Source organism: Castanea sativa, chromosome 6, assembly GCF_040712315.1.
Source record: "Castanea sativa cultivar Marrone di Chiusa Pesio chromosome 6, ASM4071231v1".
Lineage (NCBI taxonomy): Eukaryota > Viridiplantae > Streptophyta > Magnoliopsida > Fagales > Fagaceae > Castanea > Castanea sativa.
The window spans coordinates 45375350-45447140 of NC_134018.1; the positions used below are offsets into that span (position 1 = coordinate 45375350).

Here is a 71791-nt window from a genome sequence, read left to right on the forward strand (position 1 = left end):
AATTCACCCGGTGGAGTTTTTGCTGTGTAGGTTTTCCCTATTCATAAACAAATCACCGTGTCATTTATTTTCCGCTGCATACTTTAGTTTATTGGTGATTTGTTTGTGCTACCACGTGTTTGCATGTTAATTTGATTAACTAATTGAACTTGGCTAATTAATCAACTTAATCCATCACAAGGGGTCAATACGTTTTTGGCCTATCAAGGTGGTGGAAAGAACCTACTTAGTTGTGACCTGCACTGTTCAGGTCACTTCCTTATCAATGCAGCTGATAAAGCTGTTGCCCACCATTCAATGTGCCCAAGAAGTTGGATGTAGGGCATTCAATGCAGAGTCCATAGGCTACCCCAAACCAGAAACCTCCCCTCCATGTCATTTGGCTTCCACTTGGTAGGCTATAGAATGCCTTTGGACTCAACCCTGCATTTCCCCAAGCAACCCTCCTCCTTGGGCTCGTGGTCCGTGGCCATATCACCCTAGACTGCAACCCTTAAGCTTCATTCTTGGTCCTCGGGTCCCTGCACACCTTACCTCTTAAACCCATCCTCGGTCCTCGCGCCCCTATAACTAGCTTTTGAGAATTTGAGGTAGAGGTTTTTTTTATTTTTTTTTATTTTAATTTTTGGTGAAAATTAATAATTTGCATCCATTATAATCTATACTGTATACTATATACACTATTTAAGAGGCTTCCCTTGTTTGGGATCCTCATTTTTTATATTCAAAAAGCCCCTACACTCCTATGTTTAAGTAGAGACAAAATTAAAAGACAATCTGGTAAAAATACAACTCTAACTTCCACTAAAATATTGTCTAAAAAATAAGGTCACTCTCTTTTTTATCTTCAAATTACTTTGTCCAATAAATTTGATTCTTAAAATAAAAATTATATTTATTAAAAAAAACTGTTTTTTTTTTTGGCTATAAAATAAGACCACTAAGCTCAACGTTTTCACTTTTTTTTCTTCTTCCCATTTTTCCCCTTTATCAAGACTTAAAACATTTCTCTCTCTTTATCTTTCCTTCTAAATTCTAATCTCACTTTTTTTTTAAAAATTTTGGTTTTTGTTTTTATTTTTTCAAATCTCTTCTTCTTTAATTTTGAATTTTTTTTTTAAAAAGTTGATTTTTAATGCACTCCCTTTTTTCTTTTTAATGATTTATTTATTTATTTGTGTTGGTGTTTGAATTGTTTTTCTCTTCACATTTGTCTGTACTGTTTTTTTTTTTTTTTTCATTTTAATGAATGTATTTTCTATGTCCAAAATAAAAATCACTATGCATGTTATTTAATTGGATAGAAGAGAGAAACATCTCTACTTGAGATGAATGAAAAACTATGATACTAAACTCAACAAAAAGCCTCATCGCACACACAAAGTGTGTGTGATGCGGCTAGTTTGGGATTACTACATTGTGTAAGTTGTGTAATCAGATAGGGATAATGCCCTAATTTTTAGTAACTTTCTTTGGCATCTATGTGCAAGTTAAGCTTTAATGAGAGTTAATTTGAATTCCAAATAAAAGTGATCATTCATAAAATTTAGGAGCTTGTGGTTTTATTTTACAAATTAATCAAATAGGAATAATGTTCTAATTTTTAGTAACTTCTTCTAGCAAGTAGCAACTATGTGCAAGTTACGTTTTAGTGAGGAACAAGAAATGCCTAAATTTAAAAAAAAAATTAATCATATAGAGATAATGTCTTAATTTTTAATAATTTTAGAGTTCACGATTTGAGAGCTAGCTTAGAGTCCGCGGCTCGACTTTCATGGTTTGAAAGTCCCTTAAATAGTACTCCTAGCATAGATAAATACTGTACCTAAGCACTGTGCCAATTTGAGAATTTTTAGAGAAAGTTTAGATATTGTAATTGATGCATTCCTAACATTTTTTTTGGGGTTCCATTAAATTTATTTATTCTATTTTTTGGATAAAGGGTGGCCTTTAACAGTCAAATCGAATGGTTTCATGGCTCTTTCTCAAAAAAGAAAAAGAAAAAGAGAATGGTTTCATGGCGGTCCATCGAATTTGTTTCTAGAACCTTTTTTGTTTTTTTTTTGGTTTGATTTCCCTCTTTTTTGGGTTGGTAAATATTTTCTGTAGAACTAGTAGTCCGTTCACGTGTAAAGGTTTCTAGTCGTATTAACCATCAAGCCCATCACCATATAAATGGACTGGTTAGAAAGTGGTCCACACTATTTTCAAACTAGCATAGCAGTCGCTTTACTATTTTTTATTTCCTCCAAATAAGTCCAGATTCGACATCATGTGATGTTGAAAAAAGGTTGGATTTCTGATACAAAAAAGACGGCCCCCAATTCAAAATTCAAAAGGCCTAAAGCTCATCTCTTAAGTTATATTCGTGAAAATGTTGTTGTATTCCTTTCTTTCAAAAATGGAAAAGCCTTCTAGTGACTGGCCTATTTTATGTATTTGTTGGCTCAATCTACTCACCTAGAATTAGAAAGATCCGGTATGACATCTAGTACCCTCTAAATGATTAAGATAGGACGGAATTGAAGTATTTAATTTCAAAGGTTTTTACATATATTATCTTTCAATTTTTTTAAATAATTTAATAGTTAGAGTGGAGGGATTTAAACTATAAATATCTCAACGCTTCTTTTGTTTCGATGGAAAATTTTGTGTAAAAATAGTTTTTTTTTTCTCATCGTTTGGTAGCATAAAAAAAGAAGAGTCAAACGAAAATTATTTTTTGTCAATATAAAAAGTATGATTTACTTTTAAATATTGTTTTTCATTAAATTTTTTTGGAAAACAACTTTATCTCACAGCAAGTTAAATAAGGGTAAGTTAAGAGATTATTTTTCAACTCATTTAAAATTGCTACCAAACATTGAATAGGAGATAATTTTATAGAAAATGTTTTTTATTTATTTATAAATATTACTCATTTTTTTAGAAAACATCATTGCTGAAACAAATAGAGCGCAAACATTGAAAAATGAGATAGTTTTATAGAAAATACTTTTTGAAATATTACTCATTTTTTAGAAAACATCGTTATTAAAACAAACAGAGCGTTATTTGAAAATATGCCAACCAATTGCATTATAAGACTTTTGGCATCTTTCAACTTTTACTTGAATGTCAATTTGTTGTTCAGACTTCAGAGTTTCTTTCTTTTTTTGACAAATTCTACTTTTGAGCTTCGAGTTTAACATTTTAGCCATCTATGCATCAAGTTTGTGACAAATCAAACTTCTTTATTATTGTGTTTTGAATCTTAACAGATTTAATTATATGCAAATTTTAATAATGGTATTCAAAATTATTGATTAAATTTAGGAAATCATGTATATTATACATTTGTGTGATTAAATCCTTTAGTCTTTAATTGTTAAAGTTAAAGTTTAAAAATTATATGGATACTGGCAAAAAAGTGTAGAGGAAATATTCGTAAAAATCCCCCCTTAATTATAAACTCGAAGATTATGAGGGTGAAAAATGACCAGAAGAAGTTTAAACAATGGTACAGTCTAACCACCAACATAAATCTAGACCATCAACGGTGCTCACTTCACGTATTGAACTCTGCTTGGCTGAGAAGAGTAAAGTAACACAGAGGTAGAAATAGGTACCTCAGCTTAATTGGGGAATAGTAATGGAAGAAGTTGAATTTGTCTAAATACGAAAGACTACTGGAAACCTTATCTCTTTGAGATGCTGTGTACACTTTACACAGACACACACACGGGTAATCTACATATGATCATATAATGCGCCATAATGTTCATGCTTTCTGAATATGAATGTGACACGTTAATTGCATGAGAACTTGATTACAAATTCATAGACCTGCAAAGTGATTTTGAAATTGTGATATGTTGGTTAAATATCAAATGGGAACATGGCTCCAGCTTTAGCTTCATTAATTTGTGATTGCAGGGCCTTACAGCAGAGCATGGATTGTCTTATCACGTCACGTTTTTCATGAAGCTAATAGCAAAGTTTTGACCAATCAACGGTTCAGACACAAGCATAGCACCAGGACTTTCAGGGTGATGAAGAAACAAAGGATTTGAGATATCCTCTACTAGTGCAGGATCTTGCATAGAGGAAGAAGATGAAGTATTAGTTGCTTCAGCCATTGAAGAAGCTTCAAAAGCTCTCAAGAACAAACCCTAGAAATTTGGGAGAAAATAGAGCAACCTGGCTCTGATACCATATGAAATTTACTGAGAAAGTATTTCTTTAATCTGAAAAACTAAAAGATAATTACAAGAGTTTATATACAACACTAAGAAACTAACTCAAGCCAGAAACTAACTTAACCGATCTAACAAACTTCCTAACTAGCTAACAGATGTGTATAGCAAATGACAATCATATGTAGCTCACATGTCCACTAATCAAGGCTAGACTACATGTAGTTTTCATCTAATATTCTTAAGCTACTTGTCGTTGAGCTCTGTTTCAATTCTGCAGCTGTTGTGACTTTTGGACCCATGTAATTCAGCTTGTTGCTCTAGTTTCTTTAATTTCTGATAAGCCAAGAGATGAGTAATCCAAAGAAGCAGCTGTTAGAATATGTATAGTGTTTTACTTTTGAAACTAATCCCTATATATGGGATCTTTTGGAAAAAAAGCACTTTTAGAGAGTGTTAACATCCTTGAACTCTAGACTCAATCAAGGATAACTTATGAACCAATTTTTGTAATCGCTAGTTAATTAAATAAAAAATCCTTTCTCTCTACCAAAAAAAAAAAAAAAAAAAACTGCTTCACATGCACAAACACCGCTCGGGCAACATTTCATTCATATTAGTGTATTAAGTTTTGGATCAAGTATTAAGTTCTGAATAACAAATAATTAAGTGGTGTTAATAATAAACTCATACGTGAATTAATAATAACAGGCTATCTTATGAAATTGTGAAAAACTAAAAATATTGTCTTTAACAGCGACTAACAATCTGTTATTAATATTTGATACTTCAAGGAAAAAAGAAAAAAAGAAAAAAAAGAAAACTCAAAAATTGTATTGAAAAAGGAGGGGTGGGAATGTAGAAAATGTACTCTGGAAAAGTACCAACCATGCACTATCAAAAGTCAAGGGTTACTGCTTTTGCTTTATCAAACGGCTATAGAAAAATGCTTTTTTTTACCTTTGCTTTGGGATATTTAATCATTTGTCAACCACAATATGCTAGCCGTTGTTGGAACTTTTTGCCTTTCACTTTCTAGTTGGAAGTTCCTAGTTAGAATTCAATATAAAGAAATGGACAAATTTAAAGCACCTAAAGGCACATGAAGATTCATATTCAAAGCTCAACTACTTCTACATATGCAGTTGTTATTGTCAAATTAGTCCCAATGTTAGTTATATGATTACATACTAATCTCTTTTGAGACACATGATTGGATGAATGAAAATGTAAAAGAAAATGACACGTGCTTAGTTGTTTTCCGATTTTGAGATTAAAGATTAATTGATTGGATTTAAGAGATTGAGATCTAGTGTAATAGTTGGCTATTATATTACACCATGGAATTACCACATCTATGTGAGATGTAAAAGTTAATAGGGTAAAAAAAAAAATTCATATTAACTTTTTTCATTTCACATAGATGTGTTAATTGCATGGTACAATAGTTGCATCGAATTTTAAATTCATATTTAAGAATAATATTAATGTAGATTATAAAGTTGGGTTTAGTTATTATTTTAGTATCAAAAAATGTATATTACTTTTCATAATTGAGTATTTTTTTTAAAAAATTGAACCTCAAAAATTTGTGAACGATATCCACTTTAATTTCTTTTGGGCAACAAATATTGTCACAAGCTTGGACAAATGCCATTTGTTAAAATTTGGGTAGGCTGTACGCTTCACTTGATTACAAAATTAGTTGGATTCTATGAATGTGCGCCAAGCCGAAGCTGCCTAACACTTTGGCTATTTTGCTCCTGTCTCTCTCTTCAAGTAGTTGGTAACTTGGTGTTAAATAATTCAAACATAGACCTAACCCGGGTCAATAGGTGATTTAATTTAAAAATTAAGTTTTTTTTAAAAAAAATGAAATAGTTAGCGCCTTGTTTTTCTTCAATAATCTTATCAAAAGCTTATACGACGCAAAACTTGATTGATTAAAATTAGCAAAACAATTTGACAAATTGGTGGGCTCAAGATAATATCTCAAGTTGGGTCAAGCTCCCTTAACCCCGGGAAACTTGGCATGAATTGTCAAAAAAATGAAAGACTTTATATGCTAGTCTTAGAAATAGTAATGCTTACAAGAATAGAAAATTGAAAATGGAACTTAAATTTGTCTAAATATAAAAAGTTTATTTTAAATTAATACCAAGAAGCATATCAAACAAGCTAGCAAAGGAAAAAAAAAAAAAAAAAATCAAATGTTGCTTACTTGATTCTTCAAAAAAAAAAAAAAAATGTTGCTTACTTTCAGGAACACGTTTCCTCTCAAAGAAATCATTCAATCATGAATTGTTGCATACTCCTTTGAGTCCTTTCCTTTCCATAAAGAAGAATAAGAGAAAATAAAGGAACATAATGATGGGCCAACTTAATAAAACAATGATTTTTAGGCATATTAGACAACATATTCCTCACTAGATTCATTCTTAAAAGTCTAACATTTTTGCTCAATGTTATCTCTTTAATTCTTTACAGTAATGGGTGTCACACACAGTAGGAGAGTACTTCTAAGTTGAAATTGATCAACACTTATAACCTTTAATTTTTTAAAAATCTTTTCCACCTAAAATTATCCTTTAGGTAGTCCATGACTCTTATGTGATCACTTTTTTGGCTCAAACTATGGTCAAACAAGTAGGCATTGGGTTAGATAAGTGCTTTGTATAGGGGATGTTGCAAATGCTTCTCTCCTATAGTCCTTATTAAACGGCTATCTCAAATCAATTCAAACCGATGATAAATTACTAGAATGCCTAGCTCTGAATAATTATGCAATACCCATCTTTGTATTATTACTTATTAGCTAAGTTGTCATGTGAAACTGTCCACCAGTCTTTTTAGACTGCCATTTCTTCTTAATTGTGGTCTCAGTCTGAGATTGCTGCAGTTCACAAGAGTGCTTCAAGTTCAAAGTTCAGACATCAATAAAAACTAAAGAAGCATCGTAATCAGGGATAATATTTGCATTTGAGATAGACCGTTGGTTCTATAGTCATTATGGGTAGGTGAACATGTGATTTCATTTTTCCTCTTCTTATTTGTTTGGGAGAAGGGGGAGCATGTAGAGTTGCAAAGCCTAATTTTTGCTTTTTTGTTTTATGTTTTGTTTTTAGATAATCTCGTTCACATTCAAATACAATGTAAGACAAAATTTACAATTTAATTTTTGTTATTTATCAACTTTGATATTTCTATGTAATTTTAAGAATTTTATGTTTAGGTTTATTATTTCCTTGATTTTAAGTGCATTTTATGCATTTTTTGTTATTCAAGATAAATTAAGATTTTAGGATATTTTCCTAGCCGCCCTAGTAATGCTTTAGGGTTTTCTAAGCATCTCCTAGCAGCCCTATGACCACTTTTCTATTTAAATGCATTAATTGCATCCTTCAAGGCAATTCGGATTTAATTTAACAAAATTTTAGAGTTTTGTTTTTCTATTTTCAGGTAGATTCTACTAACTCTGCGGTAGATTCAAGGTTATCTTTAAGAGACAAATGTATTTTTCTCCTTGCAACTTTCCGTCTGTGTCAAGTTTAATCCTTGTACTTGGTAACTTAGAATTTAACTTGTTTTCTAAAATCAGCTGTTATTTGTTATTAGCATTTACCCCTTCAAGCTTAAAAAGTTCTCTTATTTGGGGCAATACTCAATCACATCCCTTATACATGAATTCAAATAATTCATCCCAACCCATGATCCACTGATTCAAAGTTTAACAAAAGGTATAGAACAACTTGTAATCAGGTCAAAAAACTAAGAATTAAAATACTCTCAAATACTATCTTCCACTTACACGTAGGAGAAAAAAAAAATTAGGGTATTGATTCTCTCACACACTTCTTATTGTACATTGTTTATATACATCACTCATTTCATGTTTTAAATATGAATATTAATAAAAAATGTGGTTGTAGCGTGTGAAATTATGGACTTTTCAACGAGTGTGAGAGAATAATTTTTCATTGAAATAAGACATAAAGTCGGATTAAGTTAGTTCCCATGTACAAAACCAGATGCTGCATTCACCACTAAAACAATAAAACCCACCGTCTGATTTTAGTTCCAATTTAAATTTTGTACTAGTTTACTACCCCACTCTCATTGATGTAATTGGCTGGAAAGAGCAGATGCAAAAATCCAAGTAATAAACCATCTTAAAACTCCTCAAATGTCCACATAACCTAACCCACCTGTTCCATTTATTCCCACACTTTCCTTTCAATAAAAATCCCATTTTCTCATCCTATGTCTTTTTTTTCGCGTTTTAATACTCAACTAAGGTATGGTTTTCTTTCGAGTAATTAAATGAACAACAGCAACAGTTGTGTAAAGAAAACCATTTCAAGGCCTCCAACCCCAAGGTCCCAAACTTTAACATCTGATTAGGTGGGAAAAATAATGTGAAAATGTACAATTGATTCTTGGTCAACTTTTATTTTAGTATTTAAAATTTGAAATGTTTCTTTTTAAGTTCTATTTTTATTTTTTTTTATTTTTATTTTTTGCAAATGCACAAACTTTCATTCCCGTAGTCTTGCTGTTATAATAAAGCACCACCTGGTTTTGTTGAATTTTACAATATAGGCAAGAATTATAACTATGAGTTTAGTGAATAACTGATTTTTTTTTTTTGATAAGAAACTTTGGATTAACTTTCATTAAACAGAATCAAAATTCATATAGATTACATCATTGAGAACTTGCTCAGCAATAATGGGAGGAGTTTCCTCCACCAAGATAGCTGGTTTTGTTTACCATGTTTTATGAGGTATTATATAATAAGAGTATGGTTCTAAATCAATTATGTGACTTTTCGACTTCATACCTAAAATACAATATACATGATACAACACCTAAAGAATTACTCGAAAACCTAAAAGAAAATTACTACTAATTTGGGAACATAAAAGGCACACAATATACCTAAAATTTGCCAACTGCTAAACAGGTTCTCAAATCTCAAGCATATGATGATTGATTCTCAACTCTCAAGAAAGGAAAAAAAAGAAAAAGAAAAAGAGTATATGAAGATAAGGATCAAAGTGTAATTTCAAAATGAGAATTGACAATTTGACACCTCCGTCCTTCCACAGCTAGTCTTATTTTATTAGTATTTTGAACTTGGTACGTACTCAGTGTGTGTGTGTGTGAGAGAGAGAGAGAGAGGAAAGAGAGACGTTGGATATCATATGCCATGTGGAAATTGGCAGTTACCCCTTTTAGCTTTTGAAAATCAAAAACCTTTTTTTTTTTTTTGAAAACCAGAATCAAATAGAGTCCCCAACCCCTCTCATCTTCATTTCTCAAGGCCTAGTTAGCAAGCTATCAACATTGAAAACCCCAATACCATGCCGCTCATTGAATTATTATAGAACAAAGATTAAAACTTTAGAACCAACACTTATTACACTGGCTCATTTCCTTTACTTGGCTTTCGGGTTTCGAAAACTTGCTTATTCAAAAAAGGTTCGGATGGAAACTTTGGTAAAGAAGAGTGAAAATTCTCAAAAGAGAAAAGATGGGTCTGGATCTTTTGGTTCGAGCACTGAGTCTAGAGAGAGCAGTTGTTGCAGATCGAGCTCAGAGGCCTCGAGTGAGGAAGCGAAAGCAAAAGGGTCTTCTTCGCCGCCACTGTTGGGTTGGCCTATCCACAAGGCTGCTCAAGTGAGCAAAAGCTCAGTTCCTGATGTGGATGAAGCTGAAAAGAAAGACGATTCGAAGTTTAAGAAAATGGGTTCCAAAAATTCAGGTTTTTTGATGTTTGGTTTTCTAAGAAAAATGTGAAAAAGTTAAAAAAAAAAATTTTCAAAATTTGAATTTTTTCACTTATGTTTTGAAATACATGTAGCCTATTCATAGCTGAGTCCAAAATTTTGGGAGTAACACGTTGTTGTTTTGGTTAGTTGAGCTGTTTTGGAAAGCAAAAGAAAATTTTAGGATTTTTCAGAAGTTTTCTTTTCTTATGTTGTCTCAAGGGCCAAACAGAGTCTTAAGTTATACACTTTCACTTTTACTCATCTCTTTTTGTTGTCTGACTAGCTTTTATAAATTGTATTGAAACAGAGATGGATATGATGAAGGAAAGGTTTGCAAAATTGTTGCTTGGTGAAGACATGTCAGGGTCTGGAAAAGGAGTTTGCTCAGCATTAGCTATATCAAATGCCATTACCAATCTCTGTGGTATGCTCTTTCTCTCTAAGTTTAGTGTTTGGTGGAATTTTCCTTCGGTGAATTACAAAATTGTCACTTATTTTATATCCGTACATTGTGTAGCTACCATTTTTGGGCAATTATGGAGATTGGAACCCTTGCCTACTGAGAAGAAATCAATGTGGCGAAGAGAGATGGAGTGGCTACTTTGCGTCAGTGATCACATTGTAGAATTGATTCCCAGTTGGCAAACATTTCCTGATGGAAGCAAGCTTGAGGTAGTGCAAAACTTGTCCTAATTTCAGCTCTGATATAAGTAGTTCTAAAGAAATTGAACTTAAATTTAGTAAAATCCTGTTTGGTTGCTGGGAAGAAAACAACAAATGTTTGAACTTTGAATCTTAAATTATTTACGCTTTAAACCTGTGGAAGTAAGCTTGAAGTACCATCTAAAAGTAAGTTCCATATCTTAATAACTTCACTCAATATCTTAAGATGTTATTTCCAAATTTAGTCTTCCCATATAGTTGTCTGTCTTTAACCAGAGCTAATAGCTTAAAGTCATTGAAATTTTGCTGTTTATGTTAATTCTTACAACCATTGGTATGATCTAGCAAAGATAAATGTGGGCAAAACCCAAAAAGCAATATCAATTAAAGAAGTGGGATGTAATTGGACAATTAATTCAGTAGTTCTTGTGCATTCTGCAGGTCATGACTTGCAGGCCGAGAACAGATATTTTTATGAATCTCCCAGCTCTGCGTAAACTAGACAACATGCTTCTTGTAAGGTTCACTCAGGCTTGTTTCATATTATACTGTTTTTCTATTTTAGTAATCATTCTTAATTTGTTAGGCCTTTTCTGTTGTGGCAGGATATATTAGATAGCTTCACCAGTACGGAGTTTTGGTATGTTGATCAAGGTATAGTTGCCCCAGATGCAGATGGGTCAGCCTCTTTTCGCAAAGCACTTCAGAGGCAAGAGGAGAAGTGGTGGCTACCTGTACCCCGTGTCCCTGCTGGTGGCATCAGCGAAAATTCGAGAAAACAGTTGCAGCACACACGTGAATGCACAAATCAAATATTAAAAGCTGCAATGGCCATAAACAGCATAGCTTTAGCAGATATGGAAGTTCCTGATTCATACTTGGAAGCTCTTCCTAAGGTTTGAAAATTTAGCATAACAGGATCAAGATGCTTTACTTATGAATGAATTCTATTTAATTGGTGTCTGACTCACAATTTATTTGTGTAACTTCCTCTTATTGTGAACTCTTCCACATTATTCTGTAAAATCTAGAAGTCATAATTTTTTAAAGTAATATACTTGATATATTTTTCCATATGATTTCTTGATTTTTCTTTAGTCCTGAAATGTTCATCATGCAAAGTTTACCTGATATTGAACTCCTGTTAATTTCTCTTCAGAATGGAAGAGCCTGTCTAGGGGAAGTTATCTACCGCTACATCACATCAGATCAATTCTCTGCAGAGTGCCTACTTGATTGCCTTGACTTATCCTCAGAACATGTTGCTCTAGAGATTGCCAACCGTGTGGAAGCTTCAATATATGTATGGCGTCGAAGATCTCACTCTAATTCTAGACTCCCACCCAATCCAAACCGCTCCACAGCAAAGTCCTCATGGGAGCTGGTCAAGGACCTAATGGTTGATGGGGACAAGAGGGAGTTTCTGGCAGAAAGAGCTGAGGGCCTCCTGCTTTGCCTGAAGCAGCGGTTCCCTGGTCTAACTCAAACTACTCTTGATACCAGCAAGATCCAGTGCAACAAGGTTTAAAGTCTTACCCTATGATCAACTTGTTCCTCTCAATGCAATTTCCTTCCTATTTACTTAAAAAAAACTTCTTATTTTAAAACTTTTTCAGGATGTTGGAAAATCCATTCTTGAGAGCTATTCAAGAGTTTTGGAGAGCTTGGCATTCAATATTGTGGCTCGTATAGATGATTTACTCTATGTGGATGATTTGACCAAACATTCAGATAGACTTTCATCGACTACTGCCGTCAGTGTCATTTCTCATAAGACAGTTTCAATCCCATACTCAGTGTCTGTCTCGAGCACTCCATACAAAACAACAACGTTTTCCACTCCGAGCTTTTCACCTATGCCACTCATTAGCCCTGCCAGGGGAGAGAGAACTCCTTTTCTCATTAGCAGCAACAACAACAACAACAACCAAATCAAGCCTCACCGTCGTGGATTTGGAGTGAAAAAAGCTTTGACAAATTATCTTGGCGTCGACACAAAGGCAAGGATCTGCGGCAATCCAAGTGAAGCTTTAGCTGCAAATCCAAATCAAGGTGGCACAGAACGTTTGGGATATCAAAAGGAATCATCAGCCCAGCAAAAGGGGCCCAAATATCGCCAGGAACTCTGAGTTTTCAGGGTAACAATGGAATAAAATATGCGGTACAGTCAGGGAAACTACAGAAGTTTATTATAGAAAGCCTTATGCTCTAACCAATTATTTGTAGTTATGAGTTGGGGGAGTTTAATGTATTGGTTGAATTGAGTATCTTTGGTTTCTTCTTTTAGCTTTAAGCAGTTTCTGGTTATACTAAACCAGTACACTTAGTTTCGTTAATTTTTTTTTTTTTTTCATTTCAATGTAGTTGAAAGCAATGTAGGCGTGAGAGTGCTTATTCAAATATCTGTGTAAATGACTTAACTTATTTTCTGTATGTTACTGCCACCATTTTGGAAAGTGAAGATTTGCTTTTAAACACTAACCAAAAAAGAAAAAGAAAAAACAGATGAGCATGGGCTATGGATTGCTAAAAGTCAAAACAAAGTAAAAAAATGGGGCATTCCGAGAATTGAACTCAGGACCTCTCGCACCCTAAGCGAGAATCATACCACTAGACCAAATGCCCTTATTTCTGAAGTGAAAACTTTTGCTTAAGGTTAATAACACAATACGTTTTCTCTCTGAAGCTTCCACAAGAAAGACTGAACGTCTAACAAAACCTTATAATGTTCATATAGTGCAAAAGCGCATTAGTAAACACTGCTAGAACTGATAAACTAAGTGCTTGTTTGTTTCAACTTTCCCATCTCCAAAAGGCACTTTTTGAAAAGGTAAACATATATGTGCATTTGGTGGGAGTAAAAAGAAAATTTTTAGGGAAAGTTGCGTTTTCAAATTGTGAAGAAAACGCGCATAATATTTATGGAGCTACTAGAGCAAATTAGAAAAGCCCATGCGCGTTGATTAATGTATCCGTTGGGCTGGGTGTGCAGTTACCGAATTGCCCTCACCTTACCCTTTGATAAATCTAACTTTACTCTTCTCAGTTCTCACGCTAGATTCCTCAAAACCTCTCATCTCTCTGCTCCTCCCTCTGCCCTCTTTGAAGACTCACGCCAACCTCTCTTCTCTTTGCTCTGCCCTTTCTGTGCTGCTACAAGCCTCTCCGTGGTAAAACTCTCTTGCCTTTGTCATCCATTGAATCTTCTTCCTCTTCTTCTTCTTTCTTTGTCTTCTTCAATGCGCATTCCTCTGTATATTTTTTAAAATTTTTTATTTATGTCTAATCTGATCTGAGAAAAACATTTTGAAGGTAGAGTTTTTGATCAACAAAACACCAAGCAACATTGATCTGCTACCAAAAACCACCAGGTACCACTAGAGATTTTGAAATATTTGTTGAAAATTTTTTAGATCTGTGCATGCTTTAATTTGTTCTTGCTAATGATCTATTTGTTCTGTTTTGGGTATTGATAAATTTGTTCTGTTCTTCCATTACTGAAAAAAGTTTAGCATGATTTGGGTCTTCTTTGGAATTGGGTATTTCAGTTTTTGTTACGGGTTGGATTTTGGGTCCGTCTTGGTGCTTTGTTCGTATTAGAAGTATGCTAAGAAGATATTGATGAAATATATATAGCTTAGGGTTGACAGAATATTGAGAGAAAAATCTGATTTTTATGCTGTATACGAGGTTGTTCATTTGAATTTAGGCACTCTATGAAATTAAGTTATCAGGTTTCCTATGGGGCAGTACAGATGGAGGGTACCTTATAAATTAAGAGAACCTGTAATAGGGAACTTTATAAAGCATTCCTTTTCTTGAAGTTAACTTGATAGACATACAACGAATTTTAGTTCATCAACTTCCTTGAACTTTCTTATGTTTAGATTGAGGCAGCAGGATAGTTGTTTGAACAATATATTCTCTATGCTAGAGTTTTTGAAGGGTCTAATTAGGGGCAAAGATGCTGATTGAATGGTCTAATAAGTCACCATAGAATATGTGAAGGAGTAGGATCAAAGTGGTTTTTAGGACTTGATATATGGTTGTTTTCAGTCATATATTTCTAAGGAACAGGAGGAAAGCTTATATGTTTGTTTTGGTAACTAGAATATGTGTCAAAGATGTGCCATAGAGCCTATATGTTTTTATATTGAAGATGCAAATACATGTTAGTGTGTCACATCTTAATATTAGGAGTGTGTAGGTGTATATGTGTGTGGGGTGTTGATGGGGAGTGCGTGTGGTGTTGATGAGGCATGCGTGTGTTGCTGCATGGTGAGGTGCTGCAAGGTGTGCGTGGGTTGCTGATGTGGGGTGTGTCTACTGTTGATGGAGAATGCGTGTGCAGCTGATGAGGTGTGCATGTGCCAGTGCAGCCTGAGTGTATAATGCATCTGTGCTTTAGATAATGTCTGTGCTTTCACTCATACAACACTAACAATTGTTTCACACCAAATAATCAATTTTTTTTGTGGATTTATTAGATCGTGTTTGTAACTAGTTCACTAGATTGGAATATTATGAATTCTATTTTTTGCATTTCTTATGGTTGCTTAACTTTATAGATGGGTAAAAACACCACTTCCAACTCCGAGGCAAAAAAGGCTAGAGCATTATAGGGAGAAGCAAGTTGGACAACTATTTTTTGTAACCTTTGTGTGGAATCTAAAACAACTTGCTAGTTCCATTTGGGGGGATAATAATTAGTAGTTGTCTTTTTTTTTTTTTTTTAATAATATCATGTAGTACAATTTTAACTTGGGTTATTGGTATGTATTTTATCATCTTTTTACATTTTTATGTAGTACAATTTAAACTTGGATTATTGGTGTGTATTTTATCATCTTTTTACATTTTCATTTTGTACTTTATGATGATGAAAATTATTTAGATTTAATTAATATTGATAAGAAGTCATTAATGGTAATAACAAATAATTATGACACTAAAAAGAAAAATTGCCAAAACATTATTAAAATAATACCAATAATATATATATATATATTAATTAGTTTTTTTAGTAAGTATATGAAGTAGTTGATTTAAGTATGTGTTCGGGGGCCTTTTTTGGTTGCTCGACCACGTGTGGTCCTTTGGAGGGGTGACCTTGCTAGACCCGGGTTCGTTTAGGGAATTGCATCCCAGAACTCAACATTGGGCCACGTGGTCCAACGGCTACCGCTGTACTTTTAAGGTTACCAAACCATTAAAGCCAAAGTTTAAGAATCATGATAATGGTCGAATAAATATACAAGATGCGTTTGATATGATAGCTTTGATTAGTAGTTGAAATAAAATAGTATTTATTTAGAAGTAAAGTAATTATGTACTCAATGATGTAAATTTAAAGATATGGAAGCAAAGTTACTAATCTTCATATGGTTTGTAGCCCAGCTGTGTAGCATCAGTGAGCTGATAAGATTCCAGCAGTGATAGGCCAAAAACGTATTGACCCCTTGTGATGGATTAAGTTGATTAATTAGCCAAGTTATTAATTAATCAAATTAACATGTAAATTGCGTGGTAGCACAAACAAATCACCAATTAAACAAAGTATGCAGCGGAAAATAACTGACATGGTGATTTGTTTACGAATGGGGAAAACTTACACGACAAAAATCCCACCGGGTGATTTTAAGGTTACCACTCCGAAATTCCAATATTATCACAACAAGCGGTTACAAGTAAAGGAATCTCAAGTACCTTACCAACCTACAGTTGAAATTTTACCCCAATACCCAATTGAACTTGTTCTGTAGTGACAATTTCTCCTTTCAATGCACAGCTCCCAAGTACGTGACTAATCAATTGCGCGGATCCCAGTATGCAACTTCAATCACCAACTAGAGAAGATTGTTGGCTGCAAAGTTCTTCAATTCATCCATACGATGAAGATTAAGAAGATGCTCGGTTACAAAACCCTACGGTGCATACTACATAACAACTTCTTCACAAGAGAGATGAACTAGGGCAAGAACTTTGTCTCAAGTCACAATTTGTTTAAACAAGGATTTCTCAATGCTTGTGAAACTTGTGAACACTTTGACGGCCATTAGAATAATCCTTTTATATATCTAGGGTTAGGAGAAAAGAAGGCTCAAAGACACATCCACGGATTGGAATCAAAACAGAACTCAAAATCTGTTTTTCTTAAACCTCGACAGATAGAGGTATCGAGATGTTGTCGAGCAGCTGTCGAGCCACGGGGTTGGAACAGCTCTTTAAACCTCGACACATGCTAGCTGTCGAGCTTTAATGGACTTGCACTTTTCAGTGTGTTTCTTGGACAGAATTGATGACTTCAACATTTGATCTTGAAACACAGTTTCTTGAAGTAAAAAACTCATCCTAAATCTACTCAATTACAAGTAAAGTGCGTTTTGTCAAAAGATTAGTCAATTACATAAATGAATGACATATGTTCTTAACAAGTGAAACACATATGTCCTAATAAGCAGAATGCCAGCGGTAGAGGCTAGTTAAGCTTGCCCCTCTTATCATGCATTTAAATGAGTTTAAGCCTTAGTTAATAGTTGTAATAGTAGTTGGAATAAAGTAATATGTATTTAAATGTGAAGTAATCATGTACTCAATAATGTAAATTTAAAGATAAGGAAGCAAAATCACTTATCTTTGTATGGTTTGTAGCCTAGCTGTATAGCTTTTGTGAGTTAATGATATCCTAGCAGAGTGACCCCAGTGGTAGAGAGGCAGTTTTCCATGATAACTTCAAGATTGAAGGGAAAAAATGGGTGCAACTAGAGGGAGAGAGTGTATGCCTAGTTGTGTGTAGAGGCTGGTTAAGCTTGCCCTTCTTATCATGCACTTAAATGAGTTTTCCCCTTGACAATGCTCTTTTAGTTGTTGTGAAGTTATGAATAGTGTTGCCTTCCATGAGAAGGGTTTTTGTATGAAGTACTTGTGCCTTCTAAGAGAAGGGCTTTATATAAGATGGTTTGTGCCTTCCATGAGAAGAACTTTGATATGAGATCTTGATGCCTTCTAGGAGAAGGACTTTAGCATTAAAAGTTTATGCCTTCCATGAGAAAGGCTTTTATAAGAGAGATAGAGAAGAGTATTGATATGTATTTATGAGCAGCAAAATAGTAGAACTTCAGAGTAAGAGAGTATGAGAATGGAGTTTAGAAGAGTATAGTGAGTCACATGTAATGGTGTAGTAAATGTGTATGAGATTGTGTAAGAGAAGTAGAGAAAAAGATGTTTTGCGAGATGTAGTATTTGCAATATGTATGATATATGGAAGTATGAGAGATATGGTGGTTAAAGATAGTAAAAATATGACATTATAACCATTAGAGAAGTTGCAGAGATTGCTTTCCAAGAGGAAAGATTTTGTAAGACAAGAGCATGGAGGTGTGTTTAAGCATTTGGAGATAGGAGCAGTAAAATAGGTGTATTTTCTGAATATAGAGAGTGAGAGAATGAGTATATGAGGGGTAATAGTGCTGCAGTGTGTTTAGCAATGTTGTTGGAATTTACTACTGGGCTTTTCTGTTGGTATGTACTATTGGGATTTTCTGCTGGAGGATGGATGAGGGCTTATGAAGACATTTATGAGCTAAGGGCTGAAGAGTTTAGTTCCTGATTTTGAAACTAAAAACTCAGAACTTCATTAAGAGCTTAGGGAGAGAGAATAAAGAGGTTTGTGAAAGAGTTCTTCTCCCTTGGTGTCCTCTCTTGAGGTGTTGATGAAGGGTTCTTGTTTATAGTTGAGTTTAAGGGGTTATTTTAGCGAAGAATCTTAGCCAAAATCTGTTCCAAATAGTAATGAATTTTCAGAAAATCCATCTTAAGATTTGGGCAAAAAAGGTAGGCTTAGCTTTAAGGTATTCTTGCTGTTTTGGGTAAGAGCTGCTAGGGAAGAGCAGCAGAAAATGAAAGTATTTTGGCAAGAAAAAGATAGTTACTTTGGTTGGTTTTGGTTTTAGCCAAATGAGGAAAAAAAAAAGCAATACTCAGGCTGCTGGGTCAACTGTCACAGCTGTTCTGAAAAGGTTGTCTGAGCTGTCAGGAAAAGCTATGACAACTATCATGAGACAACTGTCATAGCTGTCATAAGACTGTTGTTACTTTGAGCAGAAGTAAATGAGGTCAGCTGGGTGGTTTCAGACTGTTAGAGAGGACATTCAGCATTTACTTTATGGATTTGGCTAAAAATGGTAAGATCTCTTTTAAAGGAATCTTGCTATTTTGGGTATAGCAGCTGAGATTTTAGCATTAAATGGCTGATGATATCACTCTCAGCCAGGTGTCAAGTGCTGAATACACTGTTGGAGTTCTGCTGGAAATGTTTTCTCTTTTGGGTGTTTGTATTTTTGGTGCAAGGTTTCATTACAACACATTTCTAGTAAGTAATAGAAGGATTGGTTGAAAGGTAATGAAGGTTTAGAGATTTAGTCAAGGCCTCATTGTGTTGTGACATAATCTTGGTGAGCAAGAAGAGTATCTAATGTTCTGCTCTGGCAGCTGGCAGAGAAATATATGGTCTGATTGTGGCAGACAGCAGTTGGGTATGAGAGATATAATGAATATTTTGCATATAGTTGGAAATTAAAGATATCCAATCAGATCAGACCATGTGTTTGAGTTGGATTTTAGCTGAAAGTAGTAATAAGATTTATGTAGAATAATATAATAAAGTTTTCAAATTTGTATAGCAACAGCTGGAGATTGAATGAGCAGTTATTTTCCCAGCAGTTAGATGGCTGGGGATATTGAATATAAGTTTTAGGAAAAGAGCAATGGAGAATTTTATCATCTAAAATGCTATGTGATAAGAGATGCTTACCATATGTCACCCGCTACATACGGACTCGTTAGAGTTTAGGGAGTTGGAGAAGACATGCCAAGCAACATGTTTCTTTTATCAACTTTAAACCGCTGGAGTTTTACTGAACAAATCTCTTAGCCCTCTAAACCACGACTCCCAAAGTTTCACCAAAGAGACTTATGAGCTTGGATTATAAGCCGAAAATGAGATGACATACCTCGGGTTTTGTTGTCATTTTGCGTAAATATGAGCTCTTGTTGAAGAAGCCGCTTGCCATGAGTGTAAGAGAGGTAATATGGGCCGTGAGTTTTGATTCATTGCTTAAGCTCGATCCATATGTTGATGTTGACGATGTCATGAGTTATGATCCCAAAAAATCAATAATATTTTGATGTGGTATGGGTTGCCAATGAAGCAGTGCCACGTGGGGGTGAAAAAAGAGTCCTCAACAGTATGAAATAAACTCTCTTTTATATACATTGTAATTTTTGGTAATTTATCCCTCAAACTGCCACTTTTATAAGTGTTAGCCAAACACTCAGCTTTTTCAAAAAACACTTTTTAATAGCTTTTACCAAATACTCAGCTTTTTCAAAAAACACTTTTTCATACTGCACTTTTTGAAAACACCACTTTTTCAAAAAGCCAAGTTTAAAAAGCTGAACCAAACTCACCCTAAAAACAAGATGCAAAAGAAACTATTTCAAATTTTCAATATTGCTTCTCATGGAAAAAAAAAAGGATTTATAACCAGTCTCACCTTTTCTCTAGCCATACTAATATTGCATACCTCCGTGTGTAAAGAAAGAAGATTCTAGAGAATAAAGAAAGAAACTCTTGCTATAGAGATTTCATTCACAGAACTAATTAATTTACAAAGCAATCTCACTATATATACAGTTACAGAAGGAAGCTATTGGCGCCTAAACTAGAAACTAACTAACAGACTTTGAACTAACTAACTAACTCCCTTTTCTCCTTTCACACGTGCTAACTCCTTTCCTTTCACACGTGCTGACTTCTTCTCTTTATTACTTGTGAACTTGCTACAAGTCGTATGGCCTTTAATCTCCTGTCGTTTAGTTTTTGCAGCAATCTCAACACTCCCCCTTAAGTCACAATCTTTGAGATTTGTGACTTCAATTGAAGTAACTGACTTGCTCTACTTTGAAACAAAAATATCCTTTAATCCCAACTTCTCTGATAGTCTTGTGAATGAAGAATAATCCAATGCCTTAGTAAATATATTTGCTACCTAATAATTTGTTGTATGTTAAAATTTTTGTTCATGCCTTCCATAATCTTGTCTCTCACTAAGTGACAATCCACTTCAATGTGTTTTGTCCTTTTGTGAAAAACAAGATTAGCAGCTATGTATAATTCCGCTTGATTATCACAGAACAACATGGCTAGCTTAGGATGTTCAATCTTCAAATCTTTAAGCAATTGTAACACCTATCTGATCTCACAAGCTAAACTTGCCATTGCCCTATACTCAGCTTCAGCCGAGGACTTTGAAATCACTCCCTGCTTCTTTGATCTCCAAGATATCAAGGATTCACCTAAGTAAACTGCATAACCTGTCAATGACCTTCTTGTATCTGGGCAACTAGCCTAGTTTCCATCACAAAAGGACTTGATATGCAGTTCTTTTTTTTTACTGAAAAGATAGAATATTTATATTAAAACAAAGACAAGGTACAAGAGTAAGTAAGGGTCCTGAGACATTTTAGGCCTACACAGCTAGCCTGCCACCCAGGACAAAGAAAAAGCAGGGAAACCTCACATCACCAATCCCTTCTAAAGCACAATTGCCTGTTAGTTTCCCATTACACCCTCGCCTAATAAAACCATGCAAAGATTGTCCATGTCCATCCATGCGAAACTTACACAGCCCCACTAAGGCCAATATCGTCCTTCTTTGAGCCACACCAACCCCTGATGATCATGCAAGAAGGATATTGCACCTCGTCGAAAAATCTGGCTGTCCTTGAGGAAGGCTTGGCTAACCGTTGGTACTCTTCTAATAACTCAGACGCTTGCCTATATATATCAGTGGGGTGGGTCTGCACTTGCTTGAACTGGACACGATTCCTTGCATTCCATATAGGCCACGCCGTAATAGACCACACTTCGAGCTCCTTTCTGTCAAGCCTGTCCATCATTTGACGTGCCAGCATAAGGAAGTTGATAGTCGCTGCGTTGCTCTTTTGAAGCTTTCCCCGTACTAAGGCCCACACGTTACGGGCTAACGGGCATTCCCATAATATGTGGCACGTAGTTTCACTCTGCTGGCAACATATAGAGCATCTGTCATCTATTCGCACCTTTCATCGAGCGAGATTAGCTTTGGTGGGGAGGACGTCCAGGCATGCCCGCCACATAAAGGTGCGGACCTTTGGGGGAATATTGAGTGACCATAACTTCTTCCACATGCGCTGGTCATGTGCGTCCAAGGAGTGTTCCCCAGTTGGAGGTTTGTTTAGTCTGAGCGCCACTTGATATGCTGTTCGAACTGAGAAGACCCGGTTTTTGCTTTCCTTCCACTTCAAACTATCCCTCGAGTTCAAGTCTCCCTTCTTACACCGCAAAATGTCCTTCACTGTGGACTGGGTAAACGTGGCCACCAACAAACTGTGGTTCCACTCGTTGGTTTCTTCACTAACCAAGTCTCGTACCTTCAAGCATGTATTAACTCCAACCAAGAACTGTGGGGGTCGGGGTAACCACTTGTGAGAACTGACCCCAATTGATCTCCCATCGCCCACCTCCCAAATCGAACCCTCTCTGATCACCTCGCGGGCCTGAAGTAAGCTTCGCCATACAAAGGAGGGGTTTGTTCCCAGTTCGGCCTCCATAAAAGTGCATGATAGGAAATAGCTAGCCTTGTAAACTCGGTAAAACAGTGAGTGGGTCTCTGTGAGCAGTCGCCATGCTTGTTTGGCCAGTATCGCTAAATTGAATGCATGTATATCCTTGAATCCCATTCCCCCTTTCCACTTCGGTCCGCAAAGCTTGCTCTAATTTATCCAGTGGATTTTTTTCTCATTACGGGTCTGCCCCCACCAATATTTTGAGAGGGCAGAGTTTATCCCATCATAAATTGTATTAGGGATTTTAAATAAGCTCATAGAATACATTGGAATGGCCTGAGCAACATTTTTTATTAAGACCTCTCGTCCGGCCTTCGATATATTCTTCTCCTTCCACCCCATCACCCTCTTTGTAATCTTCTCTTGCAATTCCTTAAATGTATTGACTTTTGATTTCCCTCCCACCATAGGCAATCCAAGGTATTTATCAAAATCAATAGTCACATGGGCACCCAGCATGCTCCGGATTTCCTCTCTAGTCTCAGGCCTTGTATTTTGACTGAAGAAGAGGGAAGTTTTATGTCGGTTAACGGCTTGCCCCTGAGGCTGCTTCATAAGCACCGAGGATGCTCAGGAGTTTGTGACAGTCGTTTGGGGTGGCCTCGCAGAAGAGAAGACTATCATCGGCGAAGAGGAGGTACGAAATCTGCACTCCCCCCCGACATGAAGGGATGCCATGCAACTGTCCCGATGAGGTGGTCTGCTTTAATAAAGAAGAAAGGCCTTCAGCGCACAAAAGGAAAAGATAAGGGGAAAGAGGGTCACCTTGCTTGATCCCTCGGGTTGGTGTGATATGCCCCATTGGCTCGCCGTTTATGAGGAAAGAATAGGAGGCCGTTTGCACCGTTTCCATGGCCATGGAAACCCATTTTTCAGGCAGACCGATCTTTAGCATAATTTGTTTGAGAAAGTTCCACTCAACTCTATCGTAGGCCTTGCTAATATCCAACTTTACTGCCATATGTCCTATTTTTCCTTTTCGTCTATTTCGCATGCGGCACAACATTTCGTATGCCACCGAGGTATTTTCTGTGATTAGTCTACTAGGGACAAATGCACTCTGGGAGTCAGAGATGACGCTTGGTAGGATTTTCTTTATTCGATTTGCTAATACCTTTGAAACCATGCGGGCAACCACATTTCCCAGGCTAATGGGCCTATATTCGGTGATGTACTCCGGGTTTGGTTTTTTGGGTATAAGCACCACGTGGGAGTGTTGCATCTTCCGCAAGCAATGACCTGAGTGCAACACTAAGAGAACCGCCGAGGTGACGTCCGGCCCTACGATGGGCCAAAACCGTTGGAAGAAGAACGGAGACATTCCATCGGGCCCTAGTGCCTTGGAGGGATGCATTTGAAACAGGGCCACTCGTACCTCATCTCCCGTATATGGTATCAGCAAAGAATGTCTCATCCCATTTGTCACGACACGTTCCACAGAGTTGAGCACTGCCTCCATGTGTGTCGGGTTTGAGGTTGTAAAAAGTCTCTGATGATACTCCTCAATCATTCCTGCAACCTTGTTCCCATTGGTTTGCCATACTCCTGCTTCATCCGTTAGCCCCTCTATGTGGTTCTTCCTCCTCCGCTGACTAGCTCTTAGATGGAAAAACTTAGTATTTTTGTCACCCGTCGGAAGCCCAATAGCGCGAGAGCGCTGCCTCCAAAAAACTCCTTCATCATGCAACAACCCATTCACCTCCTTTCTCACTGAGTTGATACGCTCAAGATTAAGGCCATAGTTTGTAGAGGCCAACTCCTGTAGCTCACTCTGCTTTGCAGTCAACTTGGTGCGTGTATTCCCAAAAGTCTCTCGGCTTCACCTCACCAGGTCTTGTCTGCATCTCTTTATTTTTTCAAACAAGCGAAACATCGGGCTCCCCATTGGTTGGGCTTGTGACCAGGACGTTCGGATGAGCCCCTCGCACGACTCATGCGTGGCCCATTTCTCTTCGAACCTCTGTAACTTCTTCCTTCGGTCTCTCGGGTTACTCTTGGTGTCAGTATGCAAAGTGATGGGGTCGTGGTCCGAATATGAAGCCGTTTCGTGCCAAACCTTTGCCATAGGAAACCTTTCCTTCCATTTCAAGTTCACTAAAGCTCGGTCAAGGCGAAGTTCCACGAATGAGTTGCCAAACCTCCCATTCCGCCAAGTATATGGATAGCCTTGGTAACCTATATCAACCAAGTCACATTGTAGTAGGATGTTTCGAAACTCCTGCATTACCCCAAGCGGTTTGGGCAGCCCGCCACTCTTCTCTGAGGATTGGAGAACTTCGTTGAAGTCCCCGATACACGCCCATGGTAGAGCTGCCCGAGTATGGAGGTTCCTTAGCATGGTCCATGTCTCTTTTTTTCGCTGTTCCTCGGGGTGGCCATACACTCCAGTCAGCCTCCAAGGTTCCTGATGAGAGACAGTAACATGTACATCAATATGGTTGAAAGAAAAAGTTTGTGGGTCTACCGTGATTGTATCCTTCCATAAGAGCGCGACCCCTCCACTTTGGCGAACACTTGAAACTGCTAGCATGGAATGAAAACCAATCTCGTTCTTTATGGGTTCCATTTCCTGTATAGACAGCTTCGTTTCCATTAGAAACAAAACTGTGGGTCCTTTCGATCTCACCAAGTCGGCGAGTACTTGAACTGCACGGCGGTTCCCAAGCCCGCTGCAGTTCCAGCTCATGATGATCATTGGGGTCGGCGGGGCTGGGTCCCAGCCGCCGCCGTTGTAATTGTGATAGAATGAGCCACTTCCATGCTCCTGTGTCGCTTTCCACTTCCACCTGCCTCCTCCTCTATTGAGCCAAAGGCCACTGTATTTTTTCTCTTGTGTCCCTTCTCATCTGATAGGAGTGACTCAGTTATCTCCATGTTGAAGTTTTGTGGTCTTTCTATTTTCGTCCACTTTTTTGGAGTTTCTGAGGGGTTAGGGGACGTTGCATGGTTTTGTACCAGGGGTACATCACCTTGCATGGTTGTCCCTGAAACCTGTTGATCCGTCTTACTTACTTTCGGCCCAAAAGCTGGCTTGCCCCTGTCAGCGTCCTCCTCGTTGGGTTCATTTTGATGGGACAAATCATTTGGTGTGGGGCCCAAGACCTTTTCCCGAGTTTGGCGGTCTCCCCAATTTTCGGGATTCTTTTCCTGGCCTTTTCCATCCGAAGATCCTGTCACCAAAACCAACGAATTTATCCTCGGGCTTTGCGGCGCTGTTGGATGTGAAGTGGGTTCGGCAGTGGGTTGCGTAGGAGGGCTCTTGGATCGCCTGTCCGCTCCGGCCAATCTCCGTCGTCCCCCTGCCCTAAGCCAATCTCCATAGGGTTGTTCTTCATCCGTGGCGCATGGTGTAGTAAGTGTGCATGTTTTTGTCTCATGTCCGAGTCTTCTACATGAAAAACACAGCCCATTGATGCGTTCATACCTGAACTCCACCCATGCCCTCTTACCCTCGGGATAGACCACCGGACCCCTCCGACGTAGCGGTTGGTTGAGAGGTATCTCCACGCGAACCCGGAGGAACCTAGCTCGGTCCGAGGAGAGGGCAGTTTGGTCCACGCTGACCACTCTTCCCAAACCGCTACCTATATCCTCGGCCGCTTTAGCATTAAGCAGGTCGAATGGCAAGTCCCACAATTGGACCCACAGGGAGATGCTAGGGAAGGTGATGTTCTGTGCCGACATGCCCTTCTCCCATCGCCGAACTACTAAGAGGTGGTTGTCGAAGCTCCAAGGGCCATTATCGGCAACCCACCTTAGCTGGCTCTCAAGTTTGAAGCGGAACTGGTACACTCCATTCCCTACGTCAATGATCTTTAAGTCGTTTCCGAGCTTCCAAACAGATCGAAAGAGGTTCTTGGCTGCCTTTTGATTGTACGGCTTATCCGTGAGTAGTCGTCCAAAGAGGCTGAGGGAACATTCTTCTAAAGTCTTCTCGCGGTGGCTTTGTTTGACTACAATATCGGCTTTCTCTTCCTCAATCAACGATATACGTTGAATTCGGTCAAGAAAGTCTGGGTCCATCCTAGTAGTGGTTCATGGACGAGGTTGCAGCCAAGCTGGGTGGGTAGTGGGATGGTTTAGATTGGGTTGGATGGGGATAAGGGTGGTGTGCTCTACTGACAACGGCCCCACTGCCAACGATTCGCACCGTAGTGGGAAAAAAAGAAAAAGAAAACTCGCCCCAGGCGAGAGAGAAGGCTCCTACGCTAACGAGGAGAAGAAGCTGATATGCAGTTCTAAATTGCTTGAAAAGAAAATGCCTTTGCCTGGTGAACCTTTAATATACTGAAGCACCCTATTAGCTACAAGTTGATGAGGTTCCCTAGGTTGTGACAAAAATTGGCTTAATCTATGCACAACATGGGTGATATTTGGTCGAGTTAATGTCAAGTACAACAACCTACCAATTAGTCTTCTATATTGTGCAGGATTAGCAAGGGGGTTTACCTTCATACTTGGATAACCTTAAATTCTGTTCCGTAGGAAATTTTACTGGTTTGTTGCCAATAAAACCTGTATCTTTCAGGATCTCTAAGGCATACTTCCTTTGATTTAAACTGATTCCTTCATCTGTTCTAGCTACTTCAAGTCCCAAAAAATATCTTAGTGAGCTAGGATCTTTCAAACCAAACTTGGCATCAAGTAATTGCTTCAAACTCTTAACACAAGAGGGATTGTTTCCAGTAAGCAATATGTCATCAACATATACTAACAACACTGTAAAGGAAAGACTAGATGCATTTGTAAATAAAGAATTGTCAGATCTTGATTGAACAAACCCCATTTGTAGAATTGTGGTAGAAAACTTCTCAAACCACTGCTTGGATGCTTGCTTAAGGCCATAGAGACTTTTATTTAATTTGCGCACAAGATTCCCCCCCTTGCTGTGAAAACCTGGTGGGAGAGACATATAAACATCTTCAAGCGGATCACCATGGAGGAATGCATTGTTAACATCCATATGATGCAAGAACCACCCTTTCACAACAGCTAAAGAGAGAACAATTCTCACAGAAAGTGATTTAGCAACAGGTGAGAATGTCTTTGAATAATCCAGGCCATGTTGTTAAGTGAATCCTTTGGCAACCAAACGTGCCTTGTACCTTTCAATAGTACCATCAACATGATACTTAATTTTGTACACCCACTTGCAGCCAACTGGAGACTTGCCTGGAGCTAAAGGAGTTAAGGTCCAAGTGTTGTCTTGCTCTAAGGCAGCAATCTCTTTATCCATGGCATCTCTCCATTCAAAGAATTGGACTGCTTGGTTGAAAGAAGCAGGCTCGGAAGGAGTAGAGTCGATTTCCATGACAAAATATTGGAATGCTGAACCAAAATGAGAGTAGCTTAGACTGACTGAAACATCATAAGGCAAACCAGAAGTAGATTTGGTACTGACAGACTTGCAGGAATAGTTTGAGAGATATGCAAGAGGGTTATGAGACCTAGTACGCCTTCTTAAGGTGGTGGTGGGGGGGATGGATAATGAGAGGTTATGAGTCAATGGGAACAGAAGAAAGAGTGTCATCAGAAAGAACAGTTTCTGCAGAATTAGGTGAGTCTAGAGGAACTTCAACAGAATCAATGGAAGGAATGGTAGCTGGGGAAGAAGAATCAACAAAAACTATAGGTAAAGAAATGGAAGATGAAACAGGAGTGGAAGTGGAAATAGGAGTTGTAACAGAATCATGATTACAACTGCTAGAGACACAATGAGGAAAGACAAAACTAACTAGAAAAGAAGTTGAAGTTGTAGCAGAATCAGCAAAAGGGAAAATATCCTCATAAAACTGAACATCTCTAGAGATGAAAACTAAATTAGAGTCAATGTCCAAAACCTTGTAGCCTTTAATACCATGGGGGCAACCTAAGAACACACATTTTCGGCCCTAGGTGCAAACTTGTGCCTGCTATGTGATAGTGTAGAAGCAAAACACAGGCAATCAAAACTCCTTAGATGAGAATAAGAAGGTGGAGAATTAAAAAGGAGTTCATAAGGACTTTTGTTGCCTAGGGATTTAGAAGGAACTCTATTAAGCAAATACACTGCTGTTAAAACATAATCACCCCAATAGCACAATGGTACTTTGGACTAAAATAGCAATGCCCTAGCAACATTGAGTATGTGTTGATGCTTCCTTTCAACAATTGCATTTTGTTGAGGAGTATCAACACAACTCAATTAATGCAAAATGCCATTGGTATGAAAAAAATCTTTAAGATAAAATTCAGTACCATTGTCACTTCTAATGGTCTTGATTGTGGTATTGAATTGAGTTTTAGCCATGATAGCAAATTGAGGAAGTAAAAATTGAGTATCAGACTTTTGCTTGACAAGGTAAACCCAAGTACATCTTGTAAAGTTATCCAAAATTGTTAAAAAGTATTTGAATCCATCTAGAGTACAAGTAGTAAAAGGACCCCATAGGTCACAATGAATTAGCTCAAAAGGCTTATTTGATACATGATTGCTATAGACAAAAGGAAGTCTTTTTTGCTTAGAGAAATGACAAACATCACAATAATTTGGTTTATTGGAAACATTCACATCTAAAATAATTCTTAACAAGGAAAACTTGGAATAAGAAGGGTGACCTAGTCTAGTGTGCCACAATTCTGAAGAAGAACCAGCTTTGATAGTAAGAGCAGTGCGCACAGATGAGTTTTGTAGCAAGTAAAGCTCATTGCACTATTTACCCAGACCAATCATGCTCCATAGAGCAAGGTCTTGGATAAAACAACAATTTCCAAGAAAAATAAGGCAACAATAAAGATTCTTGGTAAGCTTGCTAATAGAAATCAAATTGAAGCTAAAATAAGGGATACACTAAACATTAATAAGAATGAGAGTAGAAGAAATCTGCACAGTGCCTATATGTGTGACCAAGGCCTCTTCTCCATTTGGCAAATAAACACAAGATTGAACCACTGAAGATATAGAAGTGAGTTGAGAAACAGAATGGACCATGTGACCAATTGCTCCAGTGTCAATGGTCTAATCATTAGATTTAAACTCATGTCTATTAACAATTTGGGTAGAAAAAATGGAATGAGACAAATTTGGTGGAAACTAAAAGCGATTACCAGAAAAGTTGGAAGAAGAAGGGGATGAAATAGAGCTAGAGGCAGTGAAAGAAGGTTGAGAAGGCACATGAGGCATAATAGGTGCCATGACTGAGGTAGCCTGATGAGAAGTCTATTTACCATTTCCTAAACCAGATACTGAATGAAGCTTCAATAAGTTAAACAACTGTTCACACTGAGCTTGAGTAATTGGACATTGTGCCAAAGAAGGCTGTTGAATTGACTATAAAGGAGCAGCTCCGAAAGAACCACCAAAGACATTTGTTGTTGTAGAGATGACATCTGGTTGAAGACCAGTTGGAGGTAAAGTGCCATTAACCTGAGAATTGGTTAAGGTTGTGAGAGCATCAAAATTCCCAAAATTACCAGTAACCTAGTTAGCCATAACCTTATTTCCCCCTTTGGGTTTGTTTCCTGGAGAATATCCATGGAGTTTATAGCATTTATCAGCTATATGACCTGTAAGACCACAATAGGTACAAATGGGTCTTTCTTTCTTGGAATGCCCTCCTTCTTTGCCACCATTATGATTCTGAAATTAACCTCTATTGTGATTAACAAACATAGTAGCAGCTACTTCAAGATTGTATCCAGTGTTGCCATGACCAATAGTCCTCGTTTTCTCTTCTTGCTAATCAAGGAGCATACTTTGCTCAGTGAGGGGAATGGCTCAATCAACAAGATTTGACCAATGAGATTGCCATAACTATCATTTAAACCCATCAAGAAACGAAAAACATGTTCCTTGTGCTGGGCATCCAATTGAGAAGCTTTGGATCCATAAGTACAAGCACAAGAACAAACAGTAAAAGGAAGATAATTGGCAAATTCATCCCACAATGTTTTGAACTTGGTGAAGTAGGAACTTACTAAGACTTATCAAAAAAAAAAGTAGGAACTTACTGAGAGAGAACCTTGTGAAAGATGAGAGATCTCTTTCTCAAGCTCAAATAATCGTGGTGTATTACCTTGTAAAAGCCTATCCTTAAGATCAAACCACAAGTCCTTTGCATTATTGATATACATCACACTAGCTTTCAATTCCATACTCAGAGAATTGGTTAGCCAAGAAAGAATAGTAGTATTGCAATGACTCCAAGAATTGAATAAAGGAGAAGAATGATCTGGTTTTGTGATTAAACCATTCACAAATCCGAACTTGTTTCTGGAACTCAAAGCTAAAAACACAGATCTAGCCCAACTCATATAGTTTTCTAGACCTGTGAGAGGCTGGGAGGTGAGAATGAATCCTGGATTTTCATTCGCAGGAAGAAAGTAAGGGTTGTCAACGTATTCATCTACCATTGTTATGCTTGAATTAGGCATAGATTGTGAAGGATTGGTTGTGGAATTAGGTACAAATTGCGAAGAATCAATTGCGGAAGCCATTGAAATGCTTGAAAAGCTTGAAATCAAGAATTTAGGGATTGAAAAACAGAGAGTGAAAATAACTGCTCTGATACCATGTAAAGAAAGAAGATTATAGAGTATGAAGAAAGAAACTCTTGCTATAAAGATTTCATTTCACAAAACTAATTAATTTACAAAGCAATCTCACTATATATACAATTACAGAAAGAAGCTATTGGCACCTAAACTAGAAACTAACTAACAGACTTAGAACTAACTAACTCCCTCTTCTCCTTTCACACATGCTAACTCCTCTCCTTTGCTTTCACACGTGCTGACTTCTTCTTTTTATTACTTGGAGACTTGCTACAAGTCGTATGGCCTTTAATCTCCTGTCGTTTAGTTTTTGCAGCAATCTCAACACTGTGATAACCCAGGTGAAGCAAGACTTCTTAATTCTTATCAAAACTAGTGGTGTGATGCGTATAGTATATATACCAATATGACTTAAAATTCTTCAATTGACAAGAATATTGAGTCAAATCATTTACACTAAAAAATAACTTACAAATAATTGTGTTTCTCTTATTAAAATTCTTCAATTGACAAGAATATTGAGTCAAATCATTTACACTAAAAAATAACTTACAAATAATTGTGTTTCTCTTATTAAAATTCTTCAATTGACAAGAATATTGAGTCAAATCATTTACACTAAAAAATAACTTACAAATAATTGTGTTTCTCTTATATATATAACAGATTTTATTTATAAGCAACAATATCATCTTGGAGAAAAACTTGTTCTAAGTGTGAGTTTGGGACAAGTTAAAAGTTTTAGCTTATTTGCAATTTCAGCTTATTTTTGCTATTATTCATTGGTTCCACTACACTTATTGATTTTATTCATAGGTCTCACTTTACTATTTAGCTAACTTATCTATAGTACTTTCAGCAAAAAATTTTCAATTTCAGCTAAATAACTTGTTCCCAAACGAATGCTAAGAAACAAGAATTCTCTATCATCCAAGCAGCAGAAAAATCATCTATACTAAAACATTTTTTGCTAATTAAAAAAAAAAAAAAAGCCTCATACCGAGTAAATCCTTAACCCTTCCCCCTTTTACAATCTACTTCAACTTATATATCCTTAGACATACCATACATAGCATAAAAATCACACTTGGAAACGTGGACAATTAGCTAGAGCAGAGAGTGCTATAGTGAAATTGATTGCAAAAGAGGGGAAATTGGCAGCATTAAAATTACCTTATGCGTGTTACTGTGTTAGTGTTAATTTCATGTTCAACATATTAGGCAGAAAATGAGTACCCCATCATCCAAACAAAGTCGTTGTAGTATAGTGGTAAGTATTCCCGCCTGTCACGCGGGTGACCCGGGTTCGATCCCCGGCAACGGCGAAAAAATATTTTTTAATTTTTTTTATCCCTTCCGTTTTGTACGAAACGAACTACAAGAACATGACTATGTGAACACATGGCAATAGTATTGTAAACTAGAAACTTCTTACTGGTGCGCAACGAATACTGCCTTTACCGACATCATCTGTCAAATCTCAGCACAGTTGTAAACGTGAACTCCCTGACCCCACACACACCGCAAAGCCTAATACCTGGTGGCCTTCCTCTTCTCCAGCCTTATTTTTCTGGGCTCGTTTATATTGTAAGGGAATGGGCTTGGGTGTGAATGGGTCATGTGCTTTTATTATTATTTATTTTACGTTGAAAAAAAAAAAAAAAAAAAACAGAAGAAGAAGTAAAGTATACATTCTAATTTGTGGAATTATAGAATTTCCTCTAAATGTTTTAAGGTAGCATTTTGTACCATGGTTATTCTTATATGCCATTCCCTAACCTGTTTTTTAATTAATTTTTTTAATAAAAAAATGATAATATAAGTGAGCAAATCACTCAAATAATAAACCATATAAAGGTAACATGATGTTAATCATTCGAAAGTAATAGCTATGTTGAATCAAATAGCAACCACCAAAATGTTTTTTTTAATATTAAATTTTAATTTGACCATGGGACAACAAGATTTAGAAATTGAGCATACAATATAAATTTTGAGAGCATTTTCTCTACATCCTTTGGTGTGCTAAAAGGTTTAGAGTATTGGTTTAAACCAGGGAAGAACCCCCCGGGTAATTTTTTTTAAATACTACTATATATAGGTACTTGTTTTAACAATTTGGTTCAATAAAATTACTTTTTTCCCTTGTAACAATATCATTAATCATTATAAAGACCATAAAAAAATTTATAGATCTCAAATTTAAAAAAAAAATTAACAAACCCAAAACAATAGCACACCAACAAAAATTGTCAATAGCAAAGCTAAATAAATTAAGTCTAATCAACTAATTTTATCCAAAACAAACAATCTACCTCTTAAAAAAATTTTAAACAAAATAATTTTTATCTTACCCATCAGTAGATGCACACATCAAAGACACAAAAAAAAAAAAAAAAAAAAAAAAAAAAAAAAAAAAGTGGCTAAGTAGTCTAAAATAGAGAAGAGAGAGTGAGAAACTATGAAGCGAACATTTTAAGCAATGAATGTCATCAAAAGACAAAAATTGGCATTCACGACAAAATGGAAGATGGGTTTTATTTTCATTTTAATGGATACTATGGTGTTATTCATTGAAAGGAATATGATTGCGATAATTAGAACGGATTCAATCATAAATGATTTCAAATATTTACAAAAACACTAAGTTTCTTCTTCATAAATAATTGCATTGTAATGTATTAAAAAATAATGATTTTTTGTTTTTGTCTTCATTGACAATTTGTTAATATTAAATAAATGTTTATTTAAAGTTTTATAGTATTTTTTATTATATATTTATATCCTCTAACTCCAAGTTTTAGCTCTGTTTCTAGTTTAAATCCCAAATTTCTGCACTACAACTTATAAGATCCTTATCATTGTCAAGTCTCATTTGCTACAAATTGAATAACATCTCCTTCAATGTCTCAATCTCATTTGCTACAAATTAAATAACCTCTCCTTCAATGTCTCCAAGCAGAACAGAATTTGTATTAGAGAAGACGAGGGTTAAAGTAATGCATCCATTGTTGCCCTAGAATGCGACTAGAGTTATGGGTACTTACAATAAATTTTTTTAAATTTTTTGTTTTTTGTTTTATTTTTAATTTTATGGATATTTTCATATTATAATTTAAAAAAAAAATCATAACTAGGTCAATTTTGGGCACTTTAACGGAAAATCACCTCACTTTTATGGTGATGAATGATGATAATGTTAATGAATTTTGAATAGTGTGAATACAAGAATTTATGTATTAATTTAATATTTAGTTTTGGTATTTTATTATTTTTCACATTTAGTATTTTTTTTTTTTTTTTTTGAATCGTGTAAACTTTAGCACTTGTCCAAACTCCAACGCGCTAGTGCCTTTACCGCTAGTCCTACGAAACATCATCAGGCTTGACCTTTTCTTCTTCTCTCCCTTCTTTTCTTTCTTACCGAACACCTACCTCAAATCTCACTGGTCAGTACTGAAAACCTCTCAAAGTTTTCAACTTTACCACAATCCAAACACTTCTCCGATCCAAGTCCAAAATGCCGACCGGCACCAGCATTCACGTCACCGCCTTAGACGGCATAGTAAACGTGAACTCCCTGTTCACCTTAGCCGTATTCATAGGCCTAACCTGGAACCCAAACGACCCGAGCAACAATCTCATCAACGACACAACTTGCACGGCGGGTCCCTCCAAAGCCGAAGACCTCGTGGCCTTCCATGTCTACTCCTTCAGCTCCTTCCTCTTCTCCAGCCTCATCGCTTTGGGCCTCAAACAGGCCATCCGGATCTCCAAAAGCCCAACTTACCACCCGTACGAGTTCATTGCCCGCTCCCACAAGTCCTTCCTCCGGGTCGGGATGTTGGTCTCGGGTGTCGGTTCGTTTTGCGGGTGCGGGTTCCTGATGATGGCTCTGGTTAACGTGGTCCAGATCAAGCTTGGGACTTTGGCTTGTGGGACCTCATCAGCTACCTTTGCAGCCGTGGTTCCTCTTGTCATTTTGGTCCCCATTGCGCTTCTAATTTATGTTTCTATCATTTTGTACGCTTTTACTCGCTAGCTTCTGTTTTGTATTTTAGTTGAATTACTATTAGTATTATCATCTAAACAAATTCACTGCGGTGAAGTAAAATTGTGATCTGTCTAATGAAATTTTTATCTGGGTTATTACTGAATTTCAGATGGTTCCAATTTCTGCTCTTATCTTATGCACAGGTTTTTTTTTTTTTTTGAAGTAACAATGGTAATTTTTGTCAAAATAACTAAATAAGCCAATGAAAGTATGTTAATGAATGGAAATTTGTTGTGAGAGAGTTGTGTGATTATTGAATATATTTGTTAGGCTTTGAAAAATTAATGTAAGGACCGGTGTAGGGAAAACACTTCTTGAAAGTTGATACTTTAGTGACTTGTAAGCAGAAGAAGATTATAATAGCGAAGCCGTTCATGTTTGATACAAATTTACGAGTGTAGAGATAAGTGATCTTCTTCAAGGTTTGGGATTTGGAAGTGTAAGAGGAAATGCAAGGAAGGAATTGAATTGATACATGGTGGAATAAATAATAGGTTGGGATAAGAGTAGGTTATGATCCAAGATAGATGGTGTAAGTTTTCATGAGTAGGAGGTATTAAGGCTTTGTAGGGTTGAGCATTTCTTTGTAGGTTATTTTTTGATATATTCTAAGTAGGACTATAGAGTTAAAATGAACTTATCATCTCCACAATTGTCATCCTCCAAGTACATAGTTTTTTCTTTTTTTTTGGGTACTCAAATACAATGCAAAAATTTATCAAGATGGGAGAACTAATGAGAAGTTGCAGGGAAGCATCTTGAATGCGCTTTAATTTCATTGATGCATGATACCCAATGTATAAGGTGGCACCCTAAACCAATGCTTCATGGTTTATAGGACTATAAGGTTAAAACCAACAAATCATCTTCACCTTTGTCCTCCTCCATGTACTTAGTGGTCCTTTTTTTTTTTTTTTTTTTTCCTTATAAGTCCCTAATTTAGGAAGCTCTTAATCTTGCCAGAGGACCTTATAATGCACTCAAACACCTTTGTTGCAAGGAAAAGATTTATCAAGATGGGAGAACTAAAGGAACTAGTTGCAGGGTGGTATGATACTCAATGTATAAGGTGGTACCCTGAACTAATGCTCCATGGTATAAGCTAAATCATTCCAAAGAAGTGGAGATTTCTGGTGAGCTGAAATTGGTCATAAGGCTATTTAGTATAACATTGTAATTTGCCAATGAGCTCTTGCTCAAATTGCATTTGTTAATATTTTAATAGTAAGATGAAAAGTAAGGTTGTGGGTTCAAGACCCACTAACTTGTATAACATATTAATCTCAAGCAGATATTTTGCTCAAATGTGTTAATCTAGGAAGGCTAGTCTATGGGAGGCTAGAGAGATTCTAGAGCAACAGGGGCTTGGTAGTAGGTAATGTGTACACCATTATCTGTCAGTTGCTCATAAAAAAGCTCTTCTTTGCTTGTTCTCAATAACAAAAAGTAAGTTTGGATGATAGGAAAGACTTCAGCATGCGTTATCTTCATTGGATTCAAGTAGCCAGGTGTTGCTGATCCCATTTCAGGAGTAGGTGCTTCAATAAACAAACAAATCCCATTGCCCTAGTGCTACATCCACTATCTCTTGTGGGTTTGACGTGTAAACACCTTTTGAGCTGCCTATTTCACTATAAAGCCAGTAGGGTTGAAATGTGTTCATTGCACCAGAGAAATGGAAGGTCCAATGAAGCGCATTTGTTGTCTAGTGTTTCTTGTAATCCTAGGAATTGCTGGGTTTGGTGGGGTTTATGGGGCTGGTGAATGTGGGAAATCTTCGCCTGATGCAGAGGCTTGGAAGCTGGCTCCCTGTATATCAGCAGCACAGGATGTGAATGCTCAAGTTTCTGATAGGTGCTGCAGTCAAGTGAAAACAATTGGCCAGAACCCAAGCTGCCTTTGTGCTGCTATGCTTTCTAATACAGCTAAAAGTTCCGGAGTTAAACCAGAGGTTGCGGTGACCATTCCCAAACGATGCAATATTGCCGATCGTCCTGTGGGATACAAGTGTGGAGGTCTGTTAACATATTATTAGAATTTGTTTATTCACCCTTTCTTTATGCCTCTTTAACAAGTTGTCTCATGTATTGGCATATGCATAATTTTTTCCACAGCATTACATGGTTTTAGAGTTTATAAATTATGAGAAAGAGGATGCATATATCTGATGCATGAGATAATTTTTATACTTTGACAGGTGAAATGATTTTTTTTTCTTCCCTAAAATGAATTCTATTTTGCAGCTTATACATTGCCTTGAAGACTGAAGTTCCCGAGTCATTGTGCCTGCGCATGTGAAGTAGATGCAGATTGTATGGTAGTTATTAATAGTGTGCTTAGATTGTATGTTAGTTATTACCAGTATGCTGAGATTGTAACCTTCCAGCTGCTTCATCTATCTAAATCATCTTCCTGTGACATCTAGACACTTGAATAACAATAATAGTAATAAAAATAAATAATAACTTGTTGGTTCTTGCTCTTTGGTGTTTTTTTTTTTTTTAAAATTTTTAAATTTCATTTTTAAAAATATATATATTTTTATTATCTTAAGGAGCTTGCTCTGGGTTCTGACCCTCTAAAAACTAAAAAGGGGAGTCCAGTCTTTGAATGTTGAATCACTGGACTGTTAAAGGCTTTCGAACTATATCTCATAACAGAAATGCTCCATCTATATAATTAGCTCGATCGCGGCTGGCGGTGCCTCCGCTGCATCTCCATTTAGTGGAACTTCCTGACTCTTGCTCTCGTATTGGCTTGTATGCTTGTAGGGGATGACAAATTGACAATCGTTTGTGGAATGGCAGATTTAGTGTTCAAATAAGACCAAATCTACCGAATGCCCAACAACCCTTTTAGATTGAAATTATGTAAAAGAAAAAAACAAGTAAATATGTTCTTTTATTGAGTTTTGACGTTTCTTAAAGTTGTAATTAAAGATCAAATTGAAAATACAAAGTTTGCTTAAGTAAAGCTTAAGGAAAGTGCATTTTTAGCATATGTCTTGATAGTTGATATAGGAGTCTTGATACTTTAGGCCATAATTTCTATCTCCTCAATAGCAAGCTTGATACCTTTCGATAGCAGTCTTGATACCTCCATGATAGATCGAGATTCGCATTTCAGCAAAAATCAGCAACACTAAAAAGCCTATAACTTGTCTATTTCAAGGCTGATTTGAGATCCGTTTGAACCGGTATTTAAAAGACGTTATAAGTTATTTTATGGAAGGTTTTTTAGAGAGAGAAACACTTTGTTTGTGCAGTTAGGGTTTTTGTAACCAAGTTCTCTTAATTTCACCATGTCGGAGAGTTTAAAAGTAAATTTGAAGTTCATTTGGTAAAGAAGCTAAAACTGTGGGGAGTAAAAGGACCCAGGTGGGTATATGGGCCTTTGGACTGTAGCATGGAGGGCCGACCTGCTCCAGAATTAAACTCTACGAATTGGCCCATACGCAAAGGATCCGAGGACACGTCCGAGGGTAAGTTTCTCCTCGGATAGGCCCAGGAGAACTCAAAACTTCATTATGAAGGTCAAGGCACAACTCTGGAAAGACTAATGGTTAAAGGGGGACACCCTGAACCTCCTAGATGCACCAGTGTTAAAGAAAATATCAAGAGCAAAGGCTGCTACCTCCGCATTAAAGACTCTGCACCTACCTCCCCGGCCGCATTAATGGGGAAGTGACCCCTGAACAGTAAAGCTGAAACTTCCGGTCATTATTCAAAGGCACTTAGAGAAGAAATATCTAGAGGGGAGGGGGTTTTGAGCAACACGTGGATAAAGTGTCAGGAAAAGAGGTATTTAAGGGGGGAAAAGGCCAAAGAAAAAAAAAAGGATCGGTAATTAAGAAAGAAATTAAGAACAGTAGTCCTCGGATCACGTCCGAGAAGGTCTATTGGCAATTATTATTCATCATTTACAAGTGTTTGTACATCAAAGCCTGTTATCAAGTTCTTAATACCCTCAATCTAGATTTCTAGCCCATGCTCTACAAATTTCATTGTTTGAGGCTCATTGGGCCTGAGCCCATAACTTTCCTTGGGTCCAGGTGCAATTGTGCACTTACAATTGGCACCGTCTGTGGGAATCTAGTCTAGAAGGAGTTGGGATACTATGGCAGGCCTGGGTTCTCACCATGCGGAGTCACAGGGATCACAACCGGAGGATCTTTTCGAGCGTCTTGAGCGTCGAAGGGATCGTGAGGGAAGTGTCCATACAGAATAATCCATCTCGGCCTGCATTGGGAACGATTAATGTTATCTTCGCTGCACCTGGCAGGACTGGCTCAGGTCCCACTAGGGTGATGGCGGTTTTCCATTCTCAGGCCGAGGAACCAGGCTGCAGGCCGAAGAGGTTGAAGTTGACCTTACCCGTCTTGGGATTTTCGGAGGAAGATAAGGTTGGTACCATTCAACCCCATGACGATGCTCTTGTGGTCACTCTTAGGATAGGGAGTTATGATGTCAAGAGAGTTATGATTGATCAGGGCAGCGGTGCAGATATCATGTACCCTGATTTATTTAAGGGGTTAAGGCTGAAGTTGGAAGATCTTACTCCTTATGACTCGCCACTCATAAGCTTCGAAGGAAGGGCCGTTGTGCCGAAGGGACAGATTCGTTTGCCCGTCCAATTCGGCTTAGAAACGGTTGAGGTGGATTTCATTGTGGTCGACGCATACTCCCCATATACAGCCATCCTCGCCAGGCCGTGGCTGCACGCTCTGGGAGCTGTCTCCTCTACCTTGCATGTTAAGGTTAAATTTCCCTCGGGGGAGTATGTTGAGGAGATCCTCGGCAGCCAATTAGTGGCCAGGCAATGCATATCGACCGCAGTGCTTCATCAGTCAGAAGCCGAATTATCAGCTTTGCTCATCCAAGAGTCATAGCAATTAACAGCTCTGGATGCACCTGGAGTGGTGACAGGAGATGAGACTGTTTGTGAGGAGTTAGAGAAGTTTTTAATAGCAGATGACCCAGAGAGGTTCTTCCAGGTCGGCATACGCTTACCGCACCAGGAGAAGATGGAGTTGTTGGAATTTCTGAAAGACAATATCGATGTTTTTGCGTGGGATCCTTATGAGGCTCCGGGTGTAGATCCGAGCTTCATTTGTCATCGTTTGAACGTCAACTCAGCCATTGTCCCGAGAAGGCAGCCACCTCGGCGTTCCTCCAAAGAACATACCGAGGCTGTGAAGGAAGAGGTGCTCAAACTCAAGAGGGCCAGTGCTATTAAAGAAGTTTTCTACCCCGAGTGGTTGGCGCATACGGTTGTGGTTAAAAAGAAGAATGGAACGTGGAGAGTATGTGTGGACTTTACGGATTTAAACAAGGCCTACCCCAAGGATTCATTCCCAATGCCACGTATTGATCAATTGGTGGATGCCACTGTCGGACATCCTCGAATGAGTTTTTTGGATGCCTTCCAAGGTTACCATCAGATCCCATTAGCATTAGAGGATCAAGAGAAGACTGCTTTTATTACTCCAACAGGGAACTACCATTATAAGGTCATGCCATTCGGGTTGAAGAATGCTGGGGCTACCTATCAAAGAATGATGACCAGAATGTTTGAACAGCAACTAGGGAAGACCATTGAGGTATATGTGGATGATATGGTGGTGAAGAGTAAAACAATACCTTCACACGTGAAAGATCTGGCCGACACCTTTCAGGTGCTAAGAAAGTACAAGCTGCGCCTTAACGCCTCAAAGTGCTCTTTTGGCGTGGGGTCCGGAAAGTTCTTAGGATACATGATTACTCACAGAGGCATAGAGGTGAACCTAGCGCAGGTTAGGGCTATTCAGGATTTGCAGCCGCCTCGGAACCCAAAAGAGATCCAGAAATTGACCGGAATGATTGCTGCATTGAATAGGTTTATCTCTCAGTCAGCCGACCGATGTCATCCTTTCTTCCAATTGTTGAATAAGTGGAAAAGGTTTCAATGGACTGAGGATTGCGTGTTAGCCTTCCAACAGCTTAAGCAATATCTTTCTCGGCCACCCATTCTGTCTCGCCCCGAGGCGGACAAGGTCTTGTTTGCTTATCTGGCAGTGGCCGTCCACGCAGTCAGCCTGGTTCTTATAAGGAATGAAAGTAGGGTGCAACGACCGGTCTACTATGTTAGTAAGTCTTTGAATGAGGTTGAGGTACGCTATCTGCTCTTGGAGAAAGCGCTTCTGGCTATAGTTCACGCCACGCGCAAGCTTCCTCATTATTTCCAATCTCACACTGTAGTGGTTCTGACCCAATTACCTCTCAAGGCGGTGTTACGCAGCGCCGATTACTATGGTAGGGTGGCAAAGTGGGGAACCATTTTAGGAGCTTTTGACGTTAAATACAAGCCTCGCACCTCGGTGAAGGGCCAGGTCCTCGCTGACTTGGTGGCAGAGTTTACTGAACCATTGCTAGAAGAAACTCTAAAAGAAGCACACATGGATGGAAAGTCAGTTGGTGTGATCACAGCCGCAGTGCCTTCGACTTGGAAAATGTATGTGGATGGGGCAGCTAATCAGAGAGGGTCTGGTGTCGGACTTGTTCTGATATCCCCTGAGGGAACAATCTTCGAAAAATCTCTAAGGCTGTCATTCTCGGCTACTAATAATGAAGCCGAGTATGAAGCAGTCTTGGTGGGCATGAACATGTTACATAAGATGGGTGGAAAGGAAGTCCATGCGTTCTCGGACTCTCAGTTAGTGGTCGGCCAGGTCACGGGGACCATAGAGGCTAGGGACCCAAGAATGCAGGAATACTTGGCCCAGGTCAAGCGTCAGCAAGCAGAATTTGACTCCTTCGTCTTAGCTCACATCTTTAGAAGCGGAAACACCCATGCCGATTCTTTGGCTACGTTAGCAACATCCTTGGCTCAGGGTTTGCCCAGGATTATCCTTGTGGAGGATTTGCTAGAGCCAACTCTTACCCCCACCAAGGCGGCTCGCATCCATCTAATAAGGCCTGGACCTAGTTGGATTGACCCGGTCATATCTTTTCTTAGGAATGATATCCTTCCTGAAGATAAGTCTGAAGCGGATAAGATACGTCGAAAGGCGCCACGTTTTTGATTGTCCGAGGACCAGAAACTGTACAAACGATCCTTCTTAGAACCGTACTTGTTGTGTGTGCACCCTGAATCAACGGAAGCACTTCTGGAGGAACTGCATGAAGGGATTTGTGGAAGCCACACTGGGGGAAGGTCCTTAGCCCATAGGGCCCTGACTCAGGGGTATTGGTGGCCGAATATGCAGAGAGAGGCTCAAGACTATGCTAGAAAATGTGATCAATGCCAGAGGTTCGCCTCTAATATTCATCAACCTGGAGGGGTTCTTAACCCTCTCTCCAGTCCTTGGCCTTTTGCACAATGGGGATTGGACATAGTGGGGCTATTTCCGAGAGCTGCAGGAAACAAAAGATGGCTTCTCGTGGGGACAGACTATTTCACTAAATGGGTTGAGGCCGACCCCTTAGCAAATATTAGAGACATTGACTCCAAGAAATTTGTCTAGAAAAACATCGTCACTAGATTTGGTATTCCACAAACACTTATCTCAGACAATGGCGTTCAATTCGATAGCAAGGCTTTTAGGAAATACTGTGATGATATGGGCATCGTAAATAGATATTCAACCCCAGCTTATCCTCAGGGAAATGGGCAAGCCGAGGCTGTTAACAAGGTCATAGTTAGTGGGCTCAAGAAAAGGTTGGACGATGCGAAAGGCAGATGGGTAGAGGAACTCCCACATGTTCTATGGACGTATCGGACTACGCCGCGCAGGTCCACGGGAGAAACACCATTCTCTATGACTTATGGAGCCGAGGCGGTTATACCCCTGGAATCTGGTTTTTCCACTCTCAAGACAAGTTCTTTTAGCTCGGAGAATAACGATAGACTCCTGGAGAAAGGTCTTGATTTAATTGAGGAACGACGTGAGACAGCTATGGTCCAAATGGCTTATTACCAACAGAAGCTAAAACGGGGATATGATGCTCACGTGAAGCTAAGGCCACTTGCGCCTGGTGATCTTGTACTAAGAAAAGTTGTGGGCACTTCTAAGAACCCAGCTTAGGGTAAGCTAGGACCAAACTGGGAAGGCCCCTATCGCGTTGTTTCAGTAGCAGGCATAGGGTCTTATCGACTAGCAGACCTAGATGAAAGAATTGTACCACGCCCATGGAATGTAAATAACCTTAGAAGGTATTATTATTAATAAAACGTGCTTTTGTTGGTTAACCTTTCAAAGTTATAAGTACCTCTGGCGTTTGAAGTTACTATTCTTAAGAATCAAACAGAAACTTGGTTAAGTGTAGTCCTTGGACCACAAACCTTGTGGAAATTGATATCTTATCATTTGTTAAACAGAACCTTAGTTATGCCGGGTCCTCGAACCTCCTACTTTGGGAAAATTAACATTTGAAGCTACTGTTCTTAAGAATCAAACAGAAACTTGGTTAAGTGTAGTCCTCGGACCACAAACCTTGTGGAAATTGATATCTTATCATTTGTTAAACAGAACCTTAGTTATGCCGGGTCCTCGAACCTCCTACTTTGGGGAAATTAGCATTTGAAGCTACTGTTTTTAAGAATCAAACAGAAACTTGGTTAAGTGTAGTCCTCGGACCACAAACCTTGTGAAAATTGATATCTTATCATTTGTTAAACAGAACCTTAGTTATGCCGGGTCCTCGGACCTCCTACTTTGGGAAAATTAACATTTGAAGTTACTATTCTTAAGAATCAAACAGAAACTTGGTTAAGTGTAGTCCTCAGACCACAAACCTTGTGGAAATTGATATCTTATCATTTGTTAAACAGAACCTTAGTTATGTCGGGTCCTCAGACCTCCTACTTTGGGAAAATTAACATTTGAAGTTACTATTCTTTATAATCAAACAGAAACTTGGTTAAGTGTAGTCCTCGGACCACAAATCTTGTGGAAATTGATATCTTATCATTTTTTAAAAAGAACCTTAGTTATGCCGGGTCCTCGGACCTCCTATTTTGGATAAAATAACATTTGAGGTTACTGTTCTTAAGAGTCAAACAAAAACTTGGTTAAGTGTAGTCCTCGGACCACAAACCTTGTGGAAATTGATATCTTATCGTTTGTTAAACAAAACCTTAAATATCTTATCTTGTCACTCTTCTCATTCCTATTACATGTTTTGTGGAAATCAGTATCTTACCATTCATTAATTCGGATTTTTAAGTTCTATGTCTTTAGGTGTTAAGCAAATTTTTGTAAGAAATGGTCCTCGGACCTTACATCCTATTAAAAGTAATACCATAGATTACAAGGCATTGTTTAACTAAGGCACTGTTTGATATCCAAACTAAGTTACTCTCTGTCAGGTTCTTAAGTATTCTACTTTGCCAAGCAAATCTGCGCATGGTTATGTGGAGGTTATAATTGTGCAACCCCTGGAGTTAGATTTGCTTATTCTGACCTACCTTTAACTATGTATTCATGAGAACTTTTACGACAAGTCCAAAAATAGTAAAGTAAAACAAATGCAACAAAAAACAAAGTTGTACAAAAATTGTCTTTCATTAATAATTCTGGCATACATTACATGCTAAGTTTTGGTTACAAAGAAAGAGAAGTCCTAGGCTGGTCCCTAAACTCTTGGAGGGGGGTTTTGCTGAGAAGTGCTGGTTGCTTCGGTGTTTTTTAACTCCAACTCAAAGGAAGACAAAACTCGCTTCCCTTTGTCTGCTGCATTTGTTGGAGGGACATTGGGCTCCATAGTCTGGCTTAAGCCTGTCTCGGCATCCCCACCCCCTTTCATCTCTTTGTTCGAACCTGAAGGTTCTGTAGGATCTGGAACGAGCTTTGAGGCCATAGGAGGAAGAGCAGAAAGAGTTGCCTTAGGGGCAGGTGCAACAGCAGGAGTTTCTTCTATCTCCTGTATGTCCAGGGGAAGCCAAACGTTCTCGGACTTCCTCAGCTCCGAGGCTGAAGGAACCCCTGTTACGTTTAGAGCTTCCCCTAGACTTGCTGACAGTACTCTCGGCACAAGGCCGCGAAAGCCTCTGTCAGCTGCTCCTCTGTTGCAGCTACCCCTTCTTCATAACTGGCCTGCTTGGCGGCCTCCAGAGAGCGTTTGAATGCGCCGGCTTCCTCCTTCATTCACGCAAGCTCCCTCTCCAAATTTGAGTGCTCCTTTTGGGCTTGGGCCAGCTCGTCATCTTTTTCACGAAGAAGCTTGCGCTGCCCTTCTATTTGAGTTTTCATAGTCTTCAGGTTGGCCTCGGCACCATCTCTTTCTCTTTTGAGATCAGCCACCTGAGAGACGAGTTTCTCATTTTCCGCGAGGGCTTGGCCTAGGGACTTCTCAGTCTCCATTCGAATGTCTAGCTCCAGTCTGGCCTTCTTCCGAGAGTCTTTTACAAATTTCTCGGCTACAAAGACCTCTTGAACGGCCTACATAAAGTGTTAAAGAATTAGATGTAGCAGGACACTCATTAATAATCCAGTATTATGAAGAAGGAAATATTCATAAAAAATTAAACTTACTAGGGCTAATTCCCTTTTTAAAGACAGGAACAGTTGGGGTTGGCTCATTCTCTCCAAGGTTTCCATGTCCTTGGGCAGCAGAAGTGGGCGCTCCAACGCATCGGCCAGGTGGTGGGCGTGGCCTTGTTGGATTGCCCTGATACTAGACTGGCAGGAAATTGGTGCACCGTCCAGTCTTAGGTCAGGAGACCAGGTGGCCGGTGCTCGGCGCACTTCGGCCACATCTCGGATCTCCCCACTCTCGACTGAATGAGCCCTGCCTTTGCCCTTATCTAGCTTCTGCTGCTGAGTTGGCTGCGGCCGTTGTCTTGGTCTTTTTTGTTTTTCGCCAGCAGCCTCCTCGACCTCCCCCTTTCTTTTCTTTTTTGGCTCCTCAGCTGGAAGCTCGGGTTCTGCTGGAGGAGGGGAGGTGGCAAGGATGGAAGAGCTTGAGACCCTCCTATTTTCTTCTGGGCGACTTTTTCGCCTCTCTTGGTCAGAAGGTCGTGAAGTCTGTCCATGTCCTCCTCGGATTTGACTGGGGGGTGGGCAACTACGAACCCTTCAACTCCGGAGGCCTCGGTGGGCTCTTCTTCCTCGTCAGAAAGTATGACGAATTGATTTCCTCGGGGTCTTTCGATGTCCTCGAGTTGAAAGTTATCTATTTCGTCGTCTAGTGTGTGTGAAGAGGACACCTGCTCCTCTGGGACAGCAGTTGCTTGGGAGTGTGTTGAGAGGGGGGTTGCCGCGATAGGACGGTTGTATAGAATGGTGTTGGGGTCGTCGGGAAGGTCGTTGTCAGCTAGGAAGTGCGGCCTGGCCACGTGAATTCTTCTTCGCCTCCGGTCACCCGCAATTATTGCGTTCTCGATCTCCTGAAAGTCCGAGGAGATAGGTTTGTACCCTAGAATCAAATGAGCAGCCCTAAGTTGTAAGTCTCCGCTGACGAACACTTCGGAGCATAGCACTCGATTCAAATCTGCAACGTTGCAGTGGCTTAAGCAGGGGCGCACGTTTTGCTTATCTGCAAAGAAAAAACACCCAAATAAACAAACATGGTCAGATTCGTAGAACATATAATAGATTAAAGTTAGATGCTTATGTAAATGCGAATGCACATGCCTAGATAATTTAGGGAGTTATGGAGGGGGAAGTTAAATCCTAAGGTGTCACACCTGGATCTCCTCACTCAACTGGGCAGTGGGGGCCGTCGTGCCAGTTGCCCGAGACGATGAGGTAGTCATCCTTCATGCCTTTATTGGACTTGGGCAAGCAAGAGATCAACCTAACTACGCTGGAGCGGGATTTGATGTAATTACCAACTCCAGTGAGTTTGTGGCATTCGTACATAAAAACTACATCATGCCACGTGAGGTTCACACCCATTTGCTCGTTTAGAGCATCGACGCTTCCTAAAACTCTAAAAACATTTGGAGCGCATTGATCGGGACACAACTGGTGGTTGCGGAGGTATTCCTTGGTTATGGGTTTCATTGGGAGGGTCATGGGGATGATGACCTCTCCATGGGGATGATGACCTCTCCGGTTTTCCTAGAGCCCGCCACGGCTTCCGCCGGGCAATATTTTAGACCTACGTCGTTGAGAATATGATACTTAGCTCTAAAATCCTCCATCCCAGCAGCGGTATCTACTAGACACTTAAACTTCCCCATCAGAAAGAGACGAAAAACCAAGTTCTAAGACATGGAACAGTTGAAAGGGGGGCCGAGGACAGGATCCGAGGAGAAAGGGTTAAGGAAAAGGAACAAGAACTTACAAATTTCAAGTTGTGCGAATTTCCACGGACTTCTGTAGACAAAAGGTGGTTAGTGATGTTTTGATGGGATTAGCCTCTGAGGAAATAAATGAGGGCCCAGGTTCTCAAAGCGACACGACGTGCGGGAAGCAGCCTCGAAATTGCATTTGTCCCGCCCAAATTTTCATGGAGTAACAAGGGCCGTTGGATGCTCATCTCACCGTTGAACGTAGGGTACAAGGTGGAACTTACGGTAATAAATGCGCGCGTTTTTGAAAATAAAACCGCCAAGTGGCATCCTCTGGAACGCGAAATGGTTTCCACACGAGCAGTTATTTACAAAACGTGTGGGGTAAGTCCTTGTTGAATCAAAACCCTATTTTTTCTCCTCGGATGATGAAAAATAGAGTTTTGAGGGGCTATTGTGGGGAGTAAAAGGACCCAGGTGGGCATATGGGCCTTTGGACTGTAGCATGGAGGGCCGACCTACCCCAGAATTAAACTCTACGAATTGGCCCATACGCAAAGGATCCGAGGACACGTCCGAGGGTAAGTTTCGCCTCGGATAGGCCCAGGAGAACTCAAAACTTCATTATGAAGGTCAAGGCACAACTCTGAAAAGACTAATGGTTAAAGGGGGACACCCTGAACCTCCTAGATGCACCGGTGTTAAAGAAAATATCAAGAACAAAGGCTGCTACCTCCGCATTAAAGACTCTGCACCTACCTTCCTGGCCGCATTAATGGAGAAGTGACCCCTGAACAGTAAAGCTGAAACTTCTGGTCATTATTCAAGGGCACTTAGAGAAGAAATATCTAGAGGGGAGGGGGTTTTGAGCAACACGTGGATAAAGTGTCGGGAAAAGAGGTATTTAAGGGGGGAAAAAGCCAAAGAAAAAAAAAAGGATCAGTAATTAAGAGAGAAATTAAGAACTGTAATCTTGAAGAAAGAAAGAGAAATAATACAACAGTAGTCCTCGGATCACGTCCGAGAAGGTCTATTGGCAATTATTATTCATCATTTACAAGTGTTTGTACATCAAAGCCTGTTATCAAGTTCTCAATACCCTCAATCTAGATTTCTAACCCATGCTCTACAAATTTCATTGTTTAAGGCTCATTGGGCCTGAGCCCATAACTTTCCTTGGGTCCAGGTGCAATTGTGCACTTACAAAAACCATGGCAATCACCACAAAATTGCTAATATTAAGTAAACCTTCAAGAAGTTCTTTGAGTTAGTTGGAGGTTCCTATTGTGATTGTGGGTGCGTTATCTTTGAAAATGTTTATACATTGAAGAGTTCAAAGGTTCTAATGCAATAGAAAGTTTATACTATAAGTTTATCTACTAGGATTGTAGAGCCTTAGAGAAAATGTTTTGTACTAGATCTTAAATTTCTATTTACAATAATAGATTGCTTTTAGGGAAGGTTTTCCCACAAGTTTTTTACCATGAAATTAGTTTGTTTTATTGGTTTTCCTAAGTGATCGTATATTGTCTTATTTACTATTCCGCTAAACATGATATTGATGTTTGTTTGTTTAATTAACCAAAGACTTTATAATTTGACTAATTAATCATTTGGCTAAAAATTTGTCAAATTCTATCAGGGTCTCTATTTCCCAACAATATGCATTAAATAGGTTTGACAAAAGAGACAAATTACATCCATGCATGACCAATCATAAACATCTTCAAAAGTTGGAAGAGTACAAAATTATTCTTATTACAAAATATTGGCAATACTTAATTCCGACTTGGGCAAATTTAGGGGCGGCACCACTTGAAGCCTAGTAGCTTCACATGAACCCCTTGTATTGGCAAAATATATATTATTTTTTATTTTGAATTAAAATAAAAATTTGAATGCCCTGACCCTACTATTTTTTTTGGGTAAACTGCAAAATTACACCATTAAAATTTAGAGGTATTTGGATTTTACATTTTAAAGTTTCAGAATTTGGATTTTATTCCCTGAAGTTTGGAGGTATTTGGATTTTACATTATAACGTTTTAGAATTTGGATTTTACCACCTAAATTTTAGGGGTGTTTGAATTTTATTCCTTAAAGTTTGGAGGGTTCAGATTTTACACTAATGTTTCAAAATTTTGGGGTGTAAAATCTAAATACCCCAAACTTTAGGGGGGTAAAATCCAAATTCTGAAATATTAGGGTATAAAATCCAAACATCCCAAACTTTAAGGGGTAAAATTCAAATTATGAAATTTTAGGGTGTAAAATCCAAACACCCCCAAACTTTAAGGGTGTAATTTGCAATTAGACCAAATATACAGAATGCCTAACAACCCTTTTAGATTGAAGTTACATAAAAGAAAAAAAAATATATATATATATATGGGAATCAAATTATTATATAGAACATCTATTTTCAAGGAGATCATATTTGGGTTGAAGAGGCAAATTCAAATTCATAGGTAAGTCCTTGAATTAAAACTGGTAAATAGCTGTAGAACCATATGCATTAGGTTCGACAAAAGGGACCAATTATTATCATGCCTGACCAATCATACGCATCTTCAAAAGTTGGATTAATATAGGCTATTTTTCCCCTAATCACAGAATATTGGCAATACTTATGTCCGACTTCGGAAAGTTCAATCACCTTAACATTTTATTTGTTCATTTTTTGTTATTATTATAAGTGAATCCAATAAGCAATATAAAGAATTAGGCATAAAAGAAAGATATAAGGAAGAGTAGTATGAAAAGACCAGCATCCTTATAAAAATTGCCATAGTTTGCAAGTGATGATTCTTAATTTCTTTGTGTTAACATATAGATTGTAATAATCCAACTTCCCGTTTCACACTAAAGAGGGGACCAACGGAACCTTTTGGATGATTCATTCAACATAAACACCAACCTGCCACGTTTCCTTATAGCTGGAGATCCACTTACATTAATTTTCGCCGACTGCACAAAATTATTGTCTTTGCGGATTTGGAAAAGGTGACTGATAGGTATATATATATATATTTTTTGAGAGATTGATTCTCAGACTCAAACTTGTGACATGTCATTTGAGTAAAAGACCGTTACCATCACAAGTCACAACAATATCCCACCTCTATACTGTATCCTATAGGTTATGTAAAATGCAAATTACCTTTTCCCCAGGTTCAAACAGCAACATTTTAGTTTGTCTCTTCCAGGTATAAAAGCAGGGGGTGTAGCTTCTATCCAGTGCACCAATGGACACATGTCATGATTGTAGCAGATCCAGTATTACAAGATATAGAAGCCACACCCAAAAGCAGGTAAAGGTTGAGAAATGTTTGTGCACCACATTGAAGATATGGATGCTCAAATGAAGAACGCTTGCTTTCTTTTGTTACTTGTGATACTAGTAGGCATTGTTGGGTTTAACAGGGTTCACGGGGATAATGCTTGTCCCCATAGAAAAAGGTCCAATCTACTGCATAATAGTCTCGAAATGTGGGCTTTATCTCTCAATTGGCCTCTTTGTGTACAAGAAGTGAAAGACAACAAAGTTACCGCTCTTCTGGCATGTTGCAATCTGTTGGATATTGTTAAAAGTGCAAGCAACATCTCACAGCAGAGTTGCATAACCAAAGCCACGAAGGTAGCCAGTGGTGCAGCAGCTACTGATGTGAGATGCACTAGCCAAGCCATAAGAGTAGCAGGCAGTGCAGTAGTTGCTGATGCTAGGTGCATTGGTCAAGCCACGAAGATAGCAAACAATGCAGCATTTGCTGATGAGAAGTGCACTGCTCAGAGCACAAGGCTTGCATCAGGTGACTTAATGAGCACATAGGTCTTGGAATTACTTGAGGCCATGCCACATCATGAATTCTTCATCTAAGAGCATTGAAGGAGTTAGCTCCACAAATCCAGGAGTTTGTTACTCAAGCTTGCCACATGTATAAATTCTAGAAGATTCAAATAACTGACTTTGGCGCCAAAATCATAGGGTAGTTATTTTTATGTGTATATAAAATAGAGCAATGGTTATGTATTTATTATTCACTTCATTTCTTGTAATTCTCTCTCAATCAATGAAATTCTCTCAATTCTATTTATATTTTCTAGCTTTTACATGGTATCAGAGCAATTAGAACGGTTCATACTGGTTTCCTAGTTTCGTTTTTTATTCCAAAAGTTTATGCTTTCCAAACAGAAATTTCTTCAAGAAAATTCTTGAATTCTGGTTCACAGAGTCTTGATTCATCCTTGTTGATATTGATCTTTTGAAGAATTTCTTGTTTTTCTTTTCCAATTTCATTAGAAATTTCACTCAAGCTCGTGCATAGCATCAATGGCTTCTGCTGAAGGAAGTGACTCTGATCCCACGCATAATCAATCCACACAATAAGTTCTTCAGTCTAACACAGAGACCAATTCTCCCAATCAATTTTTCGTTAGTGCAAGTGAGAATCCAGGGAATATCTTGGTCACTCAACCACTTTTAGGGATGAAGAACTATCAATCTTGGTCTAGGGCTATGGTTCTAGCACTAACTGCCAAGAAGAAGATAGGATTCGTGAATGGCAAGATTGCAAAACTTGAAATTAATTCTCCTTTGTACGAAGATTGGGAAAGTTGTAACACAATGGTGCTTTCTTGGTTGATCAATTCTATGCATGTTGATGTTTCAAGTAGCATCATGTATTGTGAGACTGCGAGGGAGATGTATCTTGAGTTGCAGCATGTGTTTTCTTAGGGAAATGGACCAAAGATTTATAATCTTCATTAAGAAATCTCACAGATATCTCAGAGTCAATTGTTAGTGACTGTGTAATACTCTAAGTTCAAGAAGCTTTGTGATCAATTGCTTCATTATGAACCTTTACCAGCTTGTACTTGTGGAGCAATGAAAATTTTGAGTCTTGCTCATGAGAAGTCCTATGTCATGAGGTTTTTGATGGGGCTCAATGAGAATTTTGAGACTGTAAGGAGTCGTATTCTCATGCTTGAGCCATTTCCATCAATGAGCAAGGTGTATGCTTTGATTCTCCAAGAAGAATCTCATAAAGGAATTGGTCATGGTTCTGCCTTCACACCTGAGCCTGATTTAGTGGCAATGTATGCCAACACCAAAGGGAATTCTGGCAGCAGAGACTTCATGTTGGAGAGTATGAGACTGTGCCATGCGGTACATTCCTTGAAATTCTCTTTATTTAGTTTTCTACTTCAACAAAGTTTGTATTTATATTAAAGTATTATTAGTTTTATAAACTCTATATAGAAAATAATTTTAAGTTGAAATAATAATAATAAATTTAGAATATGACATTCTTACTCATATTTAGTTGTTTTGACAACAATTGTTACAAAAGCCATAAAAAAAAAATTAAATATTTGTGAATTCACTAAAATTAATCTCAATCCCTTAAATTTCCCAACTCCTTTGTGTGTGCGTGTGCGTGTGTATGTGTTTGTATGGAACTAACATTGTAGTATGTATTTTATGTAATTATAAAGATTGCTAATATAATAAATATGTTTATTTTTTAATATTAATTATTTGAAGTATAATGAAATTTTAATATCATTTTTCTAAGATTTATAATAGAAGCAATTGGTTTTTTTTTTTTTAATGTGAGAAACAATTGATTTGAAATATGATATTTTTACTCGAATATAGTTGTTTTTGCAACAATTGAAACCATGTCTAACAAAAAGGGGAATTTTTTTTAGTAACACACAATCATAAATGTAAAAAAAAAAAAGAAAAAAAAAAGAGAAAGATATATGCATTTTTTAGTAGGCATGAAACATGCCTATCTATATTAGCTACTATATCATGCAATTTTCAATTTGTAAACACATATATATAGTATGATCAAATCACTATGCTATTATTAGTGTATTTTTATTTTGCCTATATATAAAATAACTAAAGATTACAATTTTTTACAATAAAATTTATTGAAATATCTTTTTTATACATCGATAATTGGGAGTCGAGATCTAACTCAGCTAGTATCTAATAAAATGTTGTTGCTCTAAAATCTAAAACCCTTGCAATACTTAGGAGTTTTAACTAAAAAAAGAAAATCCCTCTTTCACCACTCTTAAACGTGGTCTCTTTCAAAATAAGCTTTTAGATTTCATACAGGTTGGCGTATTAAGAATGTCTACTTCACCCCAAGAAAAAGGGGTAGACATGACTGTGGGGAAGATATCTCGTTTGAAGAGACAAAAGTTGCCACCAGAGACATCCAAGTTATATATCAACAGCCTTTTTCTAAAAAACCAATAAAATATGATGTTTTCGGTTGAGGTTGTTGGAGGAGGTTTTGCAAAATTGATGGTGAAATATGAGGTTCTTATTGGATTGATCCACATAATAAGAAGGATTGTTATGTACTCTGTCATGAACAGTATGATCTTTCCCTTAAAGATTGGTTTCTCAAAACTGAGAGGACATGCTCTAAAAATTACGATAGTTGGGGGCAAGGAAGTCAATACCGTACCGGAGGCTGTACCGGTTTGGCCACCGGTACGATATATTTCGGATACCGGTCAATACCGGTGTACCGTTTCGGGTTTACCGCTATTTTTTATATATATATATATATATATACACACACACACACACACACACATACCAAAATCTCTAGAACTATGTTTATAAAAATATAATATTTTACTTATATTATAGTAAATATAAAAGTTTATTATAAAACATTACCTCAATTCAGAATAAATTATTCATAGTTTTAGACTTTAGTATCAAATAAAAGAAAAAAAAAACACAATATAAAAAATAGAAAGCTTAGTTGTTCATTGCATACTAAGAAAAAAAATAATACTAAGAAGTTAATGTAAATAAGTTACCATTATGCCTTTACAAAAATTCAAAAATTACAAAACTAAAAAAAAAAAAAAAAAAAAAAAAGCTTTTCTCTGTACCGGCCGGTACGCCCGGTACCGGCCGGTATTACCCGAAATTGGCCGGTATGGCCGGTACGCGGCCGGTACGGCCGGTATTTTTTCCGGTACAATATAGAAGTGTACCGGTACCGGTGCACTGACCGGTACGGTACGTACCGGCCGGTACGGCCGGTACCGGTACGGTATCGGCCACACTGGTTGGGGGGCTTCTCGACCCTCTTAATGTTTGCTTCAGCTCATAAGGGCGTTGTTCAAAAAAGTCTATTCTTTGCATTCACACAATAAGTGTCATGGTTCTTTGCTCGATCTTGATTGTACTCTTATATGCTACAAAGATTTAGATCACTATAATCAAAAGAGAGCAAGAATTATTTAGCGAGTTTTACTAATTAATGAGTCACTAATAACAAAAAAAAAAATCAAATATTTAATTATTATATTATTGAAGTAACACCAATCATATTCATTGCTATGTCAATATGTAAATATTTTTAAATAAATTTTTTAAACATTTAGCATTATATTAAACAAAAGGTTTTATATAATATTTCGCTTTCTTTTAAGGAGGTATGAAGCTCAATGACCCACTTCAACAGATCGTAAAGCAAATAGGAGATTTGCAAAATGTTTACAATGTTGGACACATTTGTTTAATCTACAATGTAAACTAATAATTTTCCATTAATTTAAAACACTAGCACAAGAGAAAGAGTGTATACATTCCTCCACATATATAGAGTTACATTTAGAAGGCTAAAACCCATATATAGAACTTATTCAAGGTACATAAAGTACATGGAATACTAGGTTAGTCATACAAGACTACAAGTAGAGAGCCTGCACCGAGCTCCTAGAAACATATCCTAGACTTGCCAAACCTGACTAACTGGGATAAAAACAACCCAACGTGTTTTTTGGAAGTCCGACGGTTTCATGCTCTACTAGGCTTAACTAATATTACCATATTATTTCCTTAGTATTAAGCTAGCTTAGATGTCACCACCCCTGCAATAATAGTCAACAAACATAGTTTTAGTTAGCTGTATCAAAGGTTAAGAATAACACCACAAAAATAGTTCATATTTAAAATTCGAGATTGGGGAAGCAACAGTAACAATCATAATTTGAATTAATTAAATAAATTTTAAGAGGAACATATCACATATCATAAATAAATAAATATTAATAGCGGAATACCTATTTTTACTTTGAACAAAATTAAACTAAATACAAAGGTAAAACTGGAAATTTTAAACAGTTTGATTCATTCAATAATTTAACTATATATCATTACTGGTAAATCTATACAGTACGTACTGGCCCTGCATATGGATTTCAATAATCTATCATATGGGGAAACTTTATTTTGTCACGTTTGAGTGGAACATGTAAAAGCTAACCTATTCTTTTGGGGTATCTATGATTCTTAAGCAGTAGTTATATACGTAACATCAATTCTATTCCTTAAAACATATCCCTCTCTATCTCTCTGAACTTTTTCCCTTTAATTAGGCCTATTCGGCATATATTTATTCAAGTGCGCATTTAAACTTTTAGTTTAAACGAATTATTGGGAAACTAATGGTAAATAATTAGGACAAGTGTTAAAGTACATGTATACATATACCGGCTAAACACACATAAAGTGACAAATGGGTTTTTGTCCTAAACAAGTGGAAAAGTATTTTAAGATAAGCACATTGTGTAAAACAGTTTGTGTGCAGTAAATACTATTCTACAAGATCCATATTGACCCATCAAATAAATTCTAAGAAAGTGTGTAAAACAGTTTGTGTAATAAACAATACTCCATAGTAAAACCCATCACCGATTCTAAGAATGCGTGTCCCAAAAATTTAAGAATAGGAGATAGAGTGGAGGTGACAAGAATCGAACTTAAGATCTCATTCTTTGATACCACGTTAAATTACCGATTGCCCCAAAAGTTTAAGCTGATAGGATATAGTGAATTTTATCATTTAACCAATATTTCTAACACCCATCAAATATATTCTAAATACAACTTTGAATACCTGTGCAAGGTGGTGAGTACATTTGATGTAGGGACAAGGTCTTAGTAATAGAGAGAACCTGTAGAAAGAAATTAAACTACAGTTAAATTAAGTTTCTAAAACTCCTATAACTACAAGAAAAAATATTATATCCCTTTAATCTGCAATTGCACAACTATTATATATTCACATACCCTGCCACCAGTTCCCTCTTGATGCACTGTTCGCATTATTATTTGAATCATCCTCCCCTCCATCTTTCTTGAACTGATCAAAATTGAAAGAGAAGTTTACTAACAGCATTTACTTTGAATAGTATGATATTAATTTGAAATAATAATAAATGAGTCACAATGATAACAACATTTTTTTCTTAAATTTTTTTTTTCTATTAAAAAAAAAATTGTTATCGTCGTTGTAACGATGCGTGTTGCATGACCCATATATATAAACTCAAATGATATATATAATGATTGGCACATATATGTTTATTTATTCATGGATATAATACTCTTTTTTTTTTTTTGAGTGTGTATATATCTTTTATGCTATGAATGAATATAAAATACTGTACACTCACAATCTTTTGAGATTCGGTGGAGCCTGTCCTTGGAGAATAATTTTCTTGGCCGCCATAATAGATCGATGAGCTTAAATAGCAAGGTTCCATTGTTTCATTCTGATAAGGTGAATTTCTAGTACCTATTCCAGCGCTTTCATCCTTGACGCTTTGAGCGATAATATCTGAAAAGAGTTAACCCAGATAAGGTCATGCAATATTTTTCAAAGATTTCTCATTTTACATTCCAGCCGAAAAATCAAACAACACAACCAAACATTCGAATTCAAACCCTGTTTATGTTAGGCTAAGAAATTGATTTTATTTTATTTTTTGAAAAAAAAAATTAAATAAATTTGTGCATAGGAGTGGCTCCAATTTGAAATATAAACAAAGTATATCTTTTAATTATGTCCAATTTTTTGAATATGGAAAGAAAGTCGTCTCACAAAGTAGCAATGTTTTTTTTTTTTATACAGATTAGCTCAAGTGGTAAGAGGATAGGATAGTACAAGCTTGTATTTGGATTAATTTTTTGCTGAAATTATATTCATTTATTTACTAAAAGTTAACAAAAAGTACACTTGTATGAGATTTTAATTATTAAAAAAAATTATTAATCCAAAAAGACTTTGGCTTGAAATCCTTCAACCTCATTCAGCAAAAAAGAAAAAGAAGAAGAAATCCTTCAACCTCATAAATAAAGTAGATTGATACGTAAATAATACCTGGATTTCCATATTTGCCACTGCCACCTTGGTTGTGAAAGGAGTCCCTCCCCAGCTGCTAAAGTAAATGAAGAAAAGAAATTAGAACTTGCTACTAGTTACGCTTGGAAAAACTTTTTCATATTCCTTATCCAGTTCAAGCAAAATCAGTTTGGATAGCACCTTTTTATGATGCAAATTTCAATTGAACTTCTTATGCTTTTGCTGAATCTTTACTAAAAGCACTAGTGCATCTACCAATATCAAGCAACTTACGTTGTCTTTCTTTTATTTTTATTTTTTATTTTTTTTATTTATGGTGATTACTTTGTATCTTAATATCAATCAAATCAAAAAGTCAATAACTACTTCCTCTGACCCTATTCAAAGTAAGTTTTTTTCAATATCCTAGTTCCATATCAAATTTAAGCCATTTTAAGAAAATGCATGATGTAGTAAAATCAATCATGCCACAAGTATTTACAAATATCATTAAGCAAAAAAAAAAAAAAAAAACCAACATAGGAACACAATTTATTTACTTTATTAAAATAAAGTGTTATAATTGGAATCTTTCACGAGGATTCATCGTTAATACGATTTTTATCATGTTAAATCACAACCAACCATATCAGCCATTGATAGTATTCCTAAACATAGGCACATGATTGATGTGGTAAAATTAATAAGATTTAAAAACTTACAAAAACTGTAAGTATAGAGTTATTTGCTCATTCTCATCTGAATAAATTTGAAAATTTTAGTTTAAACTTATTTGTGCTGATAATAGTTGTTATGCATAAGAGATATAAGCAAAATGAAGAATAAAGATAAGAACAAAACAGAGTTTTCCTAGAGAGCAAGCCACATAGTGATAAACTGATATATGATGATTGTGGTAAATAAAATACCGTTGATGGTGGTGGAAAAATGGATCCAAATATTCCGGTCGAAGAAGCTGAAGAAGGGTCCTTGGGACCAAAAAGGTGATCCAAAGACCTGGATGAAGAAGATGAGCCACCAACTTTTTTTGATGCATCACCAACTTGCTTCTTGTTCTCCATAATAGTTACTACTTTCACTTCACTTGCAAGCTTTCTTTGTCAACCAACGAACAAAACTGCTCTTATGATAGTTATCTCTTAACGGCCAAAGACCGAAAAAGAAGAATTAGATAAGATTTGCAGAGATACAAACAAAGAAAGAGATGATTATAAAGCAGAGATAGGCAGAGCAGAGACCACGTGAAGATTGCAGATGTGAAGCTCTTGTGAACGGTCGCTGCTATTTATAAGGCCAAAACTAGGTGCTTTGGATGCTGCCCCATGTGCTTGCCTTCAAATTCAGTCATATCTCTCCCTCTCTCTTTGACACATGGTTGCATCTTTCGGAGCCAAGTGGACATGTTGCCAGCTCGAAACCCGTGTTGCCACATGTTCTCATCCCAAACAGCATCCTATATAAACAACATTTTTCACCACAAAACTGTTGAATTATTAAGTTGTTGATTTTTATATAGGCTCATTATTGACCTTACTTTATTAATTACCATTTATAACTTGTCGCATGAACGGTTTTAAAAAAAAAAAATTATAAAAAAAGTTGTGACTCTAGAATTAATTTGCATCCTAAATCTATTATCTATTTTAGAGGGAAAGTGATAAAAAGTAAGTTTTAGGGAGGCTCAAGATGTTATGCACTCATGGTCCCATAGTCCCTCAAAAAGATAAATGGATAAGGTGGCTGGCTCAACTTGAATCTTATGCCTCCTTAGGTTAAACCGTTTTGACTGTTGACTCCCAACTAGTATTAGACTTATTCTCTTTGTTGATTGAGAATTTATTATATCTGGAAAACTATCTCTTAATCTCATATGAGAATGAGCTTTATATCAGGATCTACTGGTAAGCTTTATTAATTATTAGTTACGTGAGAGGGTGGCATGGTGTACCAAGTGAATTGAATAATTCCACGTTTTGAAATTTATTGAAAAAAATGGTTGGATACTCTTCCCTCCTTTTCCTCTCGATAATGTCAAATAAGATTCCAAAGAAAGTATATATTATAGCTATTTTCCTTGCAAATCTTTGAGAATCAAAGATTTTTGTTCCGGTCAAATGAGAATCAAAGATGGGGGGAGAGAGATCGAGATGCTACAGAAGACAATCATCAATAAACTAAAATTCCCGATGAAAATAAATTGAATATGGTCTGATTCCATATAAGAAACTCTAATTGAACTATTTATAGATTTGGCCCTTGGTTGCTGAAGTCACAAAGATTGTGTTTATCTCACGTGGACCTTTTGTGTAGGACACAGAAAATTGATTGAGTCAAAAATTAATCCTTCTCGAGCCTGAATTTATAAATGCACTAGTCCCATTTTTTGATAGGCATGATCCTATATAGATTGTGTATGTTTATGAGTTAGCTTATGGTAATAGGATATATAAACAATTTTGAGAAGAATATATAAACAAAGAGCGAGATTTAGGTACAATACTTAAGTGTTGTTTCTTAAATTAAATGGTAAATAACATTTGATGCTATAAATATTTATAGTAATATTGCTTAAAATTATACTAGGTTTAACTTCAATTTGATTCTCAAAAAAAAAAAAAAAGTTTAACTTCAATTTCTTTCTATATATATTGGTTCAATTCGTTCCTCTATATATATGGACAAAATTTAGGTATAGTACCTTAAGTACTATTCTTTAGTTTCTTTTTTTTAAGATGTGGCTATTTAACTAAAAAATACACTTTCATCATATGACAAAAAATTCACATGGCAGAATTTTAAGAAGGGAATCTAAAGAACAACATCTAAGTACTGTACTTAAGTCTTGTCTTTTATGTGTATATATATATATATATATATATATATATATATATATATATATATATATATATATATATATAAAGGGAAGATCCGTCTGAGATAGGCCAGCAAAGACATTTATGTCATCTTTAATTAATCTATTAATTAATCTTTCAGAATATTCTTCACATAAAAAATCCTCTTGCGAAAGGAGAGTTTAAATCACTGTTCCGACTTCCAAGGGAATAATATCATCATAGTATTATATAAGTGGTTCATTATCATTCACCCATTTCTTTTAGAATTTTGTTTTAAAAAAATAAAGTCCAATAATATGGCATGATTCCGTAACTATTGTCCAATGCTATAAGAGTCGGTGAAACTTTAGCTTTTTCACGTCTAGAAAGGCATCAGCAATAACAGAGAAGTTAAAGCAAATAAGTATAATGAGCAAGAGCAACGGTCCATGGAAATGGAAAAACTTAGATATAATCTTTTAGATACTGGAACTAATATTCTCTAATTAAATGGAATTATGTGAATTAACTATAGAACAATGCATAGCACAATCATTTGATTTATTAACCAATACACATGTTTGCGTATAGTTACAATTTCTAAAGTCAGATGATAGAATTTAATTGGAATTTTTAAGATATGATATAATATTTAATGGTCCGTTTGGATTGAAGATGAGAGAGAAGGAGTAGAGTAGAGTAGTTTAGATTTAACTCAAAATTAGCATATTTTCAGCTAACTCTGTTCTATTCCTCTCCACTCTCCCTCCTTCCCCCTCCATCCAAGTAGGTCCTAAATAATTATACCTAAATTATATCAACTACCAAGAGAATAGATAAAGAAAAGAAAAAGGGAAATATTATAATGACATGAGATTAAATTCAATGAGGATTTGGTGCAAACTGAAACAATAAGGACATGCCACATTATCATATTGTTAAAATGTAAATACATTTGATTACAAAGGATTACATTTCAATAAATAACTTATTTCAAGTTTTAAGTAAAAGATTGATGTGATGTTATTAGGTGTGATATGATGTATTGAGTTTAAACTAAAAATTAATGTGCTAATCTTTTATTAGATTGTTTACAATATGAGCTTTACACTTTATCCTTATCAAATTTGAACTGGACAGACATAAGCCTATCAGTTTTTGTGGAAAGTAGGAGCAAGGATGAGTTGCCACTTGTCGCTACATAGTCAACAAAAACTGGATTATCACTAATGAATCAGTTATAATTAAGGATATCTCAGGGGGGCCTCATGATTAAAGGGTGCTATTTTTAAATTAGTGGTTAATGGCGGCATCCCAAGCATTAATGTCAAATCTTGGGTAAAGCTAAGCCTAATCAGTTTTATATATTGGCGTTTTTGGTGTTGACAAGAACATAATTAATACTACATAGTAGCATAATTTTTATAAACATGATTTGATGATAAGGTTCTCAACCAGAAAGCAAAGAATTAAAATAGAAAAAGATGATGATCGAGTCCTTATCAAAGGTAAAGAGATTATTTAAACAAGTATTAAGGATGACAAGGCAGAAGTAGGAGTATATTTTGTCAAATTGTAAAATTTCCAAGAAAGATATGTATTACCCTTTGTTTTGTTCTAGATGGTTCTAGCGAAAGCTCTTTCATTTGTAAACCTTGGAACAAAATCTAATTCCACAGGCCCCAACACGTGAAGGCATACAAAAAGGAGTATATTGACATGAATGATGATGATACGATTGTTCAAGAATTTTCTTTCATATAATTCCACTTCCTCTTGGATAATTGGATAAGTGCATGCAACTGAATCATTCATTGAATGTGACATTTTCTAGAGCACAAAACAAAACTTTTCCCTTGAAATCACGTTGGGGATACCGACTTAGCGTACATCATATGCTTTTTGCTATTGGTAAATTGGGACATACTCATGTGGGAAATCCATGTTTTCGAACTTGAATTCTCAATATGGGAGGATTCCAATCTCCAAAGTGTTCACTGAACCTAGAAACTTGTGGACTTTTTTTTAAATTTTTTTTTTGAGAAGCAGAAACTTGTGGACTTGTATACATCCAATGGTTAGAAATATAAGCCCAAGGTCCAATAAGACATATTGTATCATGTTACCCTAGTTTTAGTCCTGCCTATACTAGGGTTAGTCTAACATCATTATCCCCAACTTGAATTAGTTTATGAATACATGTTGTATACAATTGTTTTACATACAATAATTTTTATTTGGAAACTCGTTTCTTCAATTGATGAATTATTTTTGATTGAGCTCCCAATAGGTCCCTAATACCATAATTTGACTCTTTCATTGACTCTTGTGAATGGTACTAATTCCCCAATCCACCCTATTCATTTAGAATTTAGAAGAAAGAACTCCTCCATCAAATTAGTTGCAACTTGCAAAGCTGATGTGAAGAACTCGATAGATGTAATGAAACATGCAACTTGTGATGCATGTAAGCAATTCTCTAAGCAACAAGATTTATTATACAGTAATTCAAATTTACAAACTGAAATAAACATTAACCCCTTAAAAAATTAAAATTAATCAACCACAATCTTTTTCAAGTGATAAAACATTCTTTAAAAATATTAAATTCTATAAGGGTTTAGTGTAAAAGCCCATATTTACATCATTCAATACCATAATCTTTCTCTAGATGTGTGGTCTCACAAACAATATAAAAGATGATACGCATATTATCTGTTGTTTCTATCCAAAAATAATCCAACTTGATAAATGGATAACCTATTTACCACACATGCTACCAAAGAGAAAATATCCAGTGCATAAAAAACATTAAGGGGGTGTTTGGTAGAGTAGTTTGAGATGAGATTTTTGTAATTTTTTGAAATATGTGTGGGTGAAAAAGTGTGTGAAAAAATGTGTAATGTTGTTTAAAATGTAAAAATGTGAGTTTGGGATGATGATACCAAACAGGCCCTAGATGACCCAAAATTTTCTGAATTCACTTACATAAGCAATAAGTTACCAATTTACTGCTGTAATTTTTCCCCCACTAAATAATCACTGCAATTACTTGAGGATTTCACGGAAGTTTCTCACCAGGGTGCTGGGTCGGTTAGACAACCACTATCCAAAAGCGATTTACTTGAAGAAATCATATATATTCCCTGATCCTTCTACCCCGGCATCTAAAGCCAATTTGCCATGCCACTTTCACTTGTAGAGTGAATGAGATAGGGATTTGGTTTTGGAGATTTTAAAACATCTATCACATGTTAACAGTAATTATAGAGAAATGCGACGTAAGCAACATTTTCTCAATAATTTTTCTATAAATCATAAGTAGTAAGTTATTATTGGTTCAAATTTAAATTCACAACTTAAATTACTTTTTTTTTCACCCATAATAACCAGTAACAGTCTGTCACTTAATTAAAATCTGTTGTGAAAAATGTTATGGACATTTTATTTCTTGTAACTATATGACTGTTTTCCTATACAAATAAAAATAGTAATTAAAATTGGGCCATGCTCAACGAATTTGATTTCTAGAGGAATAATTCAAGATTCAAAAGAGAATGAAGTAGTCTTGATTTGACTTGACTTAGAGCCAAATATTCGGGAAGCTTGGACCTTACTACTAGTGGCAATTCTCCTGGCATAGCCAAATTTACAGCCTTGAGTTTTATGGATCAAAGATAAGGAATGGGATCTAAACCATCTCCATCTTCGCCAGCAAGTACCGAAAGGAGAAGAGTGGAGATAATGGCTAACTTATGGACAAGTACAACTTTATAATATTCTCTGTACAGAAGATTAACATCCCAACAAATAAATAAAATTTTTAAGGGACTAGTCTTCAATGATGGGCCTAATAGCTTTATGACATGGGCCTTTTGGAGTACTGCTTCAAAGCTAATATATAAAAACGTCTCCTTCTACTATAATTCTTTTAAAACCAGTAATTTGTGCATATTCTACAGAGAGAAAAAAAAAAAAAAAAAAAAAAGAGGACTACAAAATGTCAAAAAAGTTTCTCCCAAAGAGGATTGCCAGCATTTTTCTGTTTGATCCATGCCTTCAAAACCTTTTTTTTTTTTTTTAATTTTTATACAAGATAGAAATTATATTCTAGCTAATCTAAGTATATATATATGTGTGTGTGTGAGAAATTTTCTCTTGGAGACTTGAACCCTAGTCCTTGCCCGTCACACTCTACAAGCACTTATACTTGTAGAGTGACTATCGCATCAAAAGTGTGCGGTGGTCATGCATTCAAAACCTTACTAGTAGTATTTTTGTATCAACAAATGGCAGCAAGCGAAGATGGAGGAATTATACTTGTGGATGTTAATTCCTCCATTGTTCACAAGATTAACATCCCTTCAAAACCTTATTTGGTTAATAGTTGCATCAAAATTATACTTGACTTAGCCCATGAGAGGAGGAATTAATAATGATGGGATTTTTTCTCGTCATAAATTTTGGTTGACAATTTGGACCGTTCGCTAAAAGAAAATTTATTCGAGAATAAGCACCCTCTTCCTCGCATGGCTCAATATGCACCAATAAAATAAGCCTTTAATTTGCTCATGTCAAAAGATTTAATGACCTATGTCCTAATAACTAACAAGAAAAGACTTGTTCAGATGCATCGGAAAATTATTCTTCAAAAAAAAAAAAAAAAAAAGAAGTCAAATCCATGTATTTTTTTTCCATCTCTTTTTTTTTTTTTTGGATGGTGGAGTTCGAAACTTCGAATGCAATGAGAAGTTGTATTATGTTGGAGTATTTTAATATTAAATAATTAAAATGAACAAATGTTATAACATAAATGTAAAGATGTGGGAGTGAATATGGAAGATAAGAAGTTAGTGAAAATGTTTAATCCTACGTTGAAAATGAGAGAGACTATTTTGTTCTTTTTAATTGTGGTGATTAATGGGCTAACATGAATTGTCTTAGATATTGGGCCAGATACGTGCGCAAGGGGAAGGTGAAGGGTGGAAATTTGGAAATGAATCAGTGCCTTTTCAGAAATATTATTCAACTTCTCTTTGTGTTATTTCTATTATCATTGTACTTGCACCAACATATTATAATTTGAAAATTGTACGTTCTTTCTTACAAAAAAAAGGGGTAAAATATAAAGAAAAGGAAACAGAGTTTATTGGAAAAGGTCTTATCTTTCTCGCGTTCATGGAAATAGACAAGGTTCTTTGAACTCCACAAACATGTTTTACGTTTTGTGTGTGTGTGACAGTGTGTGTGTGTGCTTTTAATGTGATTTATTTCATTAATCTCATCGTGGAAATGGCTCTGCCGGCACAACATAACCATTGACTGGCAAACTACCTTTGAATTCAAGAGTACAGAGTTTGGAGGGGCAAGGGTTATGAATGCCTTTGTCTTATTTATGTTTTAAGGGAAGGAATTTAAATATAATTATTAGAAAAGATAGAATATAACTCTATACTATGTTAGAAATAGTTAAGACATAATTATGATTACATATTAGAGATAAAGTTATTCATTTATTATATAATGATAATGTATATGAGAAAGGATCTAGCTAATGGGTGTCTTTGGAGCATTTGTTAATGAATCATTTTAGGAAAGTTTTGATATCACTTTTATGGAAAATATAAAAATCTGTAAAAACAAAAATTAATTACTTTTTTTAATTTTTAATTCTCATAAAAAATGTTAAAAATATTTCTAAACCAATATTCTTAGGGTATCTGTGGGGGGTAAAAGGATCTTGATGGGAACATGGGCCTTTTGGGCCGTGTTAAGGAGGGCCGACCTGACCCTGGGTTTAGAAGTTGTTAATACTATGAGTCGGCCCATGCGCCGAGGATCCGAGGACCCAGCCGAGGGTGAATTTACCCTCGGATGAGCACCAAAGAACTCGGGATTTCATAGTAAAGGTTAGGGGATGGCACAGTTAAGGCCAATGGTTAAAGGGGGAAACCCTAGAATGCCCCAGAAGCACCGGTGTTGAAGAAATGTCAAAGATAAAGGCTGCTACCTCCCCATTAAAGACCCTGCACCTACCACCCTGGCCGCATTAATGGGGAGGTGACACTTGAACAGTGGAAGGGAAACTTCTAGTTACTGTTCAAAGGCACTAAGAAAAGAAATATCTAGGCTAAGGGAGGAGTTGGGGCAACACGTGTATAAAGTATTAAAAAGAAGAGTATTTAAGAGAGAACCTAGAACAGAAAAAGGGAGGAACTTGTTGTAACCTAAAAAGAAAAAAGACAAAGAGAGAGAGATAATATAAGAACAGCTCTCGGTTTACGTCCGAGGAGACCTATTTATATTACTCCTTGCTGTTTCCAATACTGGCAATCTTTAGTTTGTCATTTAATCTTCACTCACTTCTAACCTGGGTTTCAAGCCCACTCTCTACAAATTTTTATTGTTTAAGGCTCATTGGGCCTGAGCCCATAACTGTTCTTGGGTCCAGGTGCAATTGTGCACTTACAATTGGCGCCGTCTGTGGGAAACCTAGTCTAGGAGAGGTAGAGATATTATGGCAGGCTTAGGCTCTCACCATGCAGAGTCACAAGGATCACAACCGGAAGATCATTTCGAACGTCTTGAACGTCATAGGGATCGTGAGGGAAGCGTCCATACAGAATATCCAGGGGCTAGCCATACTCATGGAGGGGGTAGCACTACCCACGATGAGGGCTCTAAATCCATGCAGAAGGAAATTAATTATTTGAAGAGGAAGTTACGCCGTGCTAAACGTAAGGTTTCCCCGTCCTCATCTAGTTCTTCCTCAGAGAAGGATAGGGGAGTTGGCTACAGTTCAAGGTCATATTCCCCCACAAGCGCAACATCCTCCGGTGAGGAGGACGACCAATCAACTCGCAGACGTAAGAAGCTTCGTTCTAGGGGCTTAGGCAACGATACCATGAGTAGGGCGTTGCACCAACTCTCTAAATCTCCGTTTTCACGGAGGATTGAGAGGGGGAGGCTTCCCAAGAGGTTCACCCAGCCCACCTTTACCATCTATAATGGCCGGACTGATCCGGTGGAGCACGTGAGTCACTTCAACCAAAGGATGGCAGTGCACTCTCACAACGAGACTTTGATGTGTAAAGTCTTCCCCTCCAGCTTGGGACCTGTGGCTATGAGATGGTTTAACGGTCTCAAATCGGGGTCTGTGGGCTCGTTTGGGGAACTAACTAGGGCATTTGCTTCGCGGTTCATCACGTGTAGCAGAGTCCCTCGGCCATTGGATTCGTTGCTATCCATGGTCATGAAGGAAGGGGAGACACTGAAAGCATACTCCGACAGATATTGGGAGATGTTTAATGAAATAGATGGCGACTTTGATGAGGTGGCGCTTAATACCTTTAAGGTAGGCCTCCCTACTGATCACGATCTAAGAAAGTCTTTAACGAAAAAGCCCGTCCGCAGCGTACGCCGTCTTATGGATCGTATTGATGAATATAAAAGGGTAGAGGAAGACCAGCAGCAGGGAAAAGGAAAGGAGAAGGTTATCCCGCAGGAGAGAAGGGATTTCAGGTCGGACAGATATCACAACAACAAGCCGAGGAGGGATTACTTCGGACAATCCGGCTCGGCAGCACCCCAGGCTGTACATACTGTGTTCCGAGAACCAGTGCATCAGTTATTAGAAAAAGTTCGTAAAGAGCCCTTTTTCAGATGGCCCGGCAAGATGGCAGGGGACCCTGCGAGAAGAAATCAAAACCTTTTCTGTCAGTACCATCAGGATGTGGGTCATACTACTGAGAACTGTCGGACCCTGTGGAACCATCTAGAGCAGCTCGTCGGTGAGGGAAAGTTAAAGCAGCACTTGTGTCAGCCCACTGGGCAAGTAAGTCAAGTTGGTTCAAACAACCAGAGGAACAGTTCATCTCGGCCAGCATTGGGAACAATTAATGTTATCTTCGCTGCACCTGGTAGGACCGGTTCAGGTCCCACTAGGATCATGGCAGTTTCTCATCCGCAGGCCGAGGATGTAGGTAGCAGGCCGAAGAGATTAAAGAGCACTTTACCTGTCTTGGGTTTCTCCGAGGAGGATAAAGTAGGGACTATCCAGCCCCATGACGATGCTCTTGTTGTTACCCTCAGGATAGGGAATTATGATGTGAGAAGGGTGATGATAGATCAAGGCAGCGGTGCAGATATCATGTACCCTGATCTATTTAAAGGACTGAGGTTGGAGTTGGAAGATTTAACTCCTTATGATTCTCCACTTATAAGTTTTGAAGGAAGGGCCGTTGTGCCGAAGGGGCAGATCCGTTTACCCGTTCAAACCGGCTCAGAAACGGTTGAGGTAGATTTCATTGTGGTCGACGCGTACTCTCCATATACAGCCATCCTCGCCAGGCCATGGCTGCACGCTTTGGGAGCTGTCTCTTCTACCTTACATGTTAAAGTAAAATTCCCCTCGGGGGAGCATGTTGAGGAAATCCTCGGCAGCCAGGTAGTTGCTAGGCAATGCATATCGGCTGCGGTGCTTCGTCAGTCAGAAATGGAGTCATCAACCTTGCCCATCCAGGAGTCATAGCAATTAACAGCTCCGGAGGCACCTGGAGCGATGATAGAAGATGAGGCTGTTTGTGAGGAGTTAGAGAAGTTTGTAATAACCGATGATCTAGAGAGATTCTTCCAAGTTGGCATACGATTGCCACACCAAGAGAAGATGGATTTGTTAAAATTTCTGAAGGATAATTTAGATGTCTTTGCATGGGACCCCTATGAGGCTCCAGGTGTAGATCCGAACTTTATTTGTCATCATTTAAATGTCAATCCGGCCATTGTTCCGAGGAGGCAGCCACCTCGGCGATCTTCCCGAGAACATTCTGAGGCTGTGAAGGAAGAGGTTCTTAAACTCAAAAGGGCGGGGGCTATCAAAGAAGTTTTCTACCCTGAATGGTTGGCTCATACTGTTGTCGTTAAGAAGAAGAATGGCAAGTGGAGAGTATGTGTAGACTTTACTGATCTGAACAAGGCCTGTCCTAAAGATTCGTTCACAATGCCACGGATTGATCAACTGGTAGATGCTACTGTCGGACATCCTCGGATGAGTTTTTTGGATGCCTTCCAAGGTTACCATCAAATTCTCTTGGTGTTAGAAGATCAGGAGAAGACTGCTTTCAGTACACCAACCGGGAACTATCATTATAAGGTCATTCCATTTGGGTTAAAAAATGCGGGGGCTACTTACCAAAGAATGATGACCCGAATGTTTGAGCAGCAACTGGGGAAAAATATAGAAGTATACGTGGATGATATGGTGGTGAAGAGTAAGACGGTACCTTCGCACATGACAGATTTGGCCGACACCTTCCAGATGTTGAGGAAGTATAAGTTGCGCCTTAACGCCTCCAAGTGTTCTTTTGGCGTGGGATCTGGAAAGTTCCTAGGATATATGATCACTCATAGGGGCATAGAGGTGAACCCAGTGCAGGTTAAGGCTATTCAGAATTTGCAGCCGCCTCGGAACCCAAAAGAGATTCAAAAATTGACCGGAATGATTGCTGCGCTGAATAGATTTATTTCTCGGTCAGCTGACCGGTGCCGTCCTTTCTTTCAGTTGTTGAACAAGTGGAAAGGGTTTCAATGGACCGAAGATTGTGAGTCAGCTTTCCAACAGCTTAAGCAATATCTTTCTCGCCCGCCCATCTTATCTCGTCCTGAGGTGGACGAGGTTTTATTCGCTTATTTGGCCGTGGCTATTCATGCGGTGAGTTTAGTCCTTATAAGGAATGAAAATGGAGTGCAGAGACCAATTTACTACGTTAGTAAGTCCTTGAATGAAGCCGAGGTGCGCTATTTGCCCTTGGAAAAAGCGCTTCTGGCAGTAGTCCACGCCACGCGCAAACTTCCTCACTATTTTCAGTCTCATACTGTGGTTGTTTTGACTCAGTTGCCTCTTAAGGCTGTGTTGCGTAGTGCTGATTACTCTGGCAGGGTGGCAAAATGGGGAACCATTTTGGGAGCCTTTGATGTTAAATACAGGCCTCGCACATCGGTGAAGGGACAGGTCCTCGCAGATTTGGTGGCGGAGTTTACTGAACCATTGATAGAAGAAACTTCAAAAGAAGCACACATGGGTGAAAAATCAGTTGGTGTGATCACAGACGTATCGCCCTCGGTTTGGAGAGTTCATGTGGATGGGGCTGCTAATCAAAGAGGGTCTGGTGTTGGGCTTGTTCTAATGTCCCCTGAAGGAATTGTCTTCGAAAAATCTTTGAGATTGGCATTCTCGGCTACTAATAACGAGGCCGAGTACGAGGCAGTCTTGGTAGGCATGCAAATGGTACATAAGATGGGTGGCAAGGAAATCCACGTGTTCTCGGACTCTCAGTTAGTGGTCGGCCAGGTCATGAGAACTATGGAGGCTAGAGACCCCAGAATGCAGGAATATTTGGCCCAGGTCAAACGCCGGCAGGCTGAATTTGACTCCTTTTCCTTAGCTCACGTTTCTAGGAGTGGAAACACTCATGCAGATTCCTTGGCTACGTTGGCAACATCCTCGGCTCAAGGGTTACCAAGGGTTATCCTCGTTCAGGATTTGGTACAACCTTCTCTTGTAACTGCTAACGCGCCTCGCATCCATCTAATAAGGCCTGGTCCTAGTTGGATGGATTCGATCATATCTTTTCTTAAAAATGACATTCTTCCCGAGGCCAAGGTTGAAGCAGAAAAGATACGTCGAAGGGCGTCGCGTTTCTGGTTGTCCGAGGACCAGAAGCTATACAAACGATCCTTCTCAGGGCCGTATTTGTTATGTGTGCACCCTGAATCAACAGAGGCATTACTGGAGGAATTGCATGAGGGAATTTGTGGGAGCCACACAGGGGGAAGGTCTTTAGCCCATAGAGCCCTGACGCAGGGTTACTGGTGGCCTAATATGCAGAGGGAAGCTCAGGACTATGCTAGAAAATGCGATCAATGTCAGAGGTTCGCCCCTAATATCCACCAACCTGGAGGGGTTCTTAACCCTCTCTCCAGCCCTTGGCCTTTCGCACAGTGGGGCTTAGACATTGTAAGGCCATTTCCGAGGGCTGTTGGCAACAAAAGATGGCTGCTGGTGGGAACAGACTACTTCACTAAATGGGTTGAAGCTGAACCCCTAGCCAATATCCGAGATGTCGATTCGAAGAAATTTATATGGAAAAACATCGTTACCAGATTTGGTGTACCACACACACTCATCTCTGACAACGGTGTCCAGTTCGATAGTAAGGCTTTTAGGAAGTATTGTGGTGACATGGGTATCATAAACAGATACTCCACCCCTGTTTATCCACAGGGAAATGGACAGGCCGAGGCTGTTAACAAGGTCATAGTTAACGGGCTCAAGAAGAGGTTGGACGATGCGAAAGGTAGATGGGTAGAGGAGCTCCCTCATGTCCTGTGGACGTATCGGACCACACCGCGCAGATCCACTGGAGAAACGCCATTCTCCATGACTTATGGAGCCGAGGCGGTGATACCTTTGGAATCTGGTTTTCCTACTCTGAAAACAAGTTCTTTTGGCCCAGAGAATAACGAGGGACTTCTAGAGAAAGATCTTGATTTACTTGAGGAACGGCGTGAGGCAGCTATGGTCCAAATGGCCTATTATCAGCAGAAGCTAAAACGAGGATATGATGCCCATGTGAAGCTAAGACCACTTGCGCCTGGTGATCTTGTATTAAGGAAAGTTGTAGGCACTTCT

The 71791-nt window shown here is 37.7% G+C and overlaps 4 protein-coding genes and 2 non-coding genes across 7 annotated transcripts; 4 read left to right on the forward strand and 2 right to left on the reverse strand.

The window, feature by feature from the left end:
- The first annotated feature begins 9423 nt into the window (after nt 1–9423).
- Nucleotides 9424–13063, forward strand: LOC142638200 (rop guanine nucleotide exchange factor 5). The gene is made up of 7 exons (XM_075812215.1): nt 9424–9939; nt 10254–10370; nt 10464–10618; nt 11051–11125; nt 11215–11505; nt 11769–12131; nt 12226–13063. The coding sequence occupies exons 1-7, from the start codon at nt 9663–9665 to the stop codon at nt 12736–12738; spliced, it is 1791 nt and encodes a 596-aa protein (XP_075668330.1). The 5' UTR covers nt 9424–9662; the 3' UTR covers nt 12739–13063.
- A 99-nt stretch (nt 13064–13162) lies between these two features.
- Nucleotides 13163–13234, reverse strand: TRNAP-AGG (transfer RNA proline (anticodon AGG)). Its single transcript has one exon. It is a non-coding gene; the product is annotated as a tRNA-Pro (tRNA).
- An 18827-nt stretch (nt 13235–32061) lies between these two features.
- Nucleotides 32062–32133, forward strand: TRNAD-GUC (transfer RNA aspartic acid (anticodon GUC)). Its single transcript has one exon. It is a non-coding gene; the product is annotated as a tRNA-Asp (tRNA).
- A 2056-nt stretch (nt 32134–34189) lies between these two features.
- LOC142638201 (uncharacterized) lies at nt 34190–34965 on the forward strand. Its single transcript, XM_075812216.1, has one exon. The coding sequence runs from the start codon at nt 34329–34331 to the stop codon at nt 34848–34850; it is 522 nt and encodes a 173-aa protein (XP_075668331.1). The 5' UTR covers nt 34190–34328; the 3' UTR covers nt 34851–34965.
- A 1543-nt stretch (nt 34966–36508) lies between these two features.
- On the forward strand, nt 36509–37343 carry LOC142638202 (uncharacterized). Its single transcript, XM_075812218.1, has 2 exons — nt 36509–36877; nt 37106–37343. The coding sequence occupies exons 1-2, from the start codon at nt 36538–36540 to the stop codon at nt 37120–37122; spliced, it is 357 nt and encodes a 118-aa protein (XP_075668333.1). The 5' UTR covers nt 36509–36537; the 3' UTR covers nt 37123–37343.
- Nucleotides 37344–54632: 17289 nt separating this feature from the next.
- LOC142638189 (uncharacterized) lies at nt 54633–58526 on the reverse strand. Of its 2 annotated transcripts, none has more exons than XM_075812204.1 (6): nt 58177–58526; nt 57287–57344; nt 56580–56743; nt 56194–56266; nt 56021–56078; nt 54633–54992 (listed from the first exon to the last, which is right to left on the reverse strand). In XM_075812204.1, the coding sequence occupies exons 1-5, from the start codon at nt 58327–58329 to the stop codon at nt 56062–56064; spliced, it is 465 nt and encodes a 154-aa protein (XP_075668319.1). In that variant the 5' UTR covers nt 58330–58526; the 3' UTR covers nt 54633–54992; nt 56021–56061. The 2 variants fall into 2 exon arrangements, with proteins under 2 accessions (XP_075668319.1, XP_075668320.1); XM_075812205.1 differs by having other exon boundaries at nt 57287–57341; nt 58177–58480.
- Between the last annotated feature and the right edge of the window lie 13265 nt (nt 58527–71791).

Excerpts from the sequence above, each read along its gene's own strand:
- LOC142638200 (XM_075812215.1), top strand. The coding sequence starts at position 9,663 with ATGGAAACTTTGGTAAAGAAGAGTGAAAATTCTCAAAAGAGAAAAGAT. Across the intron at positions 9,940-10,253 it reads AATGGGTTCCAAAAATTCAG|AGATGGATATGATGAAGGAA; the intron begins GTTTTTTGATGT and ends GTATTGAAACAG. Across the intron at positions 11,506-11,768 it reads ACTTGGAAGCTCTTCCTAAG|AATGGAAGAGCCTGTCTAGG; the intron begins GTTTGAAAATTT and ends ATTTCTCTTCAG.
- LOC142638201 (XM_075812216.1), top strand. The coding sequence starts at position 34,329 with ATGCCGACCGGCACCAGCATTCACGTCACCGCCTTAGACGGCATAGTA.
- LOC142638202 (XM_075812218.1), top strand. The coding sequence starts at position 36,538 with ATGGAAGGTCCAATGAAGCGCATTTGTTGTCTAGTGTTTCTTGTAATC.
- LOC142638189 (XM_075812204.1), bottom strand. The coding sequence starts at position 58,329 with ATGGAGAACAAGAAGCAAGTTGGTGATGCATCAAAAAAAGTTGGTGGC. Across the intron at positions 57,345-58,176 it reads TTTTTCCACCACCATCAACG|CAGCTGGGGAGGGACTCCTT; the intron begins GTATTTTATTTA and ends CATTTACTTTAG. Across the intron at positions 56,267-56,579 it reads CCACCGAATCTCAAAAGATT|TTCAAGAAAGATGGAGGGGA; the intron begins GTGAGTGTACAG and ends AATTTTGATCAG.